The 72,089-nt window shown below is 44.5% G+C and overlaps 1 protein-coding gene across 1 annotated transcript; it reads right to left on the bottom strand.

Annotated features, from left to right (window-relative positions):
* Window positions 1-24,546: 24,546 nt before the first annotated feature.
* Window positions 24,547-63,847, bottom strand: EHF (ETS homologous factor). Its single transcript, XM_082843863.1, has 9 exons — window positions 63,734-63,847; window positions 41,861-41,960; window positions 38,012-38,257; window positions 35,663-35,725; window positions 32,900-32,968; window positions 32,713-32,781; window positions 27,227-27,289; window positions 25,471-25,666; window positions 24,547-25,366 (listed from the first exon to the last, which is right to left on the bottom strand). Exons 2-9 carry the CDS (start codon window positions 41,955-41,957, stop codon window positions 25,267-25,269), a joined length of 903 nt encoding a protein of 300 aa, XP_082699989.1. The 5' UTR covers window positions 41,958-41,960; window positions 63,734-63,847; the 3' UTR covers window positions 24,547-25,266.
* Window positions 63,848-72,089: the final 8,242 nt, after the last annotated feature.

The raw sequence follows: 72,089 nt of genomic DNA, 5'->3' as shown, positions 1-72,089 counted from the left end.
CTCAGGAAAAAACCAGAGGCTAATATTACTCCAAAATACCTGCAAAAGGTGGAGTGATAGGCTGCCTGCAGATGGAGATAGTACAGCCTTTGAAATGCCATTGAAAGGCTGCAGGCACCTGTTCCCAGTGTCTTGGGTAGTTGGCAAAGAGATATTTCCCTATGAAAAGGCAGAAGAAGAGATTCTGTTTTTCCATAAGCCCAGAGGGGGGATGGGAGGCGGTTCTAGGACAGCCTTTGGATCGGTTGGTGTGGCCGAAAGAACATATGACTTGGTTTCAGAAAACCTGCATTCAAGTTCTGCTTCTCTCACCTAATGATCCTATGATCTTGGGTGAGTCTCTTAATTTCCCTGAGTTTTATTTTCAGTTTTATTATCTGAAAGATGATGGCAATAATTCCAGGGTGTTGAAATAAACAATTGAGACAGCTTATAGGAATCTCCTGGCATATAGTAGGTGCTCAATGAACATTACATTCCTTATCCATTCTCTTTCCAGTTTGTTCAGATATGGAAATTCAGGCTAGGAGAGATTCTGTGATTTGCCAAAAGTCTCCCTCATCAATGGTGAATGACAGACATTCATTCTCTGTCTGGAAAGTGGGAGAACTGGGTCTCAAGTCTAGTTAGCTTCCTGATTTAAAATCTAATGCATTTTCTGAAAATTCTTTTTGCCTTCTTGCCAATCAATGCCAGCTGGTGGGGGCCTAATTGGAACTGAGGATGAGCATAAGTTCTTAGGGGCCAAGAGAGGAGAAAACCCAACAGGAAGAGCTCACTGAGAAAAGCCCGTAGCTCTGTGCCGGTGTGGACATCTTCATCCAGAGAACCAGGCGGAGACAGCACAGGGGAGAGTCCAGCCCAGCATCGTCACATGTGGGCACTCCCTGAAGTTACCTGGCAGTGCTGAGCCAAGACCATGTCACCGTAACGGCAATAACCATATAATGACAACTCCCACTTACCAACAGCTTCTCATGTAACCGGTCACAGGCCAAATAGGCCCCCTCACAAGGCTGTTGTGGAGATGCAATAAGGCAACATATCTACAACACTTCGTAGAGCACGTGGCCTATAGTAAGTGCTCAGCTTATGGTAGCTTTGGGTACTTTATACACATGGTCTGCTTTCATCTTTGCAACGACTTTATAAAATGCTCATTACTATGGTCTCTACTCTACCAATGAGGATACTGAGGCTTAGTGGTAAAGGAACTTGGTCACAGACAAAAAGTTAGCAATTAGTAGATATGTCTGAGTCCAAAGCCTGTGCTTTTAACCATTAGGATATACTAGCTGATGGGTCAACTAGTGGAAATTGTGACCCACTGGATAGTCTCGGTGTAATGTTGCCAGAGTTTCCTCTTTCCCATGAGCCCTAAAACTGAGCACAGCAGGAGGAAGCAGATGCAGGACAGTCTGGTTCCATCCTCACTCTGCACTGCAGGAGCCTCTCTGAGACTGGAGACTGGTGGCTCAGAAGGAAGGAACTGGACTGGGTTTTTATAGGAGGAAGCTTAGAGGTTACCTTATCTCAAGGTCAGTGGACTTGTTTGTTTGTTCTAGTTTGATTTGGTTTGATTTTTCTTTGGAACCCTTTGCTTAAACGAAATTTTATAGGAAAGCCCAAAGTGTGAAGTCAACACAAGTGGAACCACTCTGTTGAAAATAATTGGGAGGCCCAGAGCCTCACCTCCTCCAAGGAACCCTGACATATGCACCTCTTAATTCACTAATGGTAGCCGTACATCTGGAGACCAAAGGACTATGCCTTCTGTATGTGGACAGAGACCATGTGGGTAGTGGAAATGAAATCAGGTAGTCCTGGGTTCATAGTACATCTCTGTTCTTTATGATATGTGTGATTTGGGCAAGGAAAATAATCTTTCTGAGCGAGTTTCATCCTGTGTAAAATGGTGCTCTGATCCCAGCCTGAGAAGGCTGTAGAGGGAAAATGCAGTAATCGGTGAAAATGGCCTCAAACAGTAATAGACACAGAGAAGAAGGGATACAACTGTTAGCTCTTGGATCTTTAACCTGGGGCTTTGGTTTGGTTTATTTTGTTTTTGTGGAAGGAAGAAGAAATTTTTAGGGGTTAAAATGAATAAAGAAAATATATCTTAAGACAAGCATATATAACCACAAAGGCTGAAAAATGCACATCCTTGCCTCCATTCAACATTTACCACGTGCCCAGAACTGTGTGGTGCTGAGATGGAACAAGCAATATGACTAGCACCTGCCCTGGAGGAGCTTACAGTCCACTGTATGTACAACCACACACACGCGCACATGCAGGAAAAATTTCCAAACTCTTCCCAGTGTGGCAAATTGTGACAATGTAGCAGCTTAGAGTCCTGAACCCTAGGAATCCCTGCTCTGGTTCCTGTCACAGCAAGAAAAACACCAAAGCAGTAAACAAGACCATTACCCTCCCAACTTAGACACTGTAGAATTCTAAGACTTTATGTATTGGAACAAAGAAATTTTTCTATTATCCTTCATCTAGCGAGACCAGAAAGGTAGAGATTTTAGATGAAGTATAGTGGCCATGCAATTATCCCTTTCATGTATTGAGTGCTCACTGTGTGCCGAACAATGTGCAGACTTTACCTAGACTCTCTCTGGGCTCCAAGTTACTTGAGAGCAGGGAGTTTTGTGTTCCCAGAGACAGAGCAAAAGGACTGGACTTTTCAGGTTCTTTCCAGACTAGAATAATTTTTCTTTTTCCAGAAGAACTCCTTTAAGTATTTATTTTACTGTAGGTCTGCTGGTGACTAAATCTTTTTTTTTTTTTTCTGTCTGAAAAGTCTTTATTTGGCCTTAACATTTGAAGAATATTTTTGCTGTGCATTGAATTTTAACTTGGAAATGTTCTTCTGGAGCTTTAATGAAGTAATTCCATTGTTTCTGGCTTTCACTATTTCTTAAGAAAAGTAATGTTATTCATCGATTTTTTCTCTGCTTACTTCTAAGGTTTTCTCTTTGCCTCTTGTCTTTGTTTTGCTTTTCAGAGGTTAGCAGTGAAAGCCTAGATGTGGTTTTCTTCTCATTCTTTCTTCTTGGAGTCTGAATCTAGGGGTTTCATCCATTTTGGAAAATTCTTGCTTGTTATCTCTTCAATGTTGCTTCAGTTCATTTTTTCTCCTCTCATTCTAGGACCCTAGTTATATGGTTTTTGACCTATTTATTTCCTCCATATGTCTTCCCTTTTGGCTAGTTTTTCTCTAGGCTTTGGTCATTTGGTCATTTAGTTCTAGCAATATTTTATTGAATTGCATATAAAAAATTGTCAAGATTTTGAATAATGTTATTTTCCTCATGAAAACGTTTGCCCTTTCCTTTGCTGAGTAGACAGATTAGGGGTTATCAACTTTAACCAGTCAAGTACTAAGCTGGTTTGAAGTAGATCTGTGGTTATGGCAAAGATCTATCACTTCTGGTTTATATCTCTCCTTTCTGGAATTACCAAAAAGTAATCATTACTGAGGTGTTTCTTGAAGATTTTGCTACCTGCTTTGTCCTGAATTCTAATCCTTTTATCTTTGGCATTATAACACTAACAAAATTGCATTCTGCTTTTTAGAGCCTACCTCTGTTAATCTCCTCTATAGGCAAATTCAGAGTTTGGCAAATTTTGAGAGATGGTGAATCTGATGGAGTGTTGGGGTCAGGTCTCTAGCCTTCTCTTTTCATTGTTATTCTATCTTCATATATCTTCTTTTTGTCTTTCCAGCCCTGTAAGACTATCAGAATCTCTATGGTTTCTCTGCGTCTTAGTAGCTATCTCCTACCTGGACCCTTAGTTTCAAACCCCAAGTTGAAAAATGCCCTGAGATTTGAAAGTCACTTTAAATGTTAGCTCACCTTGCATGATTCCCTCTTCCTTGGAATTTTGTTCCCTCAAGTCTTCATTGCCTTTACCAGCCGTCAATGCCCTCAAACCTTTCTAGTCATTTTGCTGGGGGCTACTGTATTATATTTGGAAGTAGAAGTCTATAGTGTGATTTGAAATTTGAGGAGTGTTTTTGTTTCGTTGGACCGTAATTTTATTTTATTTTTTAAAGGGTGAGAATGGGAAATGCAGCAAAGATCTGTAGATAATGAGAAGATTTTGAAGATTTTAAAACACAGAGATGGCATAACTCGGGCTGTATACTAAGTGAGTTTCTTGGCAGAAGCATGTGGAAAGGAATGGGGGTGGAAAAAGCAGAAAAAGAGAGCCTGGTGATTGTTTCCCTACTTCTTGTCCCTGCTTGAGAAATGACCCAACCTTTGAGACTCCTGCTCCTTGCTCTAGAAAAATCAGAAAAAGGTGTTCTCCCTACAACAGGGAGCTTATGAGCAACGTCTAACAGAAGTGATAAAAGGTGGTTTCAGGATAAAAATAAGGACTTTGAAGCCAGATAGACCTTGTTTTAAATCCTGTCTCTGCCACTAGCTAACTATGAATCTGGTAAAATCACAAACTTTCTAAAACTCATTTTTCTTGTCTGTAAAATGGGACTATAATGCCCCATAGAGTTATTTCACAAATCAAACTTGATTTTAGTATCGTGGTTGAGCCAGGATTCAAATCCAAGCAATCTGGCCTTGGAGTCAAGTGTTTAAGTACCACAATATACTGCGTCTATGAGAATCAGAGATTGTTGTTGAAATTCCCCAAGTCAGATATTTCCAAAAGACAATATTTTCCATTGTGCAGATTAGTTTGAAGACAATAGGTTCTCTTCAAGGTCACCCAAGTCCTGCAGTGGTCCTGGCTCATAGTTTCAATCAGATGAGAAATTGGTGACTCCAAATCTAGACTCTTTCAGGAGATTCCAGGAAAGGACTTTGCCCTGTAGACAGACAATCAAGATTTCTGATAGAAAGTGGTCACATTCATAAGTGTGGGTTAAGGTTTCTCTTACTCAGGATTCTGTCTCTACTTGTCCCAAGACTAACCTGTACCTAATGCCTTAAAACACCACACAAAGGAATGAAATGGGCTCCATCTATTTGTCAGGACAAGTCCTTTTCCCCATCTTCCAACTCTCTCACTGGGTTCTTCTTGGCTTCCTTGCATTTTCCCAGCCCCAGGTAAAATCTTTCTGTACAGAAATAACTTATATGATAGGCAAGCTGTCACCACAATTCTACTCCTCTTTAATAAGAATAAGGCCCTTTGTAACCTGAGAAAACTCTAAACTCCCAAAGACTAGACCATATGCTCTCTGTTTGCTGGCCTCTGAAGCTTTGTTCATGCCATTTCCTCTACAAAAATACTCTTTCCAATACTGTCACCAGCTACCTTCACAATTGTATTGACTAGTGCTCTTCGTTTTGCCATCGACAGAAAACTCAGAAGTCTAAAACAAAGATTTATCAGCTCCTGTAAATGAAAAGTCTAGTAGTGAGGAAGGCTTCAAGTACATCCTGATCCAGGGGTCCATGATTCATGAGGGATCTAGTACCAGTTCTCTGAAATTTGGTTTGTTCTGCCCCCCTCAGTGTATTGACTTTATCCTCAGGTTAACTTCCCTTATAGAAGAAAAAAATGTTACAGTAGTTTTATGATTCACGTCTTCATATCACACAGTCTTGAGGAAGAGACTTTTATGTCCCAGCATCCCCAGCAAAAAGTCCTGAGACTCACTCTGATTGTACTAGTTTAGGTTATAGTGATAACCCTCAGAAGAGGTATAGACTACCCTGATTTGCTCAGCCTGAGTTATATGCTCCATACCTGGAGTTGAAGGAAGAGCTACTTTCCTCAGAACTACATGGATCCCCAGTGCAAACTGAGAACGACTAGAGAGAGATAAGAGAAGAATGTGCACTTGGGAGAAACCAACAGAAATTTATTACATTATGAAGTCCTGACATCCAAGAGGTGAATCAAAATAAAGAAATACAAAATGGATAACCAAGGTAAAAGATCTGGTGGCAAACATTTGACACACTTAAATTTAGATCTGACTAAACAACTTTAGAATTGCGTTTTGAATTTGTCAAGAAAGACTAAAAATTTTAACCCTCAGCAATTAAAATATACTAACCCAAATCAGGAAATGGAGGAAGGGAAATATGAGGAACCACACATGTTAATTTTATCATATTTCAGAACAAGGAGTCAATCAATCCTGTCTAAAATTGAAACATGTACTTTTAGAAAGCATAATTGCTCCAATGTCAAAATTTTGGTGCTTCATTTTCGTGAACTTAAAGGTACCTTTTTTGAACTAATATACCTTGTATTAAGGAAACATTTATTTGAATTCAGAGATTCCCTCCATTTCTTTTTCTTCAAGTTGAGTCGAAGTCAAATTGAGTAGTTTTTACTTTGTGAATTGTGCATAACATCACATCTCTCTAAAATTACTTCTATCTATGTACCTATCTATTCATTTTATTGAAGAGCTAATCCATTAATATGGTTCCTATATAAAGTTTTACAGTGAAAAGTCATGCTTTCACCCATATCCTCCATCCTCCCAAGTCCCAGCCCTCAATTCATCTATTTTTTATTAGTCTAGAAGCCTGGAATTACATCCACCAAAAGTGTACGTGGTTATTTGGAGTGGTGGGATTTGAGATACTTTTTAACTTTCTTACTGTTTATCTATACTTCTTTTTTTTCAAATAGTAATCAGATATAATTTTTAAGTTATTATATTAAAAATGAAAATAATTCCTCTCCTTCAATGGCCAATTAAATCCCACTCTTTTTTGAAGACTTTGCTGGTTTTCAGGAGCAGGAATGACCTCTCTCCCTCTTCTCCATCATCCATATCCCTTACTCTGCAGCCCTCACACACCATATACATACTCTCTGAGACCAATGCTATTTGTGGACATGTAATGCATTCCTGCGGCGGGAGTTCCCTGGAAGTCCAATCTGGGGTTCCACTGTTAGCGTTACACAGACCAGTCAGCCTCAAGAAAAAGTGATAGCTAACATGAGTTTTGAATTTCAAATTACACCCAGTGTCCCAGGAACCTGTTTATTTTTGCATTTTTGGCAAAATTCAACTTCCTGTTTCTAAGAAACCCTACTCAAAGAAAGAAGGGACTTCACTCAGCTGTTCAAACCTCAGGTGGTACCTCCTTTAGCAGCTTAGGAGTTCATGCGATAGAAAGGTCATTGCTTGGGGGCTGGGTTCAAGTCCCAATTCTGCCACCTGGGCAAATTGTTTCATCATTCTGAGCCTCCATTTCCTCATCCCAAGGGAGAGGTGGTAACGATGATATTTACCTATCTCATAGAATTAAGTGAGATCATATAAGTAAAGTGCATGGTACTCTGCCTGACAAAGTAAGCATTATATAAGTATCAGCCATCACTGTTACCTATGAGCCATATCCCCGGGGGGCAGCATTACCAGGTGGAGATACACTTTTTAGATCCTGAAGGGCAGCTTACCCTGGAACTGACCACATGTGTCCAAGGATCCAGGCTCTGCTGCTTTTGTCTCCACCCCTTTCCCACCTCCCAGTCCTACAAAACCACCAGAGACAACTCCATGTTCACCTCAGTTCACCAGCCCTTCCCAGGGCAGAATCATAAACACTTAAATAAATTTTGGACTCCATTCAAACTTACTTTCATAAATTCCTGGAATTTTCTATTTGGAACAACTTCAGAGATGATCTAGTCCAATCTGTTGATTTACAAATGAAGAAACCAAAGCCAGAGAGTTTAAGAAACTTGCCTAAGGGCCCATGGCTAGTTAGTAACGGAGCCATGACTGGAACCCAGGTCCCATCTTCCTGCATTTCCCTATTATTGATCATATTGCCATGTAATATGTTGGTTAATTGGCTGTCTCCCCCAGAAAGTGTGATCTCCAACTTAGAATGCCTGCTTGTTCATGAGCAAGCTGAGGTTTAAAGAGGTTAAGTCACTTGCCCAAGGTCACTCAGCTTGTAAGTGAAAGTATGAGATTTGGAACTTAGATTGCTTCCACTCAAAAAGCCTGTGCTTTTTATGCTGCTAGCCTGTTTTCCAGTCCCAGTGACTTAAAGATATCTCTTCCTAAAGAAAGAATGGACATCAACGGTGGACGCAGGACGGTGGAGTAGAATAGGAAGTCAAGTGGGCTCATACACTACCCTGCTGTGTGAACTTGGACCAGTCATTTGATCTTGCCTTTTAGTCTGTCTTGTGCAGTAAGACTGTGGCAGCCCCTGGTGCAGTTCATGACACCTTGGCCATATGTAGTTGAAAATTGTTGAATGTGTGAAGCTTTTCTCCCCCAGTACCACATAGCCACGTTCTCCACTTCTTGTTTTCCCTCTCACAGGGCACCTCAGCGGAGTCCATCATGGGCCCGGAATCCTGTGTCTCCCCATACAGGTGAGGCATCCTCCGGTCGAACTGAAGAGATCGCCTCTGTTTGCACAGCTTCAGCAGGGATCACTGACTCTATCTCCGAGTGTGAATACACTGTTTGTTTTCCTTCTTCTCCTTCCATGTGTTGTTGGAAAAGTCCATTAGTGCTGAATGTCATGACTAAATAGTCAAGGGGAGAACAGTTGATGTGTTAATAACCCTTAGGTAAATACCATTTGTTACTGTCACCACTGAGGCTTTCAGAGACATGGCACCATTCCTGGCCCTGCACTGTCCTCTTGTCAGCTCTCTGTCTTTCAGCAACCTGGAAAGGCAGGTTTGGAGAGGCAAGAAGTCTGAAAGGGACTGGTAAACAAGAGGAAGGAAAGGTATGGGAAAGAAACAGGGACTCAAAGAGATACAGCGAGTAAGAGAGAGGCGGGTAGGTTCACGTACATACACACATATGCGTGCGAGCACACACACACACACGCACACACATACACAATGAAGCCGTGGAGAGAGTCAGAGAGCTGATGATTAATGGGATCTTTTAACAGATTTTGTATTCTCTTGTGCTCCTTCCTTAGCAGTTCTAGAGACCTCTGTATTCGTCATATCTTAGCAGCTCTGACTTGGTCTCCCTGATTCCACATCTGCTCTTCTACTAACTTCTAGGATGTGCAGTTTTTTCCTACCAGACCTGGCTGGGACCCAGAGTGGAGATGATGTTGGCTGGATTTGAAGAATCAGCATAAGAAGGTTACATGACATCACCATGGAGGCCAGGAGAAAAAGGAACTTTCTAAAGGATATCTCCATGTTGGGGATGGAGGAACCCACCGTCAGGAAAGGTCACACTTGGGTGAAAGGATTCATGAAGAGGAAAACTGGAAAACCAGCTTCTCCTCTTAGTTAAGAGCCTGGGTGACCTTGGGGTTGCGCATTAAGCTCTCTGCACTTTTATGATGGCAGTTTGCATCAGATGATCTTCCAGCTCTAAGCATCTCTGGGGCTGAGATTTTAAGGTGGATCAGACACCAAATCCTCTTTGAATTTTCGTCCCTGGCTAGGGCTGATCAAGTATGAATTTTATGCAAGGCAAAATGGCTTGAAGACATCCATGTTGGTTAGATATCATTGTGTTCCCAGACTAGACACCTTAAATACCTCTCTTGGAGTTCTCACAAATTTAGTGATAATTCCTTTACTTTGCTTAGTACTTAATTCTTTTCATAGCACTCTCCAAGAGAGACTATAGAGCATCATGATTAAGATCCCAACTCTGGGGCTTCCCCGGTGGTGCAGTGGTTGAGAGTCCGCCTGCCAATGCAGGGGACGCAGGTATGTGCCCCGGTCCGGGGGGATCCCACATGCCACGGAGCAGCTGGGCCCATGAGCCATGGCTGCTGAGCCTGCGCGTCTGGAGCCTGTGCTCCGCAACAGGAGAGGCCACGACAGTGAGAGGCCCACGTACCGCAAAAAAAAAAAAAAAATCCCAACTCTGGACTCAGCCAGACAAAGGCTCAAACCTCAGCTCTGCCTCATACCAGCAGGGTGAAGTCAGGTAGGATTCTTTACCTCTATGAGCCTCAGTTTCCTCATCTGCAAGATGGAAATAACAGTAGAACCTATCTCAGGGGCAAGGACTTAAATAAATACTGTTTTTAGCACAGTGCCTACATGTATAAACCCTCCATAAATATTAGAATTTGTCCACTCCATTCCCACACCATCAATGGGAAATAGATATGTATTTCCATTTAGGAGAGGAAGAAATGGAGAACTTAAGTGACATGACTATGGTCTCCAACCAGTTAAAGTTGAAGCCAAGACCAGAAAGAAAATAGACTGTCCATCCCCCATATCATCACGAAGTCTCTGAACTATGCTTTCAAGAGGCTAAGCTTTGAGGGTGAGAATGAAAAGGGAGAAGAGTAAAGGCTAAGGCTTTAATCTTGGGGAATACGTGCTGTTAGAAGGATGGGAAGAGTAAGAACTGAAGAATGAGTACTCAGGAAAGCAGGGGAAGAAAACTGTTGCAGAAAACAAGGAAATGGAGAGATCTTCAAGATGGCAGAGGAGTAAGATGTGGAGATCACCTTGCTCCCCACAAATACATCAGAAATACATCTACGTGTGGAACAACTCCTACAGAACACCTACTGAAAGCTGGCAGAAGACCTCAGACTTCCCAAAAGGCAAGAAACTCCCCACGTACCTGGGTAGGGCAAAAGAAAAAAGAATAAACAGAGACAAAAGGATAGGGACGGGACCTGCACCAGTGGGAGGGAGCCGTGAAGGAGGAAAGGTTTCCACACACTAGGAAGCCCCTTTGCGGGCGGAGACCGCAGGCGGCGGAGGGGGAAAGCTTCGGAGCCACGGAGGAGAGTGCAGCAACAGGGGCGCAGAGGGCAAAGTGGAGAGATTCCCGCACAGGGGATTGGTGCCGACCGGCACTCACCAGCCTGAGAGGCTTGTCTGCTCACCCGCCAGGGCAGGCGGGGCTGAGAGCTGAGGCTCGGGCTTCGGAGGTCGGATCGTAGGGAGAGGACTGGGTTGGCAGCGTGAACACAGCCTGAAGGGGGCTAGTACGCCACGGCTAGCCTGTGGGGAGTCCGGGGAAAAGTCTGGAGCTGCTGAAGAGGCAAGAGACCATTGTTTCGGGGTGCGCGAGGAGAGGGGATTCAGAACACCGCCTAAACGAGCTCCAGAGACGGGCGTGAGCCGCGGCTATCAGCGTGGACCCCAGAGGCGGGCATGAGACGCTAACGCTGCTGCCGCTGCCACCAAGAAGCCTGTGTGCAAGCACAGGTCACTATCCACACCCCCCCTTCCGGGGAGCCTGTGCAGCCCGCCACTGCCAGGGTCCCGTGATCCAGGGACAACTTCCCAGGGAGAACGCATGGCGCGCTTCAGGCTGGTGCAACGTCACGCCGGCCTCTGCCGCTGCAGGCTCGCCCTGCATCCGTACCCCTCCCTGCCCCCGACCTGAGTGAGCCAGAGACCCCGAATCAGCGGCTCCTTTAACCCCGTCCTGTCTGAGCGAAGAACAGACGCTCTAAGGCAACCTACACGCAGAGGCGGGGCCAAATCCAAAGCTGAACCTCAGGAGCTGTTGAACAAAGAAGAGAAAGGGAAATATCTCCCAGCAGCCTCAGGAGCCAGCGGATTAAATCCCCACAATCAACTTGATGTACCCTGTATCTGTGGAACACCTGAATAGACAACGAATCATCCCGAAATTGAGGTGGTGGACTCTGAGAGCAACTGTAGACTTGGTGTTTGCTGTATGTGATTGACTGCTTTCTGGTTTTATGTTTATCTTGGTTTAGCATATAGAGTTTGTTATCATAGGTCGATTTGTTTATTGATTTGACTGCTCTCTTCTTTTTTTTTTTTAAATATATATATATATATATATATATTTTCCTTTTTCTCTTTTTGTGAGTGTGTATGTGTATGCTTCTCAGTGGGATTTTGTCTGTATAGCTTTGCTTTCACCATTTGTCCTAGGGTTCTGTCTGTCCGTTTATTTATTTTTTTTAGTATAGTTTTTGCACTTCTTATCATTGGTGGATTTGTTTTTTGGTTTGGTGGCTCTCTTCTTTTCTTTCTTTCTTTTTTTTTCTTTTATTACTTAAATTTTTTTATTTTTAATAATTGTTTTATTTAATTATTTTATTTTATTTATTGCATTTTTTTCTCTCTTTTCTGCTGAACCATGTGCTGACAGGGTCTTGGTGCTCCGGCCGGGTGTCAGACCTGTACCTCTGAGATGGGAGAGCCGAGTTCAGGACATTGGTCCACCAGAGACCTCCTGGTTCCATGTAATATCAAATGGTGAAAGCTCTCTCAGATGTCTCCATCTCAACACTGAGACCCAGCTCCACTCAACGACCAGCAAGTTACAGTGCTGACACCCTATGCCAAACAACTAGCAAGACAGGAACACAACCCCACCCATTAGCAGAGAGACTGCTTAAACTCATAATAAGTTCACAGACACCCCAAAACACACCACTGAACCTGGTCCTGCCCACCAGAAAGACAAGATCCAGCCTCATCCACCAGAACGCAAGCACCAGTCCCCTCCACCAGGAAGCCTACACAACCCACTGAACCAACTTAGCCACTGGGGGCAGACACCAAAAACAGCAAGAACTACAAACCTGCAGCCCCTGAAAAGGAGACCCCAAGCACAGTAAGTTAAGCAAAATGAGAAGACAGAGAAACACACAGCAGATGAAGGAGCAAGGTAAAAACCCACCAGACCTAACAAATAAAGAGGAAATAGGCAGTATACCTGAAAAAGAATTCAGAGTAATGATAGTAAAGATGATCCAAAATCTTGGCAATAGAATGGAGAAAATACAAGAAACATTTAACAAGGACTTAGAAGAACTAAAGAGCAAACAAACAATGATGAAAAACAAAATAAATGAAATTAAAAATTTTCTAGAAGGAGTCAGTAGCAGAATAACTGAGGCAGAAGAACGAATAAGTGACCTGGAAGATAAAATAGTGGAAATAATTACCACAGAGCAAAATAAAGAAAAAAGAATGAAAAGAATTGAGGACAGTCTCAGAGACCGCTGGGACAACATTAAACACACCAACATTCGAACAATAGGGGTCCCAGAAGAAGAAGAGAAAAAGAAAGGGACTGAGAAAATATTTGAAGAGATTATAGTTGAAAACTTCCCCAATATGGGAAAGGAAAGAGTCAAGTCCAGGAAGGTCAGAGAGTCCCATACAGGATAAACCTAAGGAGAAACATGCCAAGACACATATTAATCAAACTATCAAAAATTACAGACAAAGAAAAAATATTAAAAGCAGCGAGGGAAAAACAACAAATAACATACAAGGGAATCCCCATAAGTTTAACAGCTGATCTTTCAGTAGAAACTCTGCAGGCCAGAAGGGAGTGGCAAGACATATTTTAAGTGATGAAAGGAAAGAACCTACAACCAAGATTACTCTACCCAGCAAGGATCTCATTCAGATTTGATGGAGAAATTAAAACCTTTACAAACGAGCAAAAGCTAAGAGAATTCAGCACCACAAAATCATCTTCACAACAAATGCTAAAGGAACTTCTCTAGGCAACAAACACAAGAGAAGGAAAAGACCGACAATAACAAACCCAAAACAATTAAGAAAATGGTAATAGGAACATACATATCAATAACTACCTTAAATGTAAATAGATTAAAGGCTCCAACCAAAAGACATAGACTGGTTGAGTGGATACAAAAGAAGACCTGTATATATGCTGTCTACAAGAGACCCACTTCACCCCTAGGGACACATACAGACTGAAAGTGAGGGGATGGAAAAAAATATTCCATGCAAATGGATATCAAAAGAAAGCTGGAGTAACAATTCTCATATCAGACAAAACAGACTTTAAAATAAAGACTGTTACAAGAGACAAAGAGGGACACTACATAATGATCAAGGCATCAATTCAAGAAGAAGATATAACAATAGTAAATATTTATGCACCCAACATAGGAGCACCTTAATACATAAGGCAAGTGCTAACAGCCATAAAAGGGGAAATAGACAGTAACAAAATCATAGTAGGGAACTTTAATACCCCACTTTCACCAATGGACAAATCATCCAAAATGAAAATAAATAAGGAAACACAAGCTTTAAATGATACATTAAACACGATGGACTTAATTGATATTTATAGGACATTCCATCCAAAATCAACAGAATACACTTTCTTCTCAACTGCTCATAGAACATTCTCCAGGATAGATCATATCTTGGGTCACAAATCAAGCCTTGGTAAACTTAAGAAAATTGAAATCATATCAAGTATCTTTTCTGACCACAATGCTATGAGACTAGATATCAATTACAGGAAAAAATCTGTAAAAAATACAAACACAGGGAGGCTAAACAATACACTACTAAATAACCAAGAGATTGCTGAAGAAATCAAAGAGGAAATAAAAAAATACCTAGAAACAAATGACAGTGAAAACACAATGACCCCAAACCTATGGGAGGCAGCAAAAGCAGTTCCAAGAGGGAAGTTTATAGCAATACAATCCTATCTCAAGAAACAAGAAAAATCTCAAATAAACAACCTAACCTTATACCTAAAGCAATTAGAGAAAGAAAAACAAAAAAAACCCAAAGTTAGCAGAAGGAAAGGAATCATAAAGATAAGATCAGAAATAAATGAAAAAGAAAGAAGGAAACAATAGCAAAGATCACTAGAAGTAAAAGTTGGTTGTTTGAGAAGATAAACAAAATTGATAAACCATTAGCCAGACTCATCAAGAAAAAAAGGGAGAAGACTCAAATCAACAGAATTAGAAATGAAAAAGGAGAAGTAACAACTGACACTGCAGAAATACAAAAGATCATGAGAGAGTACTGCAAGCAACTATATGCCAATAAATTGGACAATCTAGAAGAAATGGACAAAATCTTAGAAAAGCACAATCTTCTGAGACTGAACCAGGAAGAAACAGAAAATATAAACAGACCAATCACAAGCACTGAAATTGAGAGTGTGATTAAAAATCTTCCAACAAACAGAAGCCCAGGACCAGATGGCTTCACAGGCGAATTCTATCAAACATTTAGAGAAGAGTTAACACCTATCCTTCTCAAACTCTTCCAAAATATAGCAGAGGGAGGAACACTCCTTAACTCATTCTACGAGGCCACCATCACCCTGATACCAAAACCAAAGATGTCACAAAGAAAGAAGACTTCAGGCCAATATAACTAATGAAGATAGATGCAAAAATCCTCAACAAAATACTAGCAAACAGAATCCAACAGCATATGAGAAGGTTCAAACACCATGATAAAGTGTGGTTTATCCCAGCAATGCAAGGATTCTTCAATATATGCAAATCAATCAATGTGATAAACTATACTAACAAATTGAAGGAGAAAAACCATATGATAAAAGGAATCTAAATCAGAAAAGAAGAAGTAAAGTTGTCACTGTTTGCAGATGACATGATACTATACACAGAGAATCCTAAAGATGCTATCAGAAAACTACTAGAGCTAATCAATGGATCTGCTAAAGTAGCAGGATACAAAATAAATGCACAGAAATCTCTTGCATTCCTATACACTAATGATGAAAAGTCTGAAAGAGAAATTAAGGAAACACTCCCATTTACCATTGCAACATAAAGAATAAAATACCTAGGAATAAACTTACCTAAGGAGACAAAAGGCCTGTATGCAGAAAACTATAAGTCACTGATGAAAGAAATTAAAGATGATACAAACAGATGGAGAGATATATCATGTTCTTGGATTGGAAGAATCAACATTGTGAAATGACTACACTACCCAAAGCAATCTACAGATTCAATGCAATCCCTATCAAATTACCAATGGCATTTTCACAGAGCTAGAACAAAAAATTTCACAATATGTATGGAAACACAAAAGACCCCAAATAGCCAAAGCAATCTTGAAAAAGAAAAATGGAGCTGGAGGAATCAGGCTCCCAGACTTCAGACTATACTACAAAGCTATAGAAATCAACACAGTATGGTACTGGCACAAAAACAGAAATAGAGATCAATGGAACAGGATAAAATGCCCAGAGATAAACCCATGCACATATGGTCACCTTACTTTTGATAAAGGATGCAAGAATATACAATGGAGAAAAGACAGCCTCTTCAATAATGGTGCTGGGAAAACCAGACAGCTGCATGTAAAAGAATGAAATTAGAACACTCCCTAACACCATACACAAAAATAAACTCAAAATGGTTAAAGACCAAATGTAAGGCCAGACATTATAAAACTCTTAGAGGAAAACATAGGCAGAACACTCTATGACATAAATCACAGCAAGATCCTTTTTGGCCCCCCTCCTAGAGAAATGGAAATAAAAACAAAATAAACAAATGGGACCTAATGAAGCTTTTGCACAGCAAAGGAAACCATAAACAAGATGAAAAGATAACCGTCAGAATGGGAGAAAATGTTTGCAAATGAAGCAACTGACAAAGGATTAATCTCCAAAATTTACAAGCAGCTCATGCAGCTCAATATCAAAAAAGCAAACAACCCAATCCAAAAGTGGGCAGAAGACCTATATAGACATTTCTCCAAAGAAGATATACAGATTGCCAACAAACACATGAAAGGATGCTCAACATCACTAATCATTAGAGAAATGCAAGTCAAAACCACAATGAGGTATCACCTCACACCGGTCAGAATGGCCATCATCAAAAGATCTACAAACAATAAATGCTGGAGAGGGTGCGGAGAAAAGGGAACCCTCTTGCTCTGTTGGTGGGAATGTAAATTGATACAGCCACTGTGGAGAACAGTATGGAGGTTCCTTAAAAAACTAAAAATAGAACTACCATACGACCCAGCAATCCCACTACTAGGCATATACCCTGAGAAAACCATAATTCAACAAGTGTCATGTACCACAATATTCATTGCAGCTCTATTTACAATAGCCGGAGATGGAAGCAACCTAAGTGTCCATTGATAGATGAATGGATAAAGAAGATGTGGCACATATATACAATGGAATATTGCTCAGCCATGAAAAGAAGCAAAATTGAGTTATTTGCAGTGAGGTGGATGGACCTAGAGTCTTTCATACAGAGTGAAGTGAGTCAGAAAGAGAAAAACAAATACTGTATGCCAATGCATATATATGGAATCAAAAAAAAAAATGAAATGTTTCTGAAGAACCCAGGGGCAGGACAGGAATAAAGACAGACGTAGAGAATGGACTTGAAGACATGGGGAGGGGGAAGGGTAAGCAGGGGCGAAGTGAGAGAGTGGCATGGACATATATACACTACCAAATGTAAAACAGGTAGCTAGTGGGCAGCAGCCGCATAGCACAGGGAGATCAGCTCGGTGCTTTGCGACCACCTAGAGGGGTGGGATAGGGAGGCTGGGAGGGAGACGCAAGAGGGAGGAGATGTGGGGATATGTGTATATATATAGCCGATTCACTTTTTTATAAAGCAGAAACTAACAAACCATTGTAAAGCAATTATACTCCAATAAAGATGTTAAAAAATAATAAAAGTGTATTTTAGGCAAAGGGAACAGCTGAAGCAAAGTTCCCGAGGTAGGGATGAGTTTGACTATGACTTTCAATGGGGCATTTTCAGTGACTTGATATGAACAGAGGCCAGATCATGACAGTTAACAGAAGAGAATTGAAGTATAAGGAAATAGAGAGTCTATGGGTAAACTACTCACTCAAAGAGCTGGTCTTGAAAAGAAGGAAGAGAACGGTATTGGTGGCATTTATGGTCGACAGTGGGCAGTGCCAGCCATTTCTATTTGGGTACCTTTCATTTCCCTTCCCATTTCAGTGATTTCCCCTCAATACCAATATTCTCAAGCGGAAAGCCACATCCTTGGAACATTCACATTAATGACTATGATGTATTTGTGGGGTTTGGAGATAAGAATACTCAAATCCTCCCACTCCAAGTCTTCACTGACAGCATGGAACTTGTTTGCACTTGTAGATACTGCCACCATTTAAGCAAACACAGAGATATTTGCTTTGGATCTTTATTTTTTTTTGTTCTCTAGAATTCAGGGTCATCTCCGGTTTCTAAGGCTTTACTGTATCTTATTTAACTGTTGGTTAGTTTTGCTCACTATCTTTTCACGCTTACCCCATCCTCCTAGGTCAAATTCTAGAGAAAGGCTGTCCAATAGAACTTTCTTTGATTATGGAAATGTTCTATATCTGCATGTCCAATACAGGAACCATGAGTCATATGTGGCTATGCAGCATTTGGAATCTGGGTAGTGCAATGAGGAAGCCACAATTTCGGCTAGGACAACAGAAGAATTTATATTTTAATTTTATTTAAACATTAATTTAAAAATATGACACATTTAAATGTTTGGAAAATAAGTATGTTTGGAAAACATCAGGTATATGAGTCAAATAATTTGATTATAAAATTTATGAAATCTAAATACAGATCAAGTCTTTCCAATCAATATTTAACATGTGTTCTGTAAGTGTAAAATGCACACAAGATTTTACAAACTTAATATGAAACTTTTCATATTTCATAAAATATCTCATTAATATATTAACTAATTTTAAAATGACAATATTTTTATATATTAGATTTTAAAACGTATTATTATAAGTAATTTCACCTGTTTCTTTTTACTGGTTAAAGGGAAAATTGGAAAATTTCAAATTACATATGTGACTCATTTTATTTTCATCAGAGAGAGCTAATTTAAGCTATTATTTAGATATTAAAGAGCAGATTTGACAAATCCCCCTATTCTGTAGGTATATGAATATAATTCATAATGTTATTGACTTATGATGCTTTACATCAAAACAGAATAGAGTTTAAAAAAATTTTTTTTAATTTTTTAAAACAATTTCATTTACATGATTTTCACTAACTTAAATAGCCACATGTGGCTAGCACCCATATTTTTGGACAGATAGTTCTAAAGTTAAAATTCAGGAGAGTTCATAGTTCCCAAAGAGAAGACACTCTGCAAGTTCTTTGTGATTACCAAGAAATGCATCAATGCAAATAAATAATTCCCAGGGCAATGAGGAAATTTCTTCTCAATTAAAATAAAAGGAATATATACAAAGTAGGCCAAGTTTGATGTGCTTGAATATTATCAGCATACTAATTTAGCCCAAACATGAAAATACTGCTTCTTGTAAATCAGAGAGGTAATCTCTAAAGATCATCATTTCCCTAAGTGTGTTCTAAAGGGTGCTGATTTCATGAAGTCTTCTTTGATGAAAACCGTGCCTTGTCAAATAGGCTTGGAAAATTGGGAGCACTTTTTTCCCTCTCTTATAGATTCACAATACACATCATAGCACAAAGGCTCTGGGAAATCCTACAGTAAATAACTCTGTGATACATTGTTTGACTCACTTTCTCCAATGTATTTAACCATGAAACTCTGTGTGTGTGTGTGTTTGTGCGTGTGTAAAACATTAGCGTTTTGACACACTAGAGAAATATTAGGGTTAAGAGTATGGACTTTGGGGGAAATCCCTGGAGGACCAGCGGTAAGGACTCAGTGCTTTCACTGCAGGGCCGTGGCCCTGGTTCAATCCCTGGTCAGGGAACTAAGATCCCGCAAGCTGCGTGGTGAGGCCAAAAAAATAAAAGTATGGACTTTGGGAAAAAGAGAGCTGGGTGAGCAATGCCAGTTCTACCACTTACTACTAGCTGTGTGACCTTGAGAAAGTCATTTAATCTTTCTGACCTTCATTTCCTTCATTTGAAAATTGGAGATAATAGCTATAGATAGCAGGCTTGCATGAGGATTAAATGTAATAGTGTATGCAAAGAACATATCACAGTTCCTGGGGTCAAGTGGATCTTCCCCAAATGGTTAGCTACTATAATTTTCATTATGACTTCTATTTATTTATTTATTTATTTATTTATTTATTGACTGTATTGGGTCTTTGTTGCTGCTCGTGGGCTTTCTCTAGTTGCGGCGAGTGGGGGCTACTCTTCGTTGCAGTGCGCGGGCTTCTCATTGTAGTGGCTTCTCTTGTTCTGGAGCACAGTCTCTAGCATGCAGGCTTCAGTAGTTGTGGCACGTGGGCTCAGTAGTTGTGGCTCACAGGCTCTAGAGTGCAGGTTCAGTAGTTGTGGCTCACGGGCTTGGTTGCTCCGTGACATGTGGGATCTTCCCGGACCAGGGCTCGAACCCGTGTCCCCTGCACTGGCAGGGGAATTCTTAACCACTGCGCTACCAGGGAAGTCCCTCATTATGACTTCTTAAGTGACTGAAGGACTGAGACTTTCTGGGCCCCAGGAGAAATATGTTATGAACTGGTAGAGCTCATTTCTTGCCTGGAAATCTTTTTACCTATTGTACTGGAAACCTGGATATAAGAGTGATCTTTTCTGCCTTTCTTTGTTCATCCTTCACTAAGAATGTACACTCAGTATTAGATGCTCTCCATCTCACTCAAAAGAAAAACCAGAGCCTCCAAACTGACCTCCAAGCTCTGTGTGATCTGGCCTGCCAGGGCCTCTCTAACATTATTTCCTACTACTGCTGAGTCTACTCTGGCAAACAGACTGCCCTGCTGTTCCTTGGACATGTCAGGAACACGCGTCAGGAACCTCAGGAACTTTGTACCTGCTGGTCCCTCCAGTAGGGTACCATTCCCCCAGCCATCTGCATGGCTCCTTTCCTTCCACCCTTCTTAACCCTGTCTAAACTTGCAATCAACCCTACATACTCCAGCACACTTTACTCCTCTTCCTTGCTCTACATTTCTTGACTACACATCTGATATGCTATGTTTGTTTCTTAATATTTTGCTTCTTGTCTGTTTCCATCCAATAGAACATAAACTTCAAAAGAGCAGAATTTTTTTTTTTGTCTCTTTCATTCTCTGCCATAACTCAGTGCCTAGGACAGTGCCTGACACATAGTAGTAGATGTTCAGTAAATGCATATTGAGTAACCATATGCAGAAACTGCATATGTTGTGTTGCTAAGTGTGTTGCTAAGTGCATTCCCTCTAAGCCTGGTTTCGAATGACTTGTTGAAGCATGAAGCACACAGTTACAGGTTGGTTTCTGTGGTTTTTATTAGTGTTTTCTGGGACCCATCAAACCAAAAAAACATATTTTGAAAAATATAATTCTTTCATAAAACAGAAATATTCAGTTTGAATTTAACACAGTTTCAAGGGCAAGATTTCTGATTTTTAAAAAAATAGCAGCAGTAGGGTTGCTTCCCACAAATTGTCAACCCAGAAGCCAGATGGGAAGAAAAGCAAGAATTAGGCATATAGTTACAGAAAGATTAATCCCAATTAAGCTAAACTTGTGAAGGCTTATACATTTTAGTGGTTCGTGAGGCCCAGTCTCAACACGTTTTTATTAAATGTTCTCTGTATCTCTTATTCCAGAAATGGAATACTGAGAAGCAATGCTGAGGTTAATTCAGCTCTGATAATTGTGATTGCTGTGTTCTTTCTTTCACACAGGAGGTATCCATCCAATGGGCTCCTATGGAGAACCTATTACACCCCACATAGTTAGATAAGCTCCTCACAAATATGGTTCCACGCTGTGCACACAGTGGGCACTCGATAAACTTTTTTTAACTATAGAAGAATAATATAATTGCCTTTCCCTCTTACTATTTTAACTTTTCCTACACTTTATACATTTGAAAAACAACACACTTGTAAAACTAAAATCTAACATGCATGACTTTATCAAAAGATCCCTCAATATTTTTCAAAACAACAAAACAAAATACAAACCAACCCCAAAATACTAAAACTTAGAACTGCTTTACACTTAAATAGTAGCAATTTACATCATATAAACACATTCATAATCTTCATTGGTTTAAACAGGTTCAAGGTTCATGACTGGCGTCTTACACCAGATAAGTCTCACATTTCCTAATAAGGTGACAGAATTCTCACACAACATACATTGACTTGCAGAACCAAATAACCTGTTTTGATTTTATTTCAGCACAGGTAGGAAGGCAAAGTAAAGAGTCTCACAGTAAAATGTTCACCTGATAGATAATATGTCCTTGAAGTTTTGGCCGTTGTGCTCTTCATCCAGTGAAGAAAACAATTTACATTACGATTATGCATATAGCTTCCCAATCCAAGGAGTCTTCCAGAAGACATTCATTCATTCACTCAACATATGGTTATTGAGGACCTGTCTCATGTTAGATACTGGGAAAACAATATTGCTAAGATATCATCCCTGCCCTCAAAGAGCTTACAGTCTAGCAAGGTAAGAGTTTGAAGAAGGACAAGCACACTCAAAGGAAAACTCATTGCCCGGGTCTGCCCTGCTCAGAAAGCAAGTTCAAGAAGCTGTAAGTATGTCCCTGGGAGTCAGGGCTTTGCTCGTTTCATCAAGTCAAATATCTAGAAGCCTCAGATGATCTGAGTCTGGTAAAGTCTTAGCAATACCTTTCCTGCCTCAGGTTCCAAATAAGAGCCCGAGCCTTTAGTTTAAGTCTTAGCAATACCTTTCCTGCCTCAGGTTCCAAATAAGAGCCCGAGCCTTTAGTTTAAGGAGAGTTTAAGGAGGCTGTGCGCAGTGACCACAGGAGCATCGGCTCAGACGAGCTTCTCAAGTGAGAAGCTGTGAGTTGCCAAAAGAAGGGGGCTTCACCTGGTGCTGGCTTGTCTCTGGGATTTTGCTTTCCCTTGCAACACCGGGGGGAAGGATTCTATTCACACCCCAAATTGGCATGGCTCGATTACCTTGAGTTCTCCAAATCATGAACAGCACACAGAAAATGCATCAAACTCAAGCCAAGACAATAGAGAGATATGCTGAGAACTTAATACGCCCACCTATTTATGCAGGAACCGGATGCCAAGAAACCGTCACTTTCAACAAATAACACAATCTGCTAATGATCTGCACAGTGTTCCAGTCAGTACACCCCAGACTCACTACCTAGCAGGGATTGCTCTTCAATGGAGAGGGTGAGGAAAGAGCAAGACCAGTGTGGAGGAATGTGAGAAACTTACAGGTTTGTGGAAGAGCAAGTTCGGAGAAGGATCCAGGCTGCCTAGATGATGAACAGGCCAAGCCGGAGAAGAAACAGCAGAGAGCGAATTAGCAGACACCTCTAATAACTTCACATAATTCAGGCACACACAGTCACACAAACATTCATGTGTTTACACTAATTCAAATATCTGGAGGTTTAATTCATTCTGTGGGAAGTATAGTCAACTGCTGGGAAAGCCTCATAGCTCTTTAGCCTTCCTTGGAGAGCAAGGTGTGTCTTTCATGCAGGAATGTCTCAGATCTGTGCTGCTCATCTTCATTTCTCTCAGTTCCCTCAGTAACTGTGACTTGACAACACTGAGTAGCACCAAGTCGGGCAGAGAGAAAAACAACTCGGTTGTACCTTCAGAAGGTCATTCATCTCACTAAGCTGTGCTCCAAGGTCACTGGCCATAATGGCTCTCATTATAATTAGGACAAATTCTTCATACTTCCAACATTCTGAATCCATTACAGACACTCTGCAACCTTTGACTATGACTCGCTTGCCTGAGTTGAGGAAGGCACTGCAGGAGGTGTTCCATCAGTGGATGAGACGAGCCCCCTCTTATTGGTACATGTCTTCATTCCCATATTATGCTCAAGATAGAGAGGCAGGAGGGAGGAGAAAGCCAAGGACATGGGGAGCAGAAAAGAAAAGTTGCAAAAGGGATCTGGATGTTCAAACTCATTTTCAAAGTGTCTACAGGCTCACGTTCCTCCCAGATTTCAGGGTCTGGCAATAAGTCTCCAGGGACCCAGAACAATGCCATCATTGGAGAAGTCTCTAACTCCTTCCTGACCACAGATCCTGAACTGAGTTTTCTGTTTTTCTCTTCCATCTTTCCTTTCTTTTCTTTGTCTTTTTTTTTTTTTTAACATTCTTCTAGATGCAAATCTAGGCAAGACATCATTCACTTTGGAATGAGAGTTAAGATGAGACAGGAAAGAGATTATCCAAAAGAGGAAAGATTATAAGAACTAACATCTGCAAAGATTCTCCCCTGGAACTAACTTCCTCTCTCTCATACACACACTCTTTTTCTCTCCTCTCAGTGTTTCCTTCTGTAATATAATATTTACTCTGTTTTGTAATTCTAGTGCAGTGTGTTCTATTGTTAGCCCTTGTTTAATTTATCTGAGTCTAGCTCTCATCTCAGGTTCTGAAAAGAAATCGCTCTAGCTCTTTCAACCCATTGTCCAAACATTTTAAAAATGAAAAATAGGTTGACTTTAAAGTCTTGCTTTTGCTTCACTCTAGGGATTTTTTGTTGTTGTTGTTCTGAGAATAAATCACCATCTTCATCTTGACTAGCTAAATCAGTGGTTCTCCCTCCCCCCGGGCCCCGGGGACATTTGGTAATGTCTAGAGACATTTTGGGTTGTCATAACTTCGAGGACCAGAGTGCTATTGGCACCCAGTGGGTACAGATCCTAGATACTGCTAAACATCCCAAAACACACAGGACAGCCAAATAATACACAACAAAGAATAATTCAGACAAAAATATCAATTGTGCCAATTGGGAAACCACAGGACAATGGGAGTACAAGAGCAAACTCATAACTACCTCCCTTTTCCCACTTATTTTTAAGCAGCTGGGATAAAAATAACCAAAGCTGGACCTTCTCTTTAAGTAACTAAAAGTGAGCAGAGGTGGCAATTGAAGTTTTTCACCAATCATCCAAGGGGGAGGAGGGAAGATAGACTTGGCACCGGGTAAATCATTCCTGAATGAGTATAAAGCCCCCTCCACCATTATTCTTTTCTGATTTAAGCATAAAAGGCATGTGATTATGCAATGATTACAGTCCACTCTGGATTGTGGAAGTCCTCATTCTCCACTCACTGACTCCCGAAGGTCAGGGTAGACTTCTCAGCATCCTTCTGGTTCATCCCACCAATCGGAGACCCTGGAGTTCATCCTAGAGGCCACGCCCACCTCTCCTGAAGAGGCCACGAGGATGCTATGTGCAGAGGACACCTCATCTTTTCCTAAATCATTTTGCACATAAAAACTTTTAATGCCATCTGATTTTTTTTTTCTTTCTCCTTAGCAAGAAGCACATGGCTACAGACTCTGTTCTCGCAGTGGAGAAGAACTTCACAAAAGAGGCAAAAACCAATCACAGCCACACACAGTGTCATATTTCACAGAAAACTGTGTACGTTTGTTCCCCATATAGGACATACTTCAAAGTAACAAAATAATTCTGTCAACTGTCATGTTCCTTCTTCCTGTTAGAAGTAGATGTATTTTTTTCCCCGTCATGGTACATAAATATCAGAGAAAAGCAGTCTTTGAAATATTTATGTCCAGGGACTTCTTGGTTGGTTATCATGTGGGATGTGTTTAGGTTTGTGTTCAATGTATCAGCAGCTTCAGTTTTCATTTTCCCTCCATCCGCGTGCGTTCTTCCCAAATTTATATACCAGTCTTCGTCCATCCACACGTTCCAGAATTTCTCTTTTGTAGTAATATCTGTAACAAAAGGCATTGCATAAGGTGGCTGGTCTGATTAAGACAGCCGGGGGAATGACTGGTCACACGGCCCTATCACACTTGGAGACGTGAAACCCCCTCACCTCATGGCTCGGCTGAGTTTTTCGTAGGTCATGCTGCTGTTGTTTTTCTTTTTCCCCCATAGCTGGGCCACAGCCTCTGATTTCAAGAACCTGAAGATGCCCTCAGACCGGTCTTCCCACTTGATTAACCCTGGATTCTTGTCTGGGTTCAGGAGGATGTCGCGGATGAATTCCCATAAGTGAGTCCCTCGCGGATCTGAGGTGAAGGAGAAAAAGGAGTTTATTCATGGCTGAAGTCACTGCAAAGAAGGGCTAGAGGAAGCCTAGAGTTGAAATATCTCACAACAAGTCAGAGATACTCGATTCCATGTTACCCACCTGTGACGCCAAGTCACAGAATCCCCACTGGGTATTTAAGAATGAACTAGCACAGTTTTTTAATTTTACAAATCAGAAAGCTGAAGCGTGGAGAATTCAACTGACTTGACCAAGGTCACACAGCTAACGAGTGGCAAAGCCAAGACAAAAGAATAGGTCTTACATAGAGAACAGATTTGTGTTTGCCAAGGGGGCACGGGTTGGGAGAGGGGGCGGAGTGGGAGGTCGGGGTTAGCAGATGTAAGCTATTATATGGAATGGATAAACAACAAGGTTCTACTGTATAGCACAGGGAACTATATTCAATATCCTGTGATAAACAATAATAAAAAATATTTTAAAAAAAGAACGTATATATATGTATAACTGAATCACTTTGCTGTACAGCAGAAATGAACACACTGTAAATCAACTGTACTTCAATAAAAAGAAATAAGTTTAAAAAATAGGTTTTAGATCTCCTAGGCTAGGAGGTGTATCTTCTAAATATGGTTAACAGATTGCTGGGCATTCATTTCAACTTGTTACTTCCCAGGAGAGCGACGCTCAACCACTTTTATTCAGAACCTCTTTTGTTTAGCACCTCAATCAATTAGACGGCTGCCACCCAGCAACTGTGTCAGCCAAATGCGCATCGGTAGGGTCTTAGAATTCTAACTCCTAGAATATATTGGTGCGGGGTCTCACAGGGGTGGAGGGGGCCAATTTGAAAATGAAACAGCAACTGTAATGAAATTAGCAACCAAATTCAATTCTACCCTCACTGGATTTGTGACACACAACTCCCTCCCACACCCAATTTGAAGGACTGTGTTCATTCAGTTCTGTGGGATGACCTGGAGTAGCAGATAGCAGATAGCAGTCCAACTCCTTACAATTTCCAGATTACACCACCTTGATTTCTTTCCGTGTCCTCCCCACCACCACCTCCACGTCTCTGATATTTCATACACTTTCATAAGGTTTTATTATCGGGGGAAATACAACTCCCCAAAAGCACTGTTGAATCTCAAGAACAAACAGTATTTCTTGGAACAATAACTCCACAAAAGTAAGAAGCCAACATTCAGCAAAAGAAAAAAAGAATACACCCTCAGCTGTTTCTTCCCATCTCTCTCCTTTTCCCACCCTTTTTTCTGGAGAAAGGGAAATTGCTCACCCCATGCCTGCAAGAAGTTCTTGTTCACTGATGTCTCAGTTTTAGCACAAAGAGAACAGAATGAGGAGGAAATAACCACTGGGGCTCCACTTTGAGAAACAACTGCAGAGGGGGTTACTTGGACAGCAAGTGATGCCTCTCTTTTCACACCCTACCCAGTCTGAGGTGAAGAAATGCAGGTAGAAGGCAGAGGCAATATTTGTCTAAAAACTGGTGGCCTCCAGTTATTCTCCACTCAAGGGGAAGGGCCAGGAGGCATCTGAAAGCCAGCCAACTTACTGTGCTTTTTGGTGTGGGACTTTGTTGGTTGGTCTTGCTGCTTTTTCATATCAGGCGACTCTGCTAAAGAGAAAAATGAGAACTGCTTCATTTCCCTATTTCCTACAATTATCATCTTCATTCATTCATCCACTCATTTCACCAGTATTTACTGAGCACCTACTACATGCCTAGCACTGTTCAGGTAGGTGGTCGTGTCCAAAACAAAACAGAGGTGATAAGTGCTCTGGAGAAAAAATTTCAGGGTAAGAAATAGGGGTAGAAGTGTGGAGATAGGAATAATTTTGCCATTAAATATAAGGTGGTCACAGAAGACGTCTCTGATAAGGGGACCAGAAAGGTGTGAGGGGACAGTCATACAGAGAGGCTGTGGAAGAGCTTTCCATGCCTGAGAATAGCAAAGGCCCTGAGGTCAGTGTGCATAGAATAGAAGGAAGTCAGTGTGGCTGTGAACAAGGGGCAGAGGGGAGCAGGTAAGGTTCAGATCACTAAGGCCTTGTAGGACTTTTTGAGGATTTTAGCTCTTATTCTGTGAGAGGTGGGAAACCATTGAAGGATTTATTATTTATTTATTTATTTATTTATTTATTTATTTATTTTTGGCTGCGTTGGTCTTCTTTGCTGCCCGCTGGCTTTTTCTAATTGAGGCGAGCGGGGGCTACTCTTCGATGCGGTGCATGGGCTTCTCATTACAGTGGCTTCTTGTTGCAGAGCACGGACTCCAGATGTGTGGGCTTCAGCAGCTGTGGCACGTGGGCTTAGTAGCTGTGGCTCACGGCCTCTAGAGCGCAGGCTCAGTAGTTGTGGTGCCGGGCTTAGTTGCTCCACGGTACGTGGGATCTTCCCGGACCAGGGATCGAACCCGTGTCCCCTGCATTGGCAGGTGGATTCTTAACCACTGCACCACCAGGGAAGTCCCCACTGAAGGATTTAGGTCATTGAAAAGTTTTAGGCTTTTATATATATATATAAAACAAAAATGTAAACATTTATAACAAAGAAAGATGACTTGTAAGCCAGAGGAGTGCCTTTTTTGGCATGCAAAGTTACCTTTTAATCAGCCTGACAAAGGGGCCATTGACTGGCCTGAGCTCAGTACAGAGGGCCACAGTGGACTATGGAAACACAGATTAGTTTAACAAATGACTCATTATGGTAACCCTTGAGATTATCAACAAAGAGGAGTTGACAGAGGCAAATCTGTGAAATAAAACTTGTTAAAGAGAAAACTAAATGATCTAGCAGTGTGTGTATGTGTGTGTGGGGGGGGTGTGGGTGTGTGGGTGTGTGGGTGTGTCAGTGGGCACTTCAAATGTCAGGACGACTAACGCAGATCTTACCAAAAAAAACTCCCACAATCAAAACTTTGCCAACTTGAATCCAGGGCAGCCCCTAAATGGTAGCCAATCCTGATAAGAAATTGGACCAGTATATCGCATCCCTTCTGTGTACATTACATCAGGGCTCCCTAACTTAAGGTTTGCTGACCCATGTGTGGACTTCAAGGGCATTTCAGACTGACTGAAACCGCAGGCAAAGGAAGAGGGTCCACAGCTTTCAAGATTGTCAGTAGTGATCCATTATTCAATAAAGTTTGAATACCATTACCTCCTAAGGAAAATGGTTAAGAAGACTAGCTCCTGTTTCTTGACCACTTACTATGTACCAGGCACTGTGGTCAGCACTTTCCATGAATCACCTGTTTTGATTCACACAATCACCCTATGAAGAAGGCGATAGCAGGATCCAGAGGTTTCACTCATAATCACTATTCTATGCCATTTCCAAAGAGGGTGCCACATAAGAGATTTCATAAACGTCTTCCCTGCCAAGAATCAGGTTCAGTTCTGCAACCCACTAGTTAGTGGGGAAAAGTCATCCCAATTTGATGATTCTCTATTTCCCCGCGTGCATGGGTGCATTCACCTATCTGATCCCCCAGATTGTCACAACTCAGAGCTCCCAGCAGATTGAAAGTCGTGGTGGGATAGATGAGAGAGTTTAAATAAGATCTGGTTACAAGAGAAACCTCTTTTTCTGGTTAAATGTGCCACCATCCTCCCCCACCCCGCCGCCCCTCCCTCTCAACACCGTCAGCAGGAGGGTTCGCACCCGACTTGGATTTCTCTGAAACCTGAAAGAACAAATTCGCAGGAAATGCAAGGAGACTCCACTCTCCCTCCCTGTAGGTTTCAGGGTGAGGTTGCGACATCCCATCAGGATGTGACAATATTGCGACAGGTTGGCACCCACAGCGGTTTCCACGTGATACATCATTCTGACAGGGCCACGTTGTTCTGCAGACAAAGAGTGGCATTTACCCAGCAGGCCACAAGCAAAGCTCATTTTCAAATGGCATCCAGGAGGGACGCAGGGTCATTATGTCAGAGCCAGCATTGAACTCAGGAAAACCCAAGTGTAGGTGTCTCTCAGCTTTTTGGCCTCAATCATTGTTTACGGGTTGCAAACTCATGTAATGCAAGACTCAGTTACTTCGGGGAGTTAAGGTACCTTTATGAATAAAATGGAAACCTCGGCCCCTCTCCCCAGAAAAAGGCACATATGTGTACACTCGTGAAATTCTGCAACAATTTCAGGAGTGCGTGGGTCACTTAGGAGTCCATGGACTCCAGATTAAGAACCCCCAGACCAGCTACACCACGAGGACATGTTCTCTTTGAGATGTCAGCCATTTGCCCAAGCTAGATTTCCATCCAGCTTAAGAAAGACCTCCCGTGAAAAAAATCCCCCCAGTAAAAATGTGTGCATCATCGTAGGCAAGAATATGCAGCCAAGGGCAAAAGAAACTTGAATTTCTTCCAGCCTCTTCTTCCAGTCCCCAGGGCATGCGCGACAAGCTGTGGAATCACCCACCTGCCTCAGCACTAAAATCCTTTGATCTGAAACCTCACCTTAATATGATGGCCTTGCCCCCTGTATCTTCCCCCGGCCCCCAAATAAAAGTCAAAACCTTTGAAGTTAGCCGCGTGGTTAAGTGATTCATCCTTATAAAATAATGGCTTGCTCTGGGGAAACTGTCCAGATTGGCCTTCTCCGGCTCCACTCCCGGGCACCTCAGGCCAAGGTCCAGTCCAGACGGGGCAGCACCAAGGCACGAGTTTACGATGAGTTCCAGAGCATGACTTCATCTAAGCTGCTTCACAAGAAGCAAAGATTAGAAGCATTTGCATATTATTCAGCTGTGAGCCATTTCTTTACGGGATATACAAATTTCAGTGTTATAATAGACCATGCCACCCTCGCTCTAGGCTCAGCGAGTCGGTAAATAAACACATCAATCCCGAATTAGCGTCATTGGCTCGAGGACTATCGGGCAGATCCGGAACACTGGCGGCGGCCATTTTATGAAATGAGCAGATGACAGAGACATCAAAACAGAGCCCGCTTCCCCACCTGTGTTTATCAGCGAGGGCGTCAGTTGACATGTGGCCTCGCCTCGGCGCGGCTTGTGACTTGCACTAAAACACATAAAGATACTTAACTGCGCTCCATTTCACGGGAGCTGGAAATCCAAAGACTCAGACAAATGACAAGGGTCTTGGGCGGGGGGGGGGGGCGGTTCTGGTCCCGTCCAGTAGAGACTAAACTTTTCTGAAAGGAATTGATCCTTACAAGGCTGTAATTAACTATCCTACCTGGAAGGCTGTTACCCCAAAGAATTCAGCAACCCAGACACTGAAATGATTCTTTAAGTGATCATTCGGATCGGGGTCCTGGAGGGCTCATCTCATTCTCCAGCCTGTGTTACCATTTCGGGATAGGAATGTGGAGTAAGGTGATCAAGAATCAAGGGAGGTGCAGGAGAGCAGATTTGTAAAGCCCATTTGAAGAAGGACTATTCAAAAGTAGAATAGTTGAACTCAGGAGACAGTGAGTTAGTTCCTTGTTACTACAAATATGAAAGCCGACATCGGTCCCTGTTGATTGGGAGATTCCAGCAGGTTAAGTCAGGATGCAGGAGAGAGCAGTGTGGCCTGGCTGGGAGGGCAGCAGAGTTGTTGATTACGGCTTTTCCTCTCCCAGGTGCCTAGAGACCTAACCATCCCTGAGGCTCAGGAAGTGGTTGGTTCAACTTTATTCTTCCTTGGAATCTTCTGCCCTAAGCCAAAGACCCAGGACGTGGGAGGTGACACCTCAGGAGGTGTGTCAGGAAGCCAGAGGGCGACCGTGGTGGTTTCTTCAGCTCTGAAAACCTTGGTCTTGACTGGGTGGCAACGATTGCCACAGAAATTTTACCCTGACTGGCTCAGTTCCCCCAGCATGGCAAATCCACTGCAGAACCTTTCCAGTGTTTGATCTAGTTCCCTAATTTCAGCAAATACTTAGAGTGACACATAAGGCGATGGGCCTCTGTGTGGAGGGGGAGGTCGAGAAATGAATTGGCCTCCATTCTTAACCTCAATTCCAGAAGCATTTACCCTGGCTCCCAGCCCTGTCTCATTCAAAGGGCTTGACCCGAACAAAACCTCAAACCAAAAGCTTGCATTTTTTCAGTTCTCAAAAGCACACTCAACAAAATGAAAAAAAAAAAAAAAAGGAAGGAGGAAGGGTTGTTGTTTGATTCTTCCTTTCACAGACACTCTTTTAAATCCCAGTTCTGAAGTTGCCCCAAATTCAATTCCAGGAAAAGACAGATTCACTTGTGACGGGTCTAAGCTCCATTTCACAGAGCCAAAAAGATTCACAAATTCGCACCGAGATCAAGGGACTACACGAAACCCTCTCTTCACCTCCCCCATGCACTCATTCCTACCAGTGGACCTATTTGTAAGTGGACAAGGAGAAATAATCTGAAATACAATCTGAAGACTCCTCTCCCAGACTCCCAACAGACCAACCCTCCCGCTCAGTGTAACCTTGATTGAGAGTCATGGGTAGACCCCAGATGCATCCAGTCCTAACCAAACACAACTCATATGAACATAATTCATAATGTGCAGGTGGTCTGACTAATTAGAGAGTCCTGATGAGCCGACAAGGTCAGACTTTAAAACTGACCTGTGATTCCCAGGGTTCCAGAAGTTTTCAGCTACTGCCCCTCCACCCAGAGACCATCATCCCAGGTTCACTGACCTCTGAATTCCACTGTTGGACATTCATTCTCTAAAGCCAAAGACAGCTTGTTGAAAATTAAATAGAGCCTTCTCCCCCATAAGGATACCCACAGATGAATAATTTTATTGGATAATTTCACAAAAGCAAGTTTTTACTGAAGAGAGAGTTTCTGTTGTCACAGAGAGTGACTTGGTTTCACAGGAGCAAAACACATTTCCTAGAGGCATCCTTGCTGGTCATTTTCAGTGTACAAATATGGGCCCGAAAGCAGATTCTTTATAAACTTTTCCTAGCCTTTTAATGGGAAAGACTCCAGCAAAGTTGGAAATGTAGGGCATTGGTAATTCTCATTAATTCACAGTAAGCACTTGCAGGAGGTACACTCAGCCTCGGATGTCAGGACAACTTACCAATGGGAAGGTGACCGCTGGCTGTCATGGAGATTTGGGCCCGGCAGAAAGTTTTGCTGTCCAACAACTCTGTGGCAATGAAAACATAAAGGACATTAAGAGTCCCCTCCTTACAACATAAATTTTGGGCTGTTAGAAAACCAGGATAAGAATGTAAAAGGGTCTTAAGCGTTGGGGAGTTAGTTACCTACTGTGCTACCATAGTTGGTGTCATATAAATAGTTTTCTTCTTTCCAGGTGTTCATGATGGAAGGGTCTACAAAGGACAGAAAATGGGAATGTCAGCAATCACCTTCCCCAGGTGAGGAGTTTGCCTTTTCTTACTCACTGTTCATCAAAGAGGTGTGGGACAAGGGGCTGGTTCTCAGAGAGAAGAGATAAGATTCTGCTTCAGCCACATGTTACCTTATCATAATGTTACCCCAGTTTTCTTCCAGGGCCCTAGGGGAGGTGGACTTTGTTACGGCCCCATCCAGGTGTTCTACACCTGTTGCATTTTGAGGGAAGTGAGAGAAGTTGCAACAGTGGGATCCTGTCCTAGACCAATGCTTTCCTGAGGATATTCCCAGTCTGTACTTGGTGGGGGGCGGGGGGGTCCAGGAGCCCGGCATTGTCTTACATTCTACTATATTGTCACCAGAATATTTTTAGACTAGTAAAAAAAAATGGTAGGGACAAAATAATTTCATGATTAATGAGCATCTTTTCCTAGTAACGTCTTCGTGGGAGAATTAATGATGTTTCTTTAAGAAAAAGTCTGCTCAGTCTTATCACAGAGTCTTTATTGCTAAAATCCAGAGAGAAACTCTCCTCAAGTTGGGTGACAGCCCCCTCCCTCCAGGATTTCTCCAATATGCTTAAGGGGTGACATAAAATTTTCAAAACAGAAGTAAGGAGAAGGAGATGAGAGTGTTACCAAATCAAATAAACAGGTTTTAAGAGTAGGGCCTCATTGCTTCATCTAGGAAAAGTTCTCTCTCTCTCTCTCTTCAGTGTGCTGGGTAAGCACGTCTCCTGACTCTTCAGATTTCAGACTCCAAGGAAACTCCCCTCCACCTACCCTAAACGAAGCCCAACTCCTACACACCCCTCACCTCTGGGCTGATCTCCAACAGAAGCTTCTTCTTTCCTGGCTGGCCAAGAGCTGTGAGATCTGGCAGGAGCTGTCACCTCATCCCCACCAGGAGCTTCCTGCTCTCCCCTCGTCACAGACAGAGGCTGCCCTCGGCTCCCTCCTGCCCAGCATCTGAATTTCAGGGCCGGGGTGGTAAGCCACTGGCCGAGTTTCATTTTGTTTTTGTAGCATAAATGGTATAAAAACCTGACTCACTGGCTAAGTCCTCCTGTTTACGACATAGGGATTTAGCTGGTATTTGAACTAATAGCTACGTGTTTGGGCACCCCAAGCCTGATCACTTAGGGGTTACACCCTCTGTCCTCGTTGGGTCACCTTGTGTACCTGTTGTTGTCTCTGAAAACAAACTGAACCGAAAAGGTTAGGGGGTGTTGGCCCCTGTATGAGCCTCCTTTCCCCTCCTCCCAGGGTGGAGCGTCCTCCCCACCCTTCGGCTCAGCTTTTCTGAACTGGCAACATGAGAAGATCTGGATGGTCAAGGAGGAATTGTCAAGTACTTGGGACCTCTCCAGTACCAGCCTGGCTCCTCCGCTGGGGCTATCTGTCCAGTCAACAGTGGGGATTCGGGGTCAGGGGGCACCATCCTCTAGGCCAAGTCCTGTGCCTGCCTCTAGGGCAGTCATGTCCATAAAGCATAGACCATCTGGGTAACTCAACCCTGGTCTCTGGGGGGAAGGGCAGGGCTAGGAATACCTAATTCACATGTTTAGCAGCTACTGTTTTTTCTTTAATAATGGTAGACCGACCCCCTTATAAAAGAGTAAATACCTGCGTGGGGCCAATTTCTGCCCCTAGTGACTCACAAATCACCCCAGGTCTAATACAGTCCTTGGTGACTGGCACGCAACCTGCAGGGAGGCCTGAGGCAAACTCCGTGGTTGGTCCATGTGGCCCACATTCTCACTGATGTGGACATGGGGAGTGACCTTGGAGCAGTGGCAGCTCCTATGGACCTGGGGGGACTTGCAGAGCTCTCCCTAGTCTAAGAGGTCATAGGCCAAAGGTCACTATACAAAGACCTCTGATTGGTACAAGGCTCTAGGGCACAACTTCTCGAGGCAGTTACTGCCCCCTGCAAGTTCCCAGGGGAGACAGAAAGTCCCCAGGGGAGACAGAAAGTCCCCAGGAGAGAGATTTTGGGGCAGAGGAAGGAGGGATGATTAGGCAGATGAAGGAGAACAAAAATGCATGTAGCTACTCTGGGCCTGCAGACCCTACTCAGAGCTCAGAATAGTGGCTTTTGTCTAAAAGCGTACTTAAGGCAGGAGTCAGTTCCACAGCTGCCTTTGGACATCCCTACAGAAACCCCAAGGTCCCCAGAAACTATAGTAACTACAACACCAAGTCCGAACCTTCCTCCTCCTTGTGAAACACACTCCCTCCAAGGGAGGAGGGGGAGAGGAGACACTGACCCTTCCTCTTCTCTCCCCTGGCTTCTCCTAACTTGGCCAAGTCCAATCCCCTGACTCTTTGTGGTGACAAGAAAGCCCACTTAGACTCTGCATTTTCTGGGCTCTTGGATCAGAGCCTGGATGTTCCCTTGACCAACCATGGGAAGCAGAGAAGTGTGGGCAGAATTAGGCTCACCATCAATCTTAGAAATCAGAAATAGTCGGCAGTCACTGGTCCCAAGGACGAGGGATGAGGCTCATGGCTGCTGGGCCCATTGGAGACAGCCAGGGAAGAGACATCCCTGGGTTTCCTGCCAAAGTACTGGCTCCGTCCCGCTCTCACACTCTCCCTCACACTCCCTCTCAGTTGTCCTCCACAGGCCTTTGCCTACCAAGTTGGCTCCCTTCATCTGCCACGACTCACCAGCTTGTTCGGTCTTGACGATGACATTGTGTGTGGACTGGAACAGGTCACTGCTGCACTGGCCTGTGAAGGACAGATTGGGAAACTCAGAGTGGGCCCACGTGTAGCCAAAATGTGTTGCTTGACCAAGGACGAAGCTGGCTTCATGAAAGAGTTTCTGACAGTCCCACAGCATGGTCACCCTTCTTTGCTTCTGGGAGGGGGCTTCCCTCTCTGGATCTATAATCTCAAGCCTGGGGCCCTTGGCCCAGAAAATCAGTAGCTAGGGCACAAACATCAGATGGAATTATTTGGCCTTGTATAGAGAAGGCATCCAGTATGAAGGAAATAAAACTTTAGAAGTTGAAAGACCAGTTTTTCCACTAATAGCTGCAAGGTACTTCACCTTTCTTCATCTTGGTTTCCTCAACTGTATATTTCGGAGATTAAACTAGCTAAAGTCATTAGATTTCCTCTAAGGTGCTTTCGCATACTAAGATTTGATACAAAATGCAAAGGAAACACAAGGAAAATCACCTTAATTCTTCTTCGATCTTAAATTTAATCAAACCCCTTTTGATTAGATCTAATCTATGTGCTATGTCTGGATAAGTGCAGTGATTCTTCCCTTATTTATGCCTGGCAACTTTTCTCCAGATGTATCATATATAAAAGCACATATATACATGTGAGTTCGTCTCATATGTTTTTCCTGCCCATCCAGATTATAAATATCTCAGGAGCAGAGGTCATGCTTTAATGTCTCTGACCTTCAGTTTTCCCAGATGAAAACTGCCCCTGTCAAATGGGTGCAATATTTATTTTCTCATAAGGTCACCAAATGAATCAATTCACTTAGAGTCCTTGTATAAGTAAATACTCAATAAATGGAAGTTAGAGGAATGTCTACAAAAAGGCAAACAACGAAACAAAGGTGAGAAATCTGGACATTAGGCATTCAGAGGCACCAGCAGCATGCAAGTCATGGAAGGCCAAAGATGGAAGGTCAAAGGTGGAAGGTCAAGGATGGCCACATCACCTCCCACGCTTCCCTGCCTTAAGCTTCAATCAGGGCAAAGCTTTAAAGAGACAGAGACAGAGAAAGAGTTACCATTCCACTTGAGATGCTGCAAGTTGCTGTAGAGGAGCTGTCCTGCTGGATTTAATTGGAGGTGGGGAGGTAAATATTTTTAATTCTTCAAGTGTAAGTCTGCTCTTTCTGAAGATGCCTGGGGGTTATTTTTAGAGCTTTGTTTGGTTTGGTTCTAGTAAAAGAAAAAGGAGCAACCACCTCTGTGAGGTGGATGGGAAGTAGGGAGTGCCCAGGAGCTGAATGAGGTCATCTCAAAGGACCACCACTTCTGCCCGCTCCGAAGCCAGATGCTGGGTTCTCTTCAGTGTTGATGGCAGCTCTCTGGATCTGAATCTGGTTCACAGCCTTGGAGCTCATGCTTCCCAAAGCTCCAGCTACATGCCCAAACACAGATTCTGCTTAGATAGCATGCCCATTCCGATGTGGACAGGACAGCTCACTATTCGTGCATATCACTGCTTTCCAAAATAGTTCTCAGAGGAGCTAGTGTTTATAACCACTATCGGAAGAACCTTAGGCCCGTGTCAAGGACATTCTGCAAGACAGATGTCTACCCTACCAGCTCTTGCAAGCCAATGTAGCATGCGTGCATGTGTGAATAAACTAGCACCAATGGACAGCCTTTAAACGGTGCCTGTCTATGTGCTAGGTGAGGCCTCAGGAAAGACACCTGGGGCTCTAGGGCAGCACCAATCCCAGAAACCACTGCAGAAACATCCCAGATGTGTCCAGACCATTCGTTTTAAGCCGTTTTTCGATTCAGGACCTTTTAAAAATCTGTTGTAGTATCGTAAGCTTTCTCCCCTCCCAAAAAACAAACTAGACCTAATTTTGCCTATTTTCTTACCACACTTACGTCCCATCTTAAGAACCTAGGTGTAGAAATTTTTAAAAAAAAATAGCCATGATGATCTTAACAAGCAAGGGATTGGGAATGAAACAATGAACCCCATTTGCAAGAGAAAGAAGTGGTTTTCTGAGAGTCCCAAGTATCCTGTGAATACCCAGCTAACCTTTGTCTCCTTGGAAATTAACCATGTAAAGAGAGAATTACATTATGCTGGATTTGTATGGGATTAGACACACCTTGTACCCTAGGCTTCAAGCCTGTCCTCTCACCTCCCTTCTACTTCTCTGTCTCAGGAGACAGTAATTTGGAGGTGAGACCATCCTTGGATGCCCCTAAACAGGAGCCCTGCCAGCTGTGGAGTCTCTGCTCTTCCCAGATGGCTCCTAGCAGGGCAGAGAGACAGAGACAGAGACAGAGAAAGAGTTACCATTCCACTTGAGATGCTGCAAGTTGCTGTAGAGGAGCTGTCCCGCTGTCCCTGCCGCCCGGGTGAACTCCTGCAGACTCATGCTGCAGAGATGCTCGCCGTTGATGTCAAACTCCTGGAAAGGGATGCAGCTGGCATCCAGCTGGTTGGTGTCCAGGAGGTGCTGGAGCCATTCCCACACCTGGTACTTGGTCCAGTACTGAGGATGGATTTCATGCCACTGGCCTCCAAAAAACCCGCTGGAAACTGCAAAACAGGAGGTGGCCCTGTGAGTGACCTGTGTTTGTTTCCGAGCATGATCCCAGACGTGGGGATGCCCCTCTGGCTGCCAGACGTCACAGGGATCACAACCACCCTCTGCGTGCATCAGTGGGGATTGGAGCTTGAGATGGGCTCTGGAGAGGAGGCTCTAGGAAACGCAGTTCTTTCCCCAGTGGTGGTGGGAGCCAATCATTCAGCCTCCGTGTATCTTCATTTTGTTCTCCATATGCTTACCCCTGAGCTCCGGATGAGGACACAACACTCGAAATGCTCTGAGATCATGAGCTCCTTCCCCACCTCCCGCAAACCACCATGAAAGCTAAAGCACTGCTACAGTTTCAACAGAGTGTTAGCTTCTTGTCCATACCCACATAGTTGTCTCCTTCTCCCTCTCTCTCTCCCATTTATTTCTCTCTCTTACACACGCATATATACACATACATACCCAAAACTCAGACCATTTTCAACCAAAACTGAAGCTTGAGACTCAGGTTCTTTTCTCTGTGATGCCTTTGCTGCTCCCCAAAATGGTCCAGATGATTCATCTGCTCATGGTGCTGACATCCTCCCACCCCATACTGGTTATTACAGCCACTAGGATGTCACTTCCCTACTCAGCTACCTTCAGCAATTTCCCTTTATCCACTGAAATTAGGCCCCAAACTGCCAAGCCAGGCATTAAGGCTCTTCACTAACTATTCCTCAAGTGACCTTTTGCCTTTTTTCTATGTTGTTCTTTCAGCCCGGTTTGTATTCTACCTATCACTCCCTGTTGAATTTCTACCCAGCTTGCTGACCCTGACCACCCTATAAAGCCATCGCAGACTGACTGCTGAGGGCTGCTGTCCTCTGAAACTCCAGGAGATGCACTTTACATTTCTCCTAATGACGTTTGTCACGTTCTGCCTCTCTTGGTGGGTCTCTAACTACAGTCCTGTTCTCCTTTGTAAATTGTATGCTCAAGGTCATGGACTCTATCTTACCCATCCTTGTATCTCCCATAAAAACTACCTCAGAGACTTTGCCATCATAGGTACTGTCTCTCTCTTTCTTTAGTAAATTTGGAGCTGAAGAAGAAATAACGTCGGAACCTGGAAGAGTTGTGAGGTGCATTCACAAGATGGTTAATTCAAGTACCGGGGAAGAAGAGGAATTCATTCAAGCCAATAACTATTACTGAGCTCACTATGGACTAACCATCTATGTATGTGACTCTCATACTCACTTAAGAGAACATGACGAAATCAGCCCAAAATCCTGGAGGGATGGAGAAGAGAGAACCAGCCTCTGGCGGCATGCAACCAGACTGAGAGACCTTATGATCCCCTTGAAAGCATGGGCCAAGGGAAGGAGCTCTCTAGTGGGCAAGGTGAGGGGCAAGGACAGGGAGAAAACCCTATTATAGCCCACCAAGCTGAAGGAGGGGAAGTCCAGCTGAGCATGACACACAGATATTCCCACAAACTCAAGGATAGACCAATAGAGGAAAACGTAGCAAAAGAAAATGGTCCCTAACTTTTTCTTCAAGGTCATGCTAGATCAGTACTTCTCAAACTCTAATGTGATTATGAATCACCAGGGAATGTGGTTCAAATGCAGATTCTGATTCCATAGACCTGGGGTGAGGCCTGAGTTTCTGCATTACTAACAAGCTTCTCCAGAATGATTATGATGCTGGTCAGTGGATACAGTTTGAATGGCAAGGAGCTACAGAGCTCCAAAAGGTTTGATCTCCACAATGCCTATGGCCTAGCCCTCAACACCTCAGGAGGAAAGGCTGAAGGGCGAATGTTTCCAAGCCGGTCCCACCTGCCACTCATGTTATGTGCCTTACTCCTCATTCCTCATGGCCACACAAAAGCAGGCCTAAACCCTCAGCTTGGGCCCTAAAGGAGAAGCCAACAGTGGAGGGGGAAGGGGCAGGGACTGGACGAATCTAGTCCCAAAATTCAATTACATAGAAATATTCCCTAATACACCAACACTCAGAGCCTAGACCAGATGTCTCTATTTCCTCCCGACTCTTTGGTGTCCCACCAATACAGCTGTTTAAGGGTGGCCTACATTTTTTGCAGCTCCCCAAGTCTTTGTTCTTTTATTTTTTAATGAATTGTGTTGCTATGAACGTGCAGCTCCGGGTTTGTAAACAAGAGACAACAACTCTCGATAACCCCACACCAGGCCTGCAGGACTTTCTTCTCTCGATGTCACGTGACCCAGATGAGAGGATGGCTCCTGACACGCAGCCTGTTAGAACTTGGCAGAACCTGAGACTTTTGTCTAAAGTTGACCAGGGGAGACTCCCCGTCAGTCAGGCGACTCATCAGATTCCTGAAGCTTTGGGAAAAGCACTGAAAATCCTATGAGTTCAGCTCCTCTCTGGCATTCAACTGGCCTCCCGCATCAATCATGACCAGGAGCGGGGCCTTCTCTGGGGCCTCTGGGAGTTAGAGAGTAAAAAAGCAGAGCAAACCAGAGGGATGCTGCCTTAACCGAGGGTCCTAGGGCCTGGCATCCAAAAGATTGTGCGTTTCCCTGTTTGGAATCAGCCTTCAAGGTCCCCACAAGGAACCTGAGTCCTGCCACAGGGAAGGTCATGCCCAGAAAAGGCAGGAGTTCAGAAGCACAGGTGATCAATAAGAGAAGGTCACCCATCCCCACTTTCGACCACGTGTGGCTGGGCTTCCAAACTGGAAGGTGGAGCTGCCCACAGATCGGCCACTGCTTAAAGAATGCACCCCTTCCATCAGCCTCCCACTGCTTCTTCCCAGACTCTGCTCACCGATGGCCCATCTCCATTTTCTCAAGGGAAGCAAGCGCAGCAGAATCTCTGGGGAGGAGATTAGCGGCAGGTATGGGGTGGGAGAAAGCCCAGAGCTCCCTACACCCACTGCGGTTCGGTGCACAGCAGTCTACGCAAACTGAACACCTTCACGATGGGGTGCGGTGCCCTGATTCAGCAGCAACTTTATTCAGTCCGGCTTCTACAGTAAGCCATGGGCTTGATCACCAAACCCTCTATAAGCCCCGCCGCCAGGCCCTCCTTCTTCTAATCAATCGGTTCTAGATTAAAGCACCAAAGGCAGGCACACGGTCTCCTAACAACTCTCCCCTCCCTTTACAAAGGGAGGTCACCGGAAAATGAAATAGAAAGATTAAGCTGCTACACGTCTCTTCTCCTTAACTTCCACGCTTCCATGCGACACACACACACACACACACACACACACACACACACACACGCCCACACAGTTTTCCATCCTATCCTATCTTGATATCCCAGCCAACACTATTAAAGTTGGCCTTCCTTTGGGGTGCCTCTTCTATCACCCTCTCTGCCAGGCTACCAACCTGGACCTTTGAATATTGGGAGAAAACCACAGAATATCTCACATGGGCTTCTGGCTGGGGCCCTGGGGGGCCTGTGAGGACCTCCAGCATGAAGAAGAGTTTTCTCCAGTCTCCCTGGACCCCACACCCCCCGGCTGAATGAAACCTGTATTTTTCATTAAGTTGGGAGACGAAGCCTAATGAAAGCCGAGGAAAAACCCCCATGGGGAGTGACACTGGCCCCGCGCGGCCCCTTACCATTGCACGTGGGGTAGGTGTCTGTCCAGGCTGGCTGCTGGTGGAGAAGATTGCTGCTGGGAGTGAGATTCATCACACCACTTCCTTCCAGAATCATGATCTGTAAGGGGATCAAACAGGCCGTTCAGCCAGCGCCTCTCGGACAAACGTCATTTGAGAGTTTAGATCATAGAGAGAATTTAGGAAGGAAGAAATAATTTGGTCCTTCCATCCATCGCCTGCGAAGCATGTTGCCACAGCCCTTTCAGTAAAAGCAAAACTCACTGGCAATTAACAATGTCCAGGTTCGATTTTCATATGCATGAGGCAAGATTTTATAGCCACCCATTCACAAATGAATAATCTCTGATCGGAATGAAACGGGAGGAAAATGGAATACTTGCGCACTGGGCGAGTCTGGCCAGCAGCCAATTTTTTTTTTTTTTTTAACAAAAGTGAAAATACCAAAGAGGTTTTTATTTAAAGTAAAATTTCAATCAATGAAAACCCAAATGGGTAGCAGAACAGACCCGGCACCTGTGCAGGAACTCTGACCTGAAATCAGACATTCACAAGTCCCGACACATCTGAGCAGCCTCCACCTGGGCAGCCAGTAACTTTCCTCAGCACAAACGTCTGCCAGGGGATAGGCTCGTCTTGGAGGACCTCAGCCATATTTGACCTAGAGTTTTTCAAGTATTTGGCTCCGCGATAATATTAGAAATCAGTTGGTTTTGGGGACAAGACACTGCCCCTTCCCTTCCTTCCTGGTAAAAATTCAGCCCCACGTTCCCTCTCCTTTTAGAGACCTGGAGAATACCGCAGGCTTCGAAGCTGATCTGAAGCTGACTTTCTCAGTCTGAGGGCTCATTTTCTCAGTAAAGGACCCAGGAGAAGAGGCTTTCTTCCATGAGCCTGTTTGGGTTTTTTAAAACATGTAAAAATTTTACACTTTAGAAATATTCACCTCAGTCGTCCAGCATCTACAGTCTTCCTACCCTCCAGGCAGGCGCCCTCCACCTTTCAGACTGAAAGCCCCAGAAGTGTGTTCAGTCATCCAAAGGATGAACAGCTTGTTTCCAGAGGATGACTGAGCATTACCCAGGGCCTCTAAGGGTAACCTGCTCTTTCTAAATGTTCGGGTAGGGAGAAGAGTCTAGCTTTAGAGGAGCAGATCATGGAAATGTTTCTGCCTGTATGGGGGAAATCTTGCATCTTCACGAGTCACCAACCTCTCCCAAACTGCCCAGCCAGAGTGGTTCCATCCCTCAAAACCCTTTCCTCTAATTTAGCTGGTGCTCCTCTGGTTCTATGTAGGGCTTGAGAGGGGAGAAGAGGGGTCTGGAAAAGGCATAAAAATTCATTCATGTATTCATTTATTCAACAGATATTTATCAGCCTTGCAATGGGCTGGGCACAGTTTTAGGGACCAGGGATAGAGCAGTGATTAAGAGTTGAACTAGGCTAAACAGAACATTTATCATGATTATTAACATCATCATCCTGGTTGTTTGGCAAATAATTAGGCCTAAGTAGAAGGCAGGGGAAGGAAAGAGGGGGTGGGAATAGTGAACACTGTAACAGACCACAGGGTGCAGAGATGGCGACGCCGGATTCTACGTGGTGGTACCATAGAGATGAGTTTCGAAGTCAGGAAGAGCGGGGGTTTATCCCACGCTCTCACACTTACCTGCTAAAGTTGGTACTAAGTCGAACAAAAGTCACTAACCTCTCTGAACCCCAGTTTCCTCTTATGCAAAATACAGGTCGTCATACGTACCATGTGTATTGGTTAGAGCTTAAACGAGTTTCTATACCTCGAGCACTTGGCACAAAGTCGGACATGACCGCATGGTAGGTGTTATGAGCAGGAGGGCTACTGCATCTCTGGATAACCCAAACCAGAAGCAACCTTGGGCCTCAGTTTCCCCACGCAAAACTTTAAAGAAGGTAAATTGCTTCTTAAGTTCGTTTCCAGAAATCTCTTTGATTCTCACTCTCAGAGAAAACCAACCCAAGTCGAGCCTTCTCCTCCTTCACAGGAACTGCACCTTTTCCCATCGAGCTTTCTACAGCAATTGCCCTAAGCGAAGAAACCAAATGGGGGACTCCAAGGTACAAGAAAACGTCCAGGTCCCTAGAAGGGTGGCTGGGGGAGGGAGGAGGCATGGCAACGGCTCCTGTTTGCTCAAGGCCGGGCTTGTTCCTTGCCAGCATTTGCTCAACTACAAGCAGTCGACAGGTTACTGTTTAACCCTGAAGGGGCTGCAGCTCAGAGCCCAGCCCATCTGCCCTCCAGGCTGTGGGTAAGGGTGGGGTGGGCAGCAGCGGAGGCGTCCCTGAAATTCTTTCACAAGGGTTTGCCTGCAGGGCTGTTTCAAAGTGGCCATTTCAGTGGAAGCCAGACCTGCCGGGGCCAACTAGGACCCACCTCCTCAGCCGGCTGGCCCAGACCTTCTGCTCACCACTTCCCAAAAAACTAGAAGGCAGGGTGGTGTGAGGACTGAACGCCTGGCTTTGAAGTCAGGGAGAGGTGGGCTCAGAACCTAGTTCCCCTGCTCACTGTGGGTGACCTTGAGCAAGTTCAAGTCTGTCTAGCCTACATCTTTCTGATCCTCACTTTCCCGCCCTGTAAAATGGGAACAACCCAGACGCAGAGGGCTGTGGGCATCAAACGAGCTTGTGCATGCAGAGAGCCGAGTGGGTACTAAGGAACAATTCAATAAATGTCGCAGGACCATGTGGGCCAGTTTTCCTCTTAGGACCGAATGCCCACCAGCCCCTTTCCTCCGGGCAGACATCATTTCTCAGCACGAGGCACCCAGAACTCTCAACCCACAGCGAAGCCCTGAGGACTACAAGGTCACGGCTGCCCGGTCGCCACCTGGCCCCCAGGAGGCTGAGCGCACTCCCTGCCGGTACCCCCTTTCCAAGGGAAAGCAGCTGGCAGGGTGAGGGGCCCTTTTTACAGGGCACAGGAAATGGTTACTGCCCATAAAGAGTTTATGTCGCTTATTCCTTAGTGAGTCAGAGTTCACCGAGGTCACCCGGGCTTGTGAGGAAAGAAGATCAGTATTTTCAACCCAGCTTGGGGCTGCAGGGACAGCGCCCTTAGCGTGGGCACCGAAGGCCCCCCACCTCGGGGCCAGCATGGCGGAAGGCCTTTCACCAAGTCCTACCCCCTCGGAGGCCCAGCTCTTCAGGTGTAAAATGAGGACATTTGCCCCCCAGCAGCCTTACAGGACTGTTGAAAAGATCAAATGAGATAATGGATAATAAATGTGCCTTGTGAATTGTTTTAAAAAAAAAGCGTTATGGGCTTCCCTGGTGGCGCAGTGGCTGAGAGTCTGCCTGCCGATGCAAGGGACACGGGTTCGTGCCCCGGTCCGGGAACATACCACATGCCGCAGAGCGGCTGGGCCCGTGGGCAGTGGCCGCTGAGCCTGTGTGTCCGGAGCCTGTGCTCCGCAACGGGAGAGGCCACAACAGTGAGAGGCCCGCATACCGCAAAAAAAAAAAAAAAAAAAAAAAAAAGCATTATTATAATCAACTCACCCACACTCCCATATATGAATATAAACTTTCTGTGGTACATGGTGATTACTTTATGGGGTATAAAAAGCAACCCTTTTCATTAAAAAGTAAGGGAATTATTTAATGCTGCTCTTTAAGCTTTCTACCTTACCTTCAGCATAGCTTTTATTAGTTTCTTTCAAAAGAAAAATGTATCAAGTGTGGGAGGTAGAGACTTTGGAATCTCTGAGGCCCGGGTTGGAATCCAGGCTCCCCATCTTTCAGCAACGTGACCTTGAGTATGTTACCCTTTCCCAGCTCAATGTCTTCAATGATTTCAAAGGGGACGTCGGGGAAAGTGGATGTCCTCCAAGCCTAAGGGCTGTTTGGAAGGATAAATAATATCATGGATTTAAAGGTCCCTAGTCCGATGCCAGAACACATGGCCTCATTTAAAATCAGTTTCTTTTCCTTTCTTTAAACATCAGTTCTCAGGGTGTCGCTCTAACACATTTTACTTCTTCCAAGATTGGAAGAAGTAAATTCAGAGCCTAAGTAAGAAGGTTCCACCCTTCGAGCCAAAAGCAAGCTGGGAAAAGGATCTATTTGGCCTCATCTCCAGCTCGAGGGAGAATTCGAGGGGTGAAAAGCAGTTTCTCAACCTCAGCACGACCGGCATCTTGGTCCAGGATGGTTCTTTGTTGCGGAGACAACGTGTGCATTGCAGTATGCTTAGCTGCGTCACTGGCCACTAGATTCTAGCAGCACTCACCCACCACCCGCCTGAAAAATGTCCCCGGAGCCAAATCACCCCCATGTGTGAACACCAGTCAAATGAGAGCCTGTGGAGGTGACAGCTCAGGCTTTGATCTCGCTGTGTGGTGACCTTGCACTGTTTTCTATCCTTTCTGAGCTGCTATAGCCTCTCCCAGGAAACAGCCATGGCATTAGTATCACCACGTAGGCTTGCTGGAGGACTGACTGAGATAAGGGACTGGGAGGTCCCCAGCACAGGGCCTGGTCACGCCGGGTAATTGCCTCCTAGGTAGAAATTTAAGAAAATGCACTGGGTATCAGGCCCACCTTTGTCTATTCCCGCATGGTATGTATTCTGGGAACACAGCATAAATTACTACTTGGGCTATTAAAAACTGCACACCAGAAAGAAGGTAAATCTTAACTGAAACCGAAAGAGTGAAATGCAATGTGGGTGATGCAGCGTTTTTCCATCTGCATTCTCTTATCCCCACTCTGTGTATACAAACAATCGGAGGGAACTTTTTGACCCCTGGGATTGTCTTGACTTCCACATTCGCCCCAGACATCACCCTTTGCACGGCAGTTCTAAAACTGACACTTTGGGCGACCGAAGTCCGGAGCCACGCGTGGGACCCAGTCGACTACAGTAGACGGTATCTCATGCCAGCCTTCCAGCCAGGACCCATTCCACCTTAGGCAGCAATTCCCTGGCAAACAATGAGCTGCTAAGGTTTGACCAGCCCGAACCCATTTTGGCAGAGAGACGGCACCGTGCCGTGCTGGGGCGGCCACAGACACTCTTTACTCGCCTACTTTGTTAAGTGGCAGTTCGGAGTTAAACACAAATTCCCACAGAGCCCTAAGACGCTAGGGTCTCAGACCGCTGCTGGGCCACCCACGCATAAAGGCGATCTACCACCTCTGTACCCTCCCTGCCAGACCTTCATCAAAGGCTAAACTCCCTTCGAGCACCAGCTTGACCACCACACACAGGGGGGACCCATGGATCGGGGTGGAGGCCATCAGAGCACTTGGCCGGACCCTAAAGTTTAAGGGTCTCACATTTTCGCTGCTGCTCGGTGGCACAGATGGGAACGCATGAGGAAGAGTCTCACTAGCATCTGGGTTGAAAGGGCATACTCAAGGTGTGAGGACCTTCAAGCCCAGCCCGACGTGGCTGCATTTCTGGAGGGCAGCTCTTACAGTGACTCAGACGGTGAGGTTTGAAATCCTGATTCTGCCCCTTGGCAGGCTGTGTTGACCTTGGGGAAGTACCATCCCCTCTAAAGTCTCAATTTCCCACTATGACAGAAAGTGGGGGAAATGGAGTTGATGTGCGGATTAAATGAGAATGTTTAATGTGTGAGAATGTAAAGTTCTCACACATTATCTCATACGTGGCAAGTACCCAGAAAATGTTAGCAGTTATCATGGGGTCTGCCCAGGGATCTCTCTCTAAACTGTGCTGGTTGGTTTGGGCGACATTCTTGGGGTCGGGTTAGACCCTTCAGGGGCAGGATGGTGTAATGGTGGGGAGTTCCAGGCTCTGGAGTCAGATGGCCATGGTTCAATCCCTGGCTTTGCCAGTTTACTAATGGGGCAAGCTTGGACAAGTGATTCAATTTCTCTTGAAGGTCTCATTTTCCTCATTGATAGAATGGTATGAAAAGTGTTGATAGATGATATGAAAAGGGTTGTTGAAAGACAAAATGAGATGATACCTGTAGAGTGCTTGGAAAAGCGCTTGACACATATTAAGTACTTGGTAAATTTAAGCTGGTCTTTATAATCATTATTATCATTTCTTTATTGTGCTGTGGCTATTATTTTGTTGAGTCTCCAAGGAGGAAATTGAGGGTTTAATTCACTTCAAGCAAGGCTTCTAACTTCCACCATCTACGTAATATTCAGCAACCCCAGCTGGCTGGCACAATCTAGCCTAGGGCTGGACTCGTGCCTCCCCACTCCCCATCCTGGGCTGCTGGGCAGACGCACCATTAGGCTGAGCCGTGAGTGGCATCTCTCAGCCCCTGCTCACAGAAGCCGTGCTCCCCTGCTCTGGGCATGCATCCTTCCTTCTCCCCTTCGTCCCACCAGGCACATGCTGCCTGAGGCTGCCAGGAACGGTGGAAGGGCACCCTTCTGCAGGCCTTGGGTTACCACCCGGCATTGTGCTTTCACACACCATGGTTGGTTGGCAGGTGCACAGGAGAGCAGCACGTCCAAAGTGGGATCTCCTGGCAGAGAACGGCCAGAGGATCTCTCTATCCTACAGGGTCCCTTAGCACATGAACTGCTCATTTACTGGAAGAAGGGGGTCTGGGATTTGAGCTCATGGGAACAGAAAAATGAGGGGAAGGAGGCACCTCTGGGACTTTGACAAGGGACCAGAGTCATGCACTCCAGAACCCAGGAGCCTCTGCCCAGTCTCGGGACTCCTACCAAGGCCAAGAACTGCTCCACTGGTCTCTCTTCTTAAACACACAGAGAGAACCTGCCAGCAGAGACAAACGCAGCCCAGCTTGGGCTCGCTTATCTGGAGCAAGGTGTGTCTTTTGCTCTGTGGTGAGGTAACTGAGACCAAGGACAAAATGCTGTAAAAATGAAAAAGAAAAAAATAATAGTAATAATAATAGTAACTATACTATAGTAGCTAGGGTTTATTGAACATTTAAAACGTGCTGGCTCTGTGTTAATAGTTTTAAATACATTGTCTCAGTCAATATTCACAATTACTCTGTAAGGCATTATGTCATTTAACAGATGGTTTATCCGAGGCTCAGAGAGGTTGGATAACTTGTTCAAGCTCACACAGTTTCGAAAGAATTGAAGCTAGAAGAGAATTCAAACTCCAAGGGTCTAGCAACAAACCCTGGGGACTTTCTGCTGAGAAGGGGGTGATTTGCCAGAGAAGAAAGATGCCTTCAACTCATCCTCACCTCCATCCCCATTCCATACATACTCACAGCATTCTCCCTCTGCCATCTGGGGCCTCACACCTTTACCAGGTTTCTCCAAGATTACAAAATTCTCTGGTTCATTCAATCATGCAGTGTCCCTGATTGAAACCCTTTTCCTTTTTGCCAGAGCAACCCGAAGCCATCACTCTTCTCAATATATTCAAGAGTTCTTTTTAGAATGAAAGGGTAGAAATCTGTCTTCATTCTGTCATACCTACCATATACTCAGGGAGGAATACTTAGGGTATGAAAGCTGGGCCAATGTTACTCTTTTAGCCATTAATTACAGATTTATAGCCCTATATATTTATATACACATACATTTACATGCATATATATACATGAGTATATTTGCACACATATATAATATAAACCCTCTTTTTATGACTCAATAAAGTTATTTTTATTTTATATTTTGGAAATAAACTGGTCCATAATTCTTTGTGCTTCATCTGAATTAGCTCTCAGTCCAGAAAGTAGGGTTTGCTCTTTCTGGGAGGGTAAAGATACACTGGGAGCCACCAGGACCACAGAGCAGACCATAAGCAGGGCTTTGCCTGTATTCCCTGTTCCCAGCCCCAGGGGACTGAGAGTCAAAGCCATGGTCTGCCTTCTTCCCAGCTCCTTGATACCTTCAACCACAACATCCCCAAATGGCCTCAGACCTGGCTGCCTTGTGTGGGTATTTTTACTCCTCAGGCCCGAGGAGCAATTAGACATTGTAAATAATTACTTTTGCAATGACAGTAATATCTAAACCATTCTCGGTCCTTAATCAAAGTTACCCGCAGGTGAATTCACAGCATTTGCCTGAAGGATGTTGCAACAGATTACCGACTTCCTGTTTCAATATGACTATCATTTCAAGAGAACTACTCCCAACGAGGAGAAAAGAAAATTCAAGTACATGTGAAATCTAAGTGAATGTAATACAGACAATAATTTGTGTTTTCCAAATGAATTAAAATGTGAATCAAGCTTGGGGAATGTATTTGATCCTCTCGGGATTACATCACAGGTAATTTCATACCCTCATAATGTGTTTTGAAACAGACATTTCATGTTCCCAGGGGCAACATCAGAAGCATTATTCCTGGGCTTTCAAGCGTTTTCATGAGCAATGATGCCATATTGGGAGGCCAAGAGCTGATCCTTATAGATACACTTTACTGACTGTGAACCATTTGGAAATACACGCAGGAGGCTGATCTTTATCAGTCTCGGTGCCGGATGCAGACAAGATGCGGATACTGACAGTGGACGGGCACCAGAGTTGATCAAAAAACAAGATTACCTTTCATGACCCCAGGAGCCTTTATCCATCTCGTTCAGATATGACAAACTAAGAAAAATAGGGCAAGCTTTGAAGCATAAAAGGTCACAGAGTCTTTTGAGACCTCAAGAGAAACCAGGGTTTTCTCCTCTTCAAAATGCACACCAGGCTTTGCACGTATTTTGTGGGCCCCAGGCCCTCTAGAGACCATCCACTGACCCCTGCAAATCTATGGACACCGTGGATCTTTAAAAAAAAAAAAACAACTCTCTTGCTCTCATGTTGGACTGAAATGTAAAGAAAACTTTGCAGTGGAGTTACGGATGGGAGACAAGTCTACTCTGACCTCTGAGAGAAGGCCTGAGAGATTCTATTCTTGTTCTTACTTGACATGGGCGTTGCCTAGTTTTCCTACGGTGACACCAGGAGGGGCCCCACTGTCCCTGTCCGTCGGCACCTAAAGTAGGGATCGTGCTGCGTCCAGGAGAGTCATTCGGGACCTCTGTTTGGCAATGCAGTGAAGAAGTCACCGTCCTCCCCACCACCCTGAACCTCAGGATCTCTCTCCCCACTAATCCTCGATCTCTATTCTAAAACCAAATAATCATAAAGTAAAGATCATATAGAAAAAACGAAAACATCCAAAAACAAACAAACAAAAAACCAGGCCTACTTTTACAACCCTAGGTCTCCGTAGGTCTTTGGAAAGGTACAGGTATGGGGACTAGAGGATTACATTTATGGTACTTATTCTCCTACTTAGCTGATGAGGCCACACACGTGTTTCTCAAAGGTTGGTCTATAGGCCACCTGTATCATCATCACCTGAGGAGAAGTTAAATTTGAAGTTTCCTGAGGTCCCGTCCAGACCGTGAATCAGAATCTACATTTTTGAGACCCTCCCTTCACGAATCCTTAAGCGCTCTCACAGCTGAGAGCTTCTGGCCAAAGATTCATCTACTTGCCTTCCCTCGATTTCCCACAACAAGATAACAAACTCCAGCAGATATCAGCCCTAAAAGAAACATCCATAAACACCAGGAAATCTTTGTAAAGTCAGAGACAATACATTCAATCCGAAGAACTCAAGCTCCAGTTCATCTGCGGAGATTCTATCACTGTATTATTTGCAAACTTGAAATAAAGCTGTCCCTAATGTCCAGTACCACCAAATGGTTCAATGCAACAGTGCTCAACGAACTTACACGTATGAGTCTCTGAAGGCCAAACAAACAAAGCCAGCATTTGCAGAGGATTTTTGTAATGATAATTTCCATCAAGGGAATCTCATGGCTGGCTGAGTCACCCCTTATCCCAACCCCCACCCCCATCCCACCTCAGCTCTTCCAAAGTTTACTTAACCACTTTGGATTTCAGACCTCATACCGAAGAAAATTAGTATCTTAGCCTTCGGCAGAGAGAAACAATCAAGGAATGTTTGTCCCACAGGTATAAATATTTATCCCCTCCAATCAATATATATTTCTTGACTGTCTACTAGATGCTAGGCACCGTGCTGGGAGCTGGGGGCACAACAGTGAACAAAACACAGAAGCTGCCCTGCTCAATTGGACTATCCAGAGAGGACACCACTTCTGAAAACCACAGTAGCTCTTTCCAAAATCGTCTGACCTCATTCGCCATCTCCTGCTGGGGTTACCATGGAACCAGAGGAGACAGAGTCTGGCAACCTGCTCTGGCATTTGGAAATCACCAAGCTTGGAAAGAACTTCACCTCCATTTAAAAACAGGACTGATGGGCTTCCCTGGTGGCGCGGTGGTTGACAGTCCGCCTGCCGATGCAGGGAACGCGGGTTCGTGCCCCGGTCCGGGAAGATCCCACATGCCGCGGAGCGGCTGGGCCCGTGAGCCATGGCCGCTGAGCCTGCGCGTCCGGAGCCTGTGCTCCGCAATGGGAGAGGCCACAGCAGTGAGAGGCCCGCGTACCGCAAAAATAAATAAATAAATAAATAAATAATAAAAAATAAAAACAGGACTGATTCGCCTCTCTCCAACAACCCCAAGCCCTCACCTTCACAGGAAACCCTCACCAAGACCTGGCGTTGGCAGCCATGAGTTTCACACGAAGCAGCTTCAGCCAGAACCAATCTCCACTCAGGGCAGAATAAAGCGGCTGGTTGTCTGGACGGCTGAATGTCTCTCCCCGAGACAATGGCGTGTTTATGTGTCGGAGGGTTAGGGGCAGGTTAACATAAAACCCACCGTAAACAGAGCTGTTCATTCCGTTGCTGGCAGGGGCTTCTGTTATCTTCTGAATACCTCCCAGAGGGTATGAGCCCTACCTTTGCATTTGAGTTGGCAGCAGAGTTATTTTTTTGCACCTGTTGCTCTGCTCCAATAACAACGCAGTTAAGCATTGATTTGTTGGAAAATAAACAGAAAAAAGCAAAGAAAGGCATCTGCCCAAACAGCCTGAGCTGGTTTGACAGAGCGTTCATGCCAATTTGCTTTTCCTATAAAAATCAAAGAAAAACCTACGCTTTCACTTTGGATGCTACCCTCCCACTCCCTCAGAAGAAAAGGTGGTATCGAAGAGGCCAGCCAGAGCTGGCAGGGCCAAGGAGCCAGAAGACACTGTACTTTTCCATCGGCTGGCTCTGTGAGGGCGCTGAGGGGTGTCCAAGATCTGCAGAATGACATGGCCAGCCTCCAGCCAGCCCAGGTTAAGATCCGGAGTCAGATTAACAAGGGCGGAGAAGGGGCTGCTGGGGTATGATCAAAACCCACACCACACTCTTCCAAACGGTTGACTTCTGAAAGTCAGTATGGTTCAAGTAGTAGGTGTGGCCTATGGGTACCTCCCCAAGCAGAGACTCAGCCCGCTTCTCCCAAAGACTTCTTCATCCAGCCCTGGGCAGCAAGCATAGTTCGAAAACTCCAGGTCCCTGGACCATAGCTTTCCCAGTGGGGAAGGGAGGTTAGCCATACCTACCTCCAAGGCAAGATGTATGGACTCGCTCACGTCCCGCCAAGCGACTTGATGTGTCACGTCCCCAGTGGAAAGGACCTAAGATGTTCACAGTGTGATGCCTGCATTAATTCAAGCATCATCGTGCTCTCATTTCTCAACAGTTTGTCAATATCCCATGAGGAGCTCAAGCCAAAAAGGGCCACAAAGAGCTAAACAAATCACTCAGATGGAGATCACGACAATACTAATTAAGCAGTGGCATCATCACCCACCCTCTAACGCAGAGTGTCAGAAGAAGCCTCTTAATATCTCTTTTTAAGCCTTGAGCAGAAAGCCTAGGACGTGGGCCAGGCTCACTGTTCCCCGAGATGACCACTTCCCCTCAGCTTTCTCTCAGCTCTTGGGCCTTCATCATCACCAGACTACTGGCTTAATGGGGGAGTCACAGCAGTGGGGGAAGGCCTCGGAAACGCCGCTTCTCGAGGAGCGTTACGAACAAGGTGTTCCGACAGAAGAGGGATATGCCTGGCTGAGCATTCCCAAGCATTCTTGTCATGAGCAGGGCAGGGAGTGGAGCGCCTTGGAACCAAACTGGGCAGCCAGAAAAATAAAAGATTTAACAACACCCTCAGTTGACTGAAAAATAAATAAGACCAAGGACGCAAGAATGCGGGAAGGGTGGAGGGAGGTAGGAGGTGGGAACCGCGGCCAGGCAGGGGTTGGGATGGACTGGGACAATGGATTTGACCATGTTGAGATTCAAGTGTCTTCCCAGACAAAGACTAAGATGACCCAAGGAAAGGAAAGATCAAGGAAAGATCAACAGCCACCAATTTAGAATCTCACAGACTGTATAATTACAAAACAACAGACAAAATTATGACGAGGATGATAGTTTATATTTATTGAGTGTTAACGATGTGCCAGGAATTGAGCTAGGCTTTACAGGAAGTTCCTCACTCGATCCTTGCAAGAGCCTCAAATGTTGGTACTAATGTTAGCCCCACTTTACAGGTAAGGAGGCACAGGGAAGTTAAGCAACTTACCCAAAGACACAGAGCTAGTAAATGGACTGGATATATCATAATAAATGTATTGGAGTGTGGCAGGAAAGTGCAGTACAACTCTTGTAGCTTTGAAAATGGATCCTTGTATTTCCAAAGACGAGGAAGATGTCTCTTTAGGATCGCTTACTTTTATTTTTGAAGTTGAGATCCTTTAAGTACAGATCCTTTAATTTTTTCCCTAAATGTGAACAAGAGGCATACTAAGCATCCTTGTGCCCTAATATGAAAGTTCTCTCAAGGTGTCCATCAGTGTGGATGCTACAGAAGCACCAGTTCACCGCCACGCAAATCCATTTGTCAAAACTTCAGCCCGGCTTCCTGTTGAAAGGCCCAGACTGACTCAGGAGTTGGGCTTGGCTGCTTGAAGCCACCTCAGACTTATTAGCCATGATAAAAGAGCAATAATAATAACAAGGAAACAAACTGTTGAAAAATTAAGGGAAATTTATGCCTCCTTTGGAAAAGCACCTGACGACTGAGCTGTCACTCAGAGGCCCTGATGTCAGACCTGCTGTGTTGTGGACGTCACACCCACAAGGGGAGGACTATGAATGTGTCACTCTGAGAGCCTGCATTCCATCACTCAGAGAAGAACTCTAGGGAAGTCCACCTCATCTTCCAACAGGCGCATGACCCTGCAGCAGTTTGTAAAAACGTAGCCATAAAGCACAGACAGAACTTCATTAGACTCGTTCCAGTATCATCTTTGCAACTTAAGAAACAAATAATATCTGAATTTTCTCACGAATTAGAGGATCTCCTCTTTAGAAGAAGTAGGGTTTTCTCTTCGTACAGGCAATCATTAAATGACAATAGACAAGAAAGCCGTGTTCGTTTTTAGTGCCATCCTATAAGAACAATAGACTCTCAGCAACCCAAGTCTCATTTTTCCTTCCAAAACACACTTTGCTCCGCGTCTCCTATCTCACTGGCCTGTGGATTAAGCCCTCTGGAAAACAACAAATGAAAATACTCCTCAACAAGGCAAGCAACTGCCTATCAGAAATGTTTTCTAAGGAATCCAATCCCTTCCAGCCGATTATTCATCCCTCCCATTGCTTCAGTGGACACCTTTGACACTCAAACAAAATGACCCAACTCAAAACACCCAAGGTCAGCTAGATGATCACGATGAGGATGAGTAGGGCCTCTCCCAGCAGCTTCCCGGCTTGCTGGCTTCCCAGCATCAGGAGCTGTCACAAGTGTGAATAATTTCATCACATCCAGAGGGAGGCCCAGCTACATAATTTGCAGGGCTTGGTGCAAGGGAAAATTTGGAACCCCTTGTTCCAAATGTATTAAGAATTTCAAGACAGCCACAACAGAGCATCAACTAAGCACAGGTGCTTCCTAAGTGTTGGGCCCTGTGTGGCTGCATTTGCTCTGCCCACTGACACCGGCCCCGTCCCCGGGGTCAGCCCCAACTTTTGCCTTCACCTGAACCCTTGCTTTATCATCATGGAGGGCAGGGGAGTCTTTGCTGTCTAAAGCTCCTAAAGTAGTAGGAGAATTAAATGAAACACGCCATGAACATGTCTGTAACAGCAGCTGGCTCACAGCAGGCACTCAACATATGTTAGCTAACATTATTATTGTTGTTGTTATCATTATTATTTTCATTATGCCAAGGTCCCTCGACAACTCCAAAGCTACCCATAGGCAAGAATGATGGGTGGGAAGAAAATACAGCCCATTTCGACAGAGACCATCTATTAGCTACTGCTGTTCAGAAGTCATTTCATTAGCTCTGTGTGAGAGAGTGCTATAAATTAGGCATTCTTAGCCTTCTCTTTATACCATGGACCCATTTTACGCAGTCTGCTGAGGCTTATAGACCCCTTCTCAAAAAAATGCTTTTAAAATGACAAAGTAAAATAATAAGATTAGAAAGGAAGTTTATCTTGAAATACAATTATCAAAATACTTTAAAAATAAATGTGTGATATCATAATAACATATGGGCTTCTTTATTAGTACATTAAACAAGAATATCTAGTGCAGGTCCAATAACTTCCGTAATATCAAAGTAGTGATGAATAGTGATATTTTGAGACATCTGTAACAAGTATAACATGATATGAAAATATCTGTAATTTCTCTTTGTGCCAGTCAGTTACAGCTATTGCTACTGGGGAGTTTTGCTTACATTCATATTGAAATTGAATTGAAGTCACACTGAATGTTGAATTTTAGTTAGATTACTGAAAATAAACATGTAATTTTTTTCCCACATCCAAGTTCACAAACCCTCTGACTTCTCCCCATGGACACTAAGAGATCTTTGGATCCCAGGTTAGGAACCCTTGCTGTTCTACAGCAAGGACTGCTTGTTCAATTCAAATAGCCTCTTGAGACCACTTCCACATGGCCAGAAGCCTCAGCTGAACAATTTACAGGAGGCAGACCCTATAGTGCCTTGGCAAAATAAGTAGGAATTTTTTTTTTTTTCGGTACGCGGGCCTCTCACTGTTGTGGCCTCTCCCATTGCGCAGCACAGGCTCCGGACGCGCAGGCTCAGCGGCCATGGCTCACGGGCCCAGCCGCTCCGCGGCATGTGGGATCTTCCCGGACCGGGGCACGAACCCGTGTCCCCTACATCGGCAGGCGGACTCTCAACCACTGCGCCACCAGGGAAGCCCAGGAATTTTTTTAAAGCCTCTAGAATATCCAGAGTAAGTAATGCCTTAGCTGCAGTGGCCAGTAGGTATCTGGAGGCACTCAAGAATTTAAGGGTGGGCTTCCCTTGTGGCACAGTGGTTGAGAGTCTGCCTGCCGATGTAGGGGACACGGGTTCGTGCCCCGGTCCGGGAAGATCCCACATGCCGCGGAGCGGCTGGGCCCGTGAGCCATGGCCGCTGGGCCTGCGCGTCCGGAGCCTGTGCTCCGCAACGGGAGAGGCCACAACAGTGGGAGGCCCGCCTACCGCAAAAAAAAAAAAAAAAAAAAGAATTTAAGGGTTGAACAACATATATAAAGTTGCGGTTAACCATGTGAACTGCTGGGAGGGAGATCAGTTTCTCCTGGAGGCCCCTACATGCCAGGCATCAAGACGGGATAAAAACGTGCTATGTACCTACTCCAGGTCTTCCTTGGAACTGCCATGGGTGGTGGTTTGCAGCCAGTTCAACCCAAGGCTCCATTTGGAGTTCTCGGCTTCACATGGCTCATCCCATCTCCCTGCTGCCCACCTTCCCCACTGAAAATCCCATTGCAGTTCTTTCCCAAGGTCACAGTGCAGAACCAACATCGATCACTTTGAAAAACAAAATTCCAGAATTATTATCAGCCACTCCTACTCAATAGTGCCTCACTGAAAACACCCATGTTGAGCACTGACCCTCCAATTCCGTTCCACAAATTACTAATTGTTTCCTCACAAGCATTTGTCCAGGTGCTTTCAGAATCTTTGTCTAATTTAATCCTTACAACAGCCTGTGCAGATATTATTAACCCTATTTTCCAGATGAGGAATTTATATTCTTGAGCTTACATAATTCACCCAAAGTCACTCAGCTACTCAGTGGCAGAGTCGAAGGTGAACCCAGGTATCCTGACTCTAACCTCCATGTTCTTTGTACCACATTCCAGCTGCTTCCAGGCAACAAAAACTTATAGCCCCCTGCTCCTTCAGATACATAAGCAGCCAAAGTCTACTCTTCACCAACGCTCCTCAGTCCACAGCCTCTGGCCAATGGAGTTAAGACAAGTGAAAGGTAAACTAGGTGCTCTCTGTTTTTCTCAGTGGACATAATTGAGACAGAGGCTGAATTTGGGCTAAATCTAAAGTTCTTTGCAGGGGCTTCCCTGGTGGTGCAGTGGTTGAGAATCCACCTGCCAATGAAGGGGACACGGGTTCGATCCCTGGTCCGGGGAGATCCCACATGCCGCGGAGCAACTAAGCCCATGCGCCACAACTACTGAGCCTGCGAGCCACAACTACTGAGCCCGTGTGCCACAACTACTGAGCCTGTGCTCTAGAGCTCATACTCCACAACTACTGAGTGCATGTGCCACAACTACTGAAGCCAGCGCGCCTACAGCCCGTGCTCCACAACGAGAGAAGCCACCGCCATGAGAAGCCCGCGCACTGCAACAAAGAGAAACTAGGGCTTTCTCTAGTTTCTCACCGCAACTAGAGAAAGCCCGCATGCAGCAATGAAGACCCAACACAGCCAAAAATAAATAAAATAAATAAATAAATTTATTTAAAAAAATAATAAACTAAAGTCTGTTGCAAAGAAAACATCTTATCAGTAGTCACCCTGGAGACAAGGCTGAAATAATCTTCACCTTTCAGACTCCACTTACTTCATCCAATAGGCTATATCATTAGGCCTACTGAGGGAATTTTTTAAAGGTTCCCAAGAGGGAACCCCCCCCCCAAAAATATCTCTATGAGACAGTCATATGCTCCAAGCTCCACTGTCATACACAAAAGTAGAAGACCTTCTTCATATTCCAAAAAAGACTCAATAGACTTTTGGAAGAAGTCTGCATCAGGCAAAGAAAGGGCTGGCAGGCAGACTAAAATTTCTCAGATCCACAATTGGACCCATAAAGATTTAGCCCCCAAGATTGTTTATGTGGTGTCTATAATATAGAGTGAGGGGGATGTGACAGAATAGGAAATTTTGAATTCAACACAATTACAACCACATCAAAGACATTGTACATCTAGACAAGGTTCTACGAAAGTAAAAATAGTTACTTTAATAGTGGGGTTCAAGAGCTGGTCTAATAGTCCAATAATCAAAATATTATAGGAAGCATTTTGGCTCCTTTTGATTTGGGCCTTGGTTTCCATCAGAAAGCAGGTTTGGAATGCACCTCTGCTGGCCGCATTTTAAATAAATAGGCAGATACCTTTAATAACAACGAAGATGCTCCTGAGAAAGGACAGGAAGGAGGCTCTAAGGGCCGGGGTGTGGGGGAAGATTGGAAGAGAAGAGATAATGTGAATCCAATGAACCAGAACAAGGGGCTCAGCCCCATAAAACAAACCGAAGACAGAGCGTGCTTAGGTGCTAGTGAAATCCATTTTCAAAGAAGTATTTTACAAGGTATCTCTTTTAAAACAAGGCCAATTAAAACCCTGGTAGCCTCTTTAAATGGGCCATCCTGCTCGACCCTATTGCAAGCTTTGGTTGCTCCAGATTCGCGCCAAGGGCCTCTGGGAAGACCAGGCTCTCCAGGTGGGCTGCCCAGTGGCTTGGCCAGCCACGTTCCCCTTCTGATGACCCCCCCGGGTCTTCCTCTCGGAGAAGTGAGTCCATGTCCATCCAATCTACCCAATAATTCATGGACAGTCAGATGAACTGAGCAGCCTCCACGGGGTCCTGAGCATTCACTTTTCAGCCGGCTGCTTTCGTGTTTTACAGAAGACAGCATTAGAGTGCCTACCCGTGGACACCAGTGGCTCCCAGGGGTCACAAAGCAGTCAGCTGCATCCACTTCTACACTGGCACCAACTTCAGATAAATGAGGCAATTGATAAAGATGGGATGTTGTCATGGGAACAGCTCAAGCACCCCTAGTAAAGGCATCTAGTCTTTAGTACCTCCACCAGGTACATCCCTTGGCCAAAATTCTGAAGACCCCAAGGAAGCCACTTAAGGGCTCCTACTGGTCTTCTTTCCTGTCTCATCCTTAGGAAGGCATCTCCCACCCCATTCTCAGCTTTCACAGACTCGAGCTAAACCTGCCAACCTCTAGGCATAGCTAGTTTCCCTGGGTCATCAGATTCCGAGGGCCGAAGTGGACCTTATGGATGATCGGGTTCAAACTCCTTTGTCCAAATGAGGAAACAAAAGCCCAGAGAGGTGGAGTGTACTGCTCTGGGAGCACAGCTTTGCTGGGACTACAAAACCAGGTCTCCTGACTGCCAGTCGCCTGACTGTCCTGCACCCTGCCTTGCCCACACCATGCTCCAATCACTCAAAAACGCGAGTCTGGAATTCTTCAGGGAAGATTCTTAAAGAAATATCTTTTTTTCCCCCTCTGAAGTCCAATAAATTTTTTATCAAATAATTCTGAGGGATCCATGGAAATTTCTACTCCAGCACATCTCAGCTTCCCGACATCAAAACCACTCAGCTTGAACATATGTCCCATCCTAACATTAGCTGCTGTGGGAAGCCATCCTCCCCCACTGCACTCTTTGTTTCCTGCACAACTTAATAGTCTGGGCTTTAAAACCCTGTCCGATTTGAATAAACGTAATAGTCACATATGTCTAATAGGAGCACAATTGCAGCTCCTCAAAACGAATCCGATGACTTAAAATCCTATTATGAAAAATTAGATAAGAAAACATTAAATAAAGTTTATTATCTTCCCTGTCTCTTCAGTTATTCAGCAATAGATTTAAGAGAACTCCAGCACCATACGGCTGCCTCCCTGCCTCTGTCTTCAGGTGACAACCCCCAGCTCAGACAGAGCCGGTGTGGCTCACCCAGGCTGACAGCCCCGCAGGGTCAGTTACCCAGTAACAAAGCCAGGATTAGAAGCGTGGTCTCAAACACCAAGGCTACATGGAGCCCAATCCTCCCGACTGGCCCCTCCCACAACAGAAATGATTGTCACTTAAATTCTACCGGAGAGGGACCCTAACGAGAGAACTAGGCTGAAACGGCAGAAAAAGGTATCACCGAAAATCAGCTTCCGACTTTATATTTGATTCCTTAAAACCGTGGCGTTGCTTCTCAAGTGTGTTAGCAATTTCTACCACGGCGTTCTGGGTATCCACCCTACCCCATCTCCCAGAGGTCTTTGAAAATCCCATCTGTTCAAAAGGACTTAAGGAGGACTCCAACTGGAGGAAAGGGGGGAAAGACTGAATCACTTTTTAACGATTTCTATAAACCTCTATGGCTGGGTTTGATGCTCTAACACTAAACAGGGTTCCTACACTGAGTTTTCAAAAAGCGAAGAACACAGCCCAGTGCTAACTCTAATTTGGAGGCGGAGGTATAGGTGGGGATGAGGAAAAGTAAAACGTTACAAGATTCCAGAAAGCTAAATTCTACTTCCTGGAAATGAACTTTGACCCAAAGCACTCACTTTCCAGCCTAGGACCTGACATGAGTTCCTTCCAGTTGCCAATTAGCTAACTGAGTGCAGTTGAGTAAATATTTTAATCTCTCACTTTCCGTTTTGTCTCAGCCTTTGAAGTTGTCAAAAAGGCAATGAAAGAAGATCTGCATAAAGTTGGTAAATTAATGGGAGCATAAAGGTGGAATCATGAGTGTGAATGTAGGGCTTCTCAGAGGTCAAGAGAGGCCCAAGGCATTTCCATTTAGGGGAGCTCACAGTATATTTAAAAAATGGGGAAAAAAATCAAAAGGGGGTTGTTTGAATTTAACAAATAGATGCTTTTTAACACAAAAGAACAAATATAATTGAATTTGAGATCTTTCATACATATGAGGTCTGGATCAAAGGCATCACCCTACCCACAACCACCCTAAAAAGGTCTCGACTAACGCCGCCATCTTGAACAGTAACACAAGAGAACTTATAGCACGGTTGTTCCCTCAAAGTTACTTTCTTCTACAACTTCTCTGGGGCTTCCCTTGTGGCGCAGTGGTTGAGAGTCCGCCTGCCGACACAGGGGACACGGGTTCGTGCCCCGGTCTGGGAAAATCCCACATGCCGCGGAGCGGCTGGGCCCGTGAGCCATGGCCACTGAGCCTGCGCGTCCGGAGCCTGTGCTCCGCAACGGGAGGGGCCACAACAGTGAGAGGCCCGCGTACCGCAAAATAAATAAATAAATAAAATGCCTCTGTAAGATGGTTTGGAAACATGGAGGATTATCTCCATTATATTTATTATTTTTTCAAGTGTGATCACACACTTCCAAATGACCCTCATTCCATGTTCCCACTGTTTTTTAAAGTCTATCCATATAAGCCATGAGTGATGGTGTGGGAATAATGTGATCCTACCCGACTTCAGATTATAAGATGGAATTGATGGGTTATTTCATAGTCTCAGAATTCTAGGTCTCAAAAAGAGGATAAACGGAGCCTTCTGCCAACTCCCGATGCAGCTATTAAAGTCATTCTTTTCCTTTTTAAGAATGAAAGATTATTCACTGTTATAGAGCTCCATAAAGTCATTCTTAAAATCTCTTAACAGCCTTTCCTGGTAGCATCTCTTACCCCTGAAGTTCTACCCAATAACACAACTTCATCTCTCCTGTTGGAAATCAACTCTTCCCTTGACCTCAGTGGAATTAGCGCATGGCCACTCTTGATCCCCAACTCTGCTTTTATGCAGTGAAAGGCTCTATCTAAACACATCCTCGCAGCCATGCCTATAGAACCAACTCCTGAATTAGACCTTCCACTGAAAAGTTCTCAAGTCCAAACACTCACTCACTTGATCCCTGTTACTAAGGTCAGTGCAGGTAACCAGCAAGACACCTGTGAACTTAGACTCACAGAAGCTTATGCTTCATCATAACTAGACACATGCTCCCACAATCCTATGAGTATCCTAAATCTTGGCAAAGACGGATGCTGAAAATGTCAATTTCCTGACTCGGCGTTGTCATTTACCAGCAAGAAGATTAACTCCCCACTGTTTCCAGTTCTATCCACACGTAGGCCAGTTCTTCTCCATCGTGTCCAAACAAAATCAGAAGAACCCCTGTCTTAGAAGGCATTTGGGGCTGCTGACTGACATCTGGCTGTCTGGTCATAGTATCCCATCATGGAACAAACAAAAGGTTAGTTTGTCCCCACGTGAAATGACAAAACTCTTTGCCAAAATTGTTTTTGTTCTTTTGTTTTCTGGACAGAGATGTGCAGCTCTCCCCAATACCCTTCCCTACCTGGGCTGCCTGACCATTTTTTCCAATGTGGGTGCATACACACACCCTTGCCTGTTTCCAGCCATTTTCAAACACCAGAATATACTGAAGATAATCTGCCTTTCTCTACAACTAATGTAATGAGTCAGAAAAACTACCAACAGAAGACATCTCTAGAAAGTGAGAACATGTGCCCTGAGCCCCAGTAGCTATTCAGCCAACCAGTTCTTCACTGAGAAGAACCTATCCCCAGCTTTCAGAATTTCAGAATTCAATCCAGGGAAATGGCTTTGTCACAGAAAGAGAGGGAAACCAGGCGGCTTTTAAATTCACAGTGATCAAAGACAAGACTCCATGCAGGGAGTTCACAGATAACAGCCAAAGTCACCCTGCTGCCCTCCAAAATAAAATCCTAAGACAACCCAGTGAGGAAAGCACAGCTGAGGTGAGCTTCGCTTCCTGCCAGCTGCCTCCGGGAGTCTGGTTTATTTTCACCTGTCTGATTCAAGGCAGGTTTCTCTTTTCACTCAGGTGTTTGAATTCCAGATTCAAAAGAAGGTTTAAAAGTAAGGACTTACCTCATTTACCTAAAGATTCTGGGTGGGAAATCCAATAGCTGTAGGGGATGGAGGGAAGGTAGCAAGCAGCCCTCACGCCAGCTCCTACAGGGAACCAGGAGCGTTATCACGTCTGAGCTCTCATCAGAGTGAAGATCAATGCACATGACAATAATTTTAAATCATTTTGTAGGATGTTAAGCAATAAGCCACCAACCGGGAATTCCCTAAGTCACTTCCCCCTCTTCTGATTGGCTGCTGGGCCCTTTAAAAAAATAAAATAAAGGATTACAAACATTTGCTCATTTGCATTTGGCCAACTCACACGTTAGTGTTCAAACAAAACAGGTCTAACCAGGTTATGCCTGTGTCTCGAGAACAGAGACAACCTGTTAATGGATGAGGAATTGATTTGGTGGTGACTGTTCTTTCTAACTTAGAGGCTGTTTCAGGTGAAAAGCACCAGGCTTGCTCCCCAAAGATACCAGCAGGAATGGAGAATGTAAGAGCAAAGTGAGCAGAAGCTCAAATCTGGAGGAGATGATGGTACAGGGGATTCGGGGGCGCTCTTAAACCTCTGTCTCACGTACTAATTTGTATTCAGTCCACTCTGCTTTGACATCAAGATCTTTGCCCTGGCCACACAGGTACTAGGTTCTTAAGGGACTCCTGGCCAGGTAGCGGGAACATAGGTTCTATCTCCAAGCACCATGATTTACTCCTTGACAGTGACCCTTGGCAATTTCAGTGGACTTTGAAAAGCCTATCTCCCCTGGCCCCAGGTAAGAGCTTTGGAAAATTTGAAGGGAGGGTCCTGGAAGGGAGAGTCTACCCTGAGTTGTTCAGGTAGAAGATTCAGCTCTCAACAGCTCGAGGGCTGACTATCTGGTTGGTGGATTATCCAGATTCTTTACTTCCTCTTGACACTTCCATGGTCTATTTCACTATATATCGACCCTCCCTACAGGTGCTAGAGGGGGAAAGACCAGGATGCTGTAACTGGAAATAAAGCAACACACTTTGGGCAAGAAGAAGATGGAATCTGGGGCAGGATCCACAGATTCAAATGCCCATGCTATCCCCATCCCCCTGGGCCAAGGGCCTGCTTCACTGGGTCACAAATGCCCTTCCACCAGTACAGATGAGTGTCGGCTCCTGGCAAGGAAAAATACCCTCCCCTAACCATGAACTTTCTCTCTTGGATCTCCTTGGACTCTGGCCTGGCATGAGCTAAGTGTCTAGGCAGATTTCTTTAACTCACCAGGCCTCCCCTCTGTGGGAGGGGAAAGGGAATTTGAGTTTTGGCAAAGAGACAAAGATTTTGTGATCAAAACCAAGAAGTTCCTTGTGTAAAAAAGGAAAGTCTATATATGGGCAACAACTGAATAGAGCAAAAAGTAAGCAGTTATCCTATTAAGGTGGAGTGGTGAGTGGACGGTAGCCCTCCTTTCTTGCTGGTTTTCCTAGTGTGGGCACCCACCATGTTTGCTGAGGTTTGGGAAAGTGTAAAAGACTTGGGAGGGCAGGGGTGGGTTTGGGAGGGTCTTGGAACTCAGGCAAGTCTTGAAGGTTTTGAAGGTTTGGGGAGTGCAATTTAGGGAGGCTCTAAAAAGCCCCTCTACCTCCTTGGCCTTCACTAAACATTCCCACCATTCCCTATCTTCAACCTGGGTGTTTCCCAAAGGCCTTGTTAAAATGCAAATGTCCAATAAATACAGTAAATGTCATTACTGCCCATTATCACATTAGCCCCAATTAGTCTATGAGTTCCAGATCTGAGAGCAGGGCCCTGAGGGAACAGACTGGTGATGTTTTGCTTAAAAGATGAATGAGGAGCCACCTGAACTACCAACCCCACCCACTGCAGGGGGTGTGTGTGCGCGCACAGGAGTCTGTGTGTTTATGCGGGCGTGTGTGTGTGTGTGTGTGTGTGTGTGTGTGTGTGTGTGTGTGTGTGTGTGTTGGGGGAAGGGGCGTCCAGGTGTTTTGAGTGCCAGTGTAACTCCAGGAAGCAAACTTGGCCTTCTTTACAATTTTGCCTGAGATTAACCTGAAACAGGGACTTCCCTTGTGGTTCAGCAATTAAGACTCCAGGCTCCCAATGCAGGGGACCTGGGTTCAATCCCTGGTCAGGGAACTAGATCCCACATGCATGCCGTAGCTAAGAGTCCGCATGCCACAACTAAAGACCCTGCATAACACACGAAGACCCCACGTGCCACAACTAAAAGATTCCTGCACGCTGCAACATAGATCCTGCAACTAAGACCTGGTACAGCCAAATAAATAAATAAATAAATATTTTTAAAAAAAACAAACAAAAAACCTGAGACAGCAGCGGGGTAGGTGGGAGGTAGGGGGTGTGTGGTCAAGAGGTGGTAAACCTCAAAAGCAACTCCAAAAGTGGTGTGACTCTCCAGTTTGGTCCCAACCACCTTTGATTGCAGGCTTTTTCATTTCTAGGTGAAGAGTTTCAGTTACATGTCTATTTCTTCATCCACTCTTACCCTGCCCATTTTCCATCAGAGGACTGCTCCATTAAGGCACTCCTGAGAAGAGTCTTTTGAGGATGGTAGTGGTGAAAGAGGATGAAAAGACGTCACCTCATACTCACAAGCCACTTTAGTTGTGGAGTCTTTATGTATATACACAAAGTATGAAATGTCAATTTCCTGACTCTTCTAGTCCTTAGTGGGTCCTTATCAAGTATTGGTTATTTTCTCTACTTGGGACTTAGTTGAACCTCCCAGAAGAAAAACAAAAACAAAAACATCTTCCTCCCCCATCCAAAAAAAAAAAAAAAAAGGCTAGATTTTTAGGCATGTTACACCCATAGAGAAATTTCTTCAGAGTATGAGGTCTCTTACTGTATAATTAACTTCAACAAGACAGCACTTACATCAGATTAGATAGATGGATGGTTAGATAGACAGACAGATAGATGGATCAATGGATTTCACATCCATAGAGAAATTCCTTCCAAGTATGAGGTCTTTTACTCTATGGTAAAAGAGACAGCACTTACATCAAATTAGATTGATGGATAGATAGATGATAGATAGATAGACAGATAGATAGATAGATAGATACATGATGAAATGGATGGAAGTCCTGATTTATAACTGAAAATGCTAAAAGTTGGATTTGATGCTGAAGCCTTCAACTGCAAGAGCTTCAAATATATCAAGCATGTCTCTCACAGATAAGTTTAAAAGTGTAACCACAAAACCATCAAACACACCAGAGCCTTTATATAAACACATTGTTAGTTTCTTGAAAGTCATAACTTTCTCAAGGAGGAATCAGGCAAGAGTCTCGTTATCATGTCAGAGCTGCAGCCCCGTCATAGATTCTGTTTGTTCTGTGCTCCGAGGATCTCCTGTAGACTGATAAAGACAAAGGGAAGCAACAGAGTGATGAGACAAGGCTGACTGCCTGGGTTTCAAGGATGGGAGGACTTAAGAGAGGCAAAGCAGCTTGCCCTCAGGTCAAGATTAAGATAATACTGAGATAAATGGAACCAACTCTGCAAACCCAGTTACTCTGCCTAGAAACTTTCCTGATTTCAAGGCCCTATCACTGTCTCAGACCTGTGCAAAGACACAGAGGCTTTGAGTCAAGCTGCGTTGCTGGTTCACACAGAGGAAAGGGGGCAGAGCAAACCAGGCCAGGGTGTGGGCAGTGGCCTGGGGACCCTGAGTTCAGTTGAATTGTCTGCTAGGAGATCCACATTCCTACATCAAAGACAAGACAAAGAATCTCTCTGAGCCAAGTATCAAGCCCTAAGGGGTCGAGTCTTAATACCCACACAGGCTGTGGTTATAAGGTTAACGAGAGTGGTGCGCTTGCTTTGCAAAAAGAGGATGCTGGCTTACTTTACACGGCACCTTTTAACTAGAGGCCCTATATTTATTTTTGAAAGCAAGAGTGTGTTTATATCTGTTTCTGTCTATCATCCGCTCTTGATGACATGGACTTACCTCCGGGGCAGAATGTAACAACTATTTAGTGGGAGCCACACAAGAATATTACTCTAGAACTAACAGGAACAAGAAACTCTGGTGGGGGGAGGGGAGTGACATAGAGGATTATCATCAGTTACCTTGGCTAGAGTCAAATAAGGTACCACGATTAATGAATATCATCTTGCCTCACTCCCTACTCCCTTCTAAAACTACGCTTCCAAAATCTTTACATTTTGGCTTAGTTTCGATTCCCAGGGGTCTACAAATCCTCTGAGGAGAAATTTCCTGGGCTCTGAAGGTAGCACCTGAGCTCCATTTGGGAGGTCTGACAGCTGTCCTAACAGATATGCAAGGCACCTTTTGACCATGTCTTTTGCCATCACATCTGTGCCTACACGCTGAGAATATTCTCTGCCCATGGCACGTACCACACACCTGCTGAAGTGGGGACAACCTTGGTGCTGGAGTGGGAAAGGGTGGCTCACCATTTCTGGAAAAAAGTGACCCATCGCATACACGCTTGCGTGCACACACACACACAGCTACCCCTCGGGCACCTGGCTGCGCCACCGATCTTACCTAGGCACCAACAGTAAATGTTATGAACTCCCCCTTCATATTTTAATTATTCTCAAGATACCTCCATTCTTGACTTACTTAACTCACCTTCTGCTTCACCTATATCTCATTACTTTCTTTCTGGCCTTATCTCACCTCACAAACAGCTTTACACAGTGCCCTGACTTAATGCCAACTCCACTGTTGGTGTAAGCACTTTGCTTCTTGAATCAAACTGCTCTGAGAGCCTAGACAGCATTTCCATCAGGGTGTTCAGGAAAGTTTATTTCTCCATCTCAGAGCAGGGGGAAAGACGAGGCAAAAGTTGGCCACTTCCAGACCATCTTCTTGCAGCCTATATTTTCTTCTCTTTTGTGTGGGGAAGAGCTTCTTATAGGGGTTGTATTTACGTATTATTTTGGCGTTAGAACTTTTTCCACTATCATGGAACCCCCAAATATAAAACAGAATAAAGAGATGCTTCTGCAGATGGATTGGAGGTGAGGCATCTGCAGCCTCCCCTGATCAGTCGCCCTTCCCTTCCCCCACAGGCACTCAGCCTTCTCTGACCCCTGCGTCCTCGCTCTAAGCCAGTGGAGCAACTGTATTGCTTAATACAACTCAGGGGCTCCTGCCTATACCTGCCAAATTGGCACCTCCAAGGGTGGGTGACAGCAGAGACAATAATCAATTTTGCATTCATCACCATCTATCTTTATTTTGTGGGCTCCCATATTATTCCACCAATGACAAACCAGAAGCCTAGGTTCCTACTGTCCAAGAGGATATTTTAATGGGACTGATCTTGGGTGAAAGTCTCAGTGCCTCGTCTCTTTCACCCAGGGACCATGAGAGACAGCAAACTCTCAGACCCAAGTAGAAAATGTGTAAAATCACAATCTAAATGTCTAATTATTGGGGAGAACCTGTGGTGTTGCAAGATGAGGGGTGCTAAGAACTTATTCCCTCACCCTCAGAAAAAACCCTCAGCTGTCTCAGCAGCCACTGTTATTGTGGAAAGGACAGAGATTTTGGAGCCAGAAGGACCAGGACAATCTTGTCACATTTACTTACACTTTAGCTCTCAGTTTCCCCATCTGTTTATTGGGGATATAAACACTCTCAGTGAGCTGTTTGAGGATTTAAATGAGAAATGTACAAAGCCTCAGTGCCTGGCCTTTGGTGGGCTCTTGGGAAATGCTGACTCTCTTCTCCAAGTGTGGGGCTTGAATCTCAAGTGATCCCCTTAGCAACACATGAAGTTACATATGGGTGATCAGAGCACTAATTCTCCACGCTTCAAAGGACAAAGTAGGAGAAGAGGGTGGTGCTGGACAAGTTCTAGGAAAATGGAAGCGTAATAATGACTCTTCACTTTTATTCATTTGTAACAATATCCCAGTCACTAGACTAAGAATTTAACTTGCATCACCTCATTTAATCCTCACAAAACTCGATGAGAAAGGTCTTATTATTCTTCTTACCCTGCAGATGAGGAAACTGAGCCTCATAAGCCTGATAAGTAACTTGGCCAAGGCCACACAGAAAAGCGAGTTGCTGGAGCTCAGACCCAGCCAGTGTCATTCCAAAACAAGACCTCAACCACAACCCTCTTCTAAAAAGAGAAGCTTAACAGTGTGTTGAAATTTGGATTATAATATCTTATAGGGACAGGGAAAACCAAGCTCAGTTCTGGAAGGCAATTGGACACGTGGATGTTTCTTGGAAGAGTGAGATTGTAAAGGTGAAATGAAAAAAATGTGAAACAGGCAAGCAGGTCTGGACCTTCTAGGGTAGTCTTCACCCCCTGCCCTTCAATACCAAATATGTAAAAAGCCAAATGCTCAGAATAAGAATTGAGGGGAAACCCACTGGAAACTGTTGTGACTTGGTCTCGCCTGGGAAGTCATGAGTCTCTTTTGACACAAAGGTCACCCTGCCACTCACCAGGCCTAATAGCACTAGGCAGGCTAAGTCCCATAGCATCTAGATCCAGAAATGGCAGAATAGAGTGAAGAGCTGGAGTGACGATCAAGGCATTACATATGGGAATGTAAGGGAAAAAAAGGTCATGAAGAACCTAGGGGTAAGACAGGAGTAAAGACACAGACCTACTAGAGAATGGACTTGAGGATATGGGGAGGGGGAAGGGTAAGCTGTGACAAAGAGAGAGAGAGGCATGCACATATATACACTACCAAGTAAGGTAGATAGCTAGTGGGAAGCAGCCGCATAGCACTGGGAGATCAGCTCAGTGCTTTGTGACCACCTAGAGGGGTGGGATAGGGAGGGTGGGAGGGAGGGAGACGCAAGAGGGAAGAGATATGGGAACATATGTATATATATAACTGGTTCATTTTGTTGTAAAGCAGAAACTAACACACCATTGTAAAGCAATTATACTCCAATAAAGATGTTAAAAAAATTTTTTTTAAAAAGGCATTACATATGAAGGTTGAGGGCAGTAGTTGAAACTCGTTGCGGGCAGGGTCTCATCGGTTTCCCAACCCCACTCTTCATAAGCAATTGAGAGTGTCTCAAGAAAATGTAAAATACTAATCAACCAGATTCTGCTCCTAAATGCCTTCCAGATAGAAATTAGGAATTCTGGACCTGCTCATGCCTCTGGAAAGAATGCATCTAGAAACCTCCTGGAAATGATATCCGAGAGTTGACAAGCACGTCCATTGGAACTATGTAAAAAAATTCATTGCATAAATAAATTATTCATTCAGTCCATTCAAAATGTATGCACCTGCACTTTGGTGGAATGTCAAGAAAGAAGCCCTTGGAATTATTTCTGAATAATTCCTGATTTAGGGGAACTCCAGATGAAATCTCCCCGCATGTATCATGGTGTGTCTATGATTTTTCTCCCCTTTCTCTCCCCCATCCCCATTCTTAGCAACCACATGTGAGTTCAGGGTTTGGAATTAGTCAATCTGTCTTCCTGGACAAGGACAGTATACCAAATACCTATTTTGAGACCTGGTTTCTCTTATGAAAGTGCCCCAGGAAAGTTTTATGAGAATTCTGATTTAAGGTTGGAGGTTAATAGCTCTGAAATTCTGAGAACCAAAAGATACTGTGTAGGTGGGTGCACAGTCAAACTGAAATAAGGAAGTCCTCTGTAAACTGAACCCAAAATCTGCACAGTCAGTTCATCTGAAAACTTCTCTCGGGAGGACAGCCCCAAGTGAAAGGGACCAGCCACAGTCTACCCACTCCTTACAGTGGAAAACACGGAGGCCCTCGAGCTCTGTGCTGCTGGAAAGAATGGGCAATGGAGGGCAAGGGGCAGAGGCACCCGACAAGGCGAGCCTGCGGGAAGGGCACGGTCAGCTTGCCTTGGACGTTCTCCATCAACACCAAAGTCCGACGTTGAGGGACTTTTTCCATCAGCGCCAAAAGACTTCAAGGTCTGCCCAAGGTTTACCATCCTCAAATTCACCAGTTTGTGGTTCTCCAGGAATTGCCAGACCCACTAGAGCAGAAAACCTCAGGGAGTCCAACCTTAGCTCTCACAATTGTGTGTGGTTATGGTGGAGGGGGCACACCCTTGGCAGATTTCTGGGTTTTGCTAATTCATTTTCTTTTCAGCTTGGCAGGTCACTTTAACTTGGACGCTGAATGCACAGCTAGGAAAAAGAGGCTTGTTAGGAGATGGGTCAATGCTCTGTGAACTTGAGCCTTGGCTGGGGTAACATTCTTTGAACAACCAGGTAAGATGAGCCTAGGAAGACACAGCACTATGCCACCATGGACATGATCGCTGGGCATCCACACCCACCATGGGTCACCGCGCAGCCCACATCCTGACCCCCAGCGGACCACTCGTTGCTCTAACTGCAACC

Source organism: Leucopleurus acutus (genome assembly GCF_964270905.1).
Source record: "Leucopleurus acutus genome assembly, chromosome: 8".
NCBI classification, from domain to species: domain Eukaryota; kingdom Metazoa; phylum Chordata; class Mammalia; order Artiodactyla; family Delphinidae; genus Leucopleurus; species Leucopleurus acutus.
Note: the sequence above shows the minus strand (reverse complement) of the source record. Positions and strands in the feature narration are given on the sequence as shown.

Coding starts and splice junctions, on each gene's coding strand:
- EHF (XM_082843863.1), bottom strand. CDS start 41,957: ATGATTCTGGAAGGAAGTGGTGTGATGAATCTCACTCCCAGCAGCAAT. Junction 38,258..41,860: donor CACCTACCCCACGTGCAATG/GTAAGGGGCCGC, acceptor CCTGTTTTGCAG/TTTCCAGCGGGTTTTTTGGA. Junction 32,782..32,899: donor CAACTATGGTAGCACAGTAG/GTAACTAACTCC, acceptor TCATTGCCACAG/AGTTGTTGGACAGCAAAACT.